The sequence below is a fragment of the Oncorhynchus gorbuscha genome, linkage group LG05 (assembly GCF_021184085.1).
Source record: "Oncorhynchus gorbuscha isolate QuinsamMale2020 ecotype Even-year linkage group LG05, OgorEven_v1.0, whole genome shotgun sequence".
NCBI lineage: Eukaryota > Metazoa > Chordata > Actinopteri > Salmoniformes > Salmonidae > Oncorhynchus > Oncorhynchus gorbuscha.
The window spans coordinates 61,996,678-62,068,766 of record NC_060177.1 but is presented as its reverse complement, the minus strand read 5'-3'; the positions used below and the strand labels follow the sequence as shown (position 1 = coordinate 62,068,766).

At 41.5% G+C, this 72,089-nt stretch overlaps 1 protein-coding gene and 1 long non-coding RNA gene across 3 annotated transcripts; both read left to right on the top strand.

The window, feature by feature from the left end:
• The first annotated feature begins 31,886 nt into the window (after window positions 1-31,886).
• LOC124035193 (zinc finger and BTB domain-containing protein 34-like) lies at window positions 31,887-48,391 on the top strand. 2 transcript variants are annotated; one of them, XM_046348621.1, is made up of 3 exons: window positions 31,887-31,985; window positions 36,226-36,280; window positions 46,391-48,391. In XM_046348621.1, the coding sequence occupies exon 3, from the start codon at window positions 46,424-46,426 to the stop codon at window positions 47,954-47,956; it is 1,533 nt and encodes a 510-aa protein (XP_046204577.1). In that variant the 5' UTR covers window positions 31,887-31,985; window positions 36,226-36,280; window positions 46,391-46,423; the 3' UTR covers window positions 47,957-48,391. The 2 variants fall into 2 exon arrangements, with proteins under 2 accessions (XP_046204577.1, XP_046204578.1); XM_046348622.1 differs by lacking the exon at window positions 36,226-36,280.
• A 7,504-nt stretch (window positions 48,392-55,895) lies between these two features.
• Window positions 55,896-57,795, top strand: LOC124035192. Its single transcript, XR_006838697.1, has 3 exons — window positions 55,896-55,951; window positions 56,079-56,153; window positions 57,609-57,795. It is a non-coding gene; the product is annotated as an uncharacterized LOC124035192 (long non-coding RNA).
• Window positions 57,796-72,089: the final 14,294 nt, after the last annotated feature.

Genomic DNA, 72,089 nt, shown 5'->3' with positions numbered 1-72,089 from the left:
TGGAGCGACAGGTAACGCTGCTTCGAGTGTGGCTGTTGTCGATGTGTTCCTGGTTCGAGCCCAGGTAGGGGCGAGGAGAGGGACGGAAGCTATACTGTTACACTGGCAATACTATAGTGCCTATAAGAACACCCAATAGTCAAAGGTATATGAAATACAAATGGTAGAGAGAGAAATAGTCCTATAAATACTATATTAAATACAACCTAAAACCTCTTACCTTGGAATATTGAAGTCTCATGTTAAAAGGAACCAACAACTTTCATATGTTCTCATGTTCTGAGCATGGAACTCAAACGTTAGCTTTTTTACATGGCACATATTGCACTTTTACTTCTCCAACACTTTGTTTTTGCATTATTTAAACCAAATTGAACCTGATTCATTATAATAAAAATAAATGTTTATTGATGTATTATATTATGTTAAAATAAGTGTTCATTCAGTATTGTTGTAATTGTCATTATTACAAATAAACAAATAATTGGTATCGACTTTTTTGGTCCTCCAATAATCGGTATTGGCGTTGAAAAATCATAATCGGTCGACCTCTACTTATATATATATATATATATATCTCTGCATCTCTCTCCCTTCCTCATGTAGATACCATTTGCAAATTCCAGGAGAGTTTATCCAATCTCTCTCCATCTGCTGTCACCATGGTCCTCAGTAGGCTTTCACTTCCACCCTAATCCTCCACTTCATCTGAGAGTCAGGATGACAGGCCTGGTCCTTCTCCTCTCCATTTCTCTGTCTGCCCTGCTGTCCCCACCCTCTCTCTCCCCGGCATCCAGCCAACATCAGTCCAGGGACGAGGCAGGTGACAAATTGGTCACCTGAGATGCCCACATGACAGAAAATATTATATCATTCGTCTGAATCAAAGATATCCAAAAGCATTTTTTGAGTTCTTAAAATTAACTCAATTTTACTTAAAGGATTTCCCAAAATGTGATCGGCCTGTCACAAGCATAGAAGTAGGGATTATAATCATTTAATAGGATCTCTATGGTCACAAGACTATCACAAACACAGAGATCCTACAAATCGCAGAGTTCTACATGTAATTGTATGTTCACAAAGACACCATAAATTCAACATTTCACTGCTTGTACTTGATGCTGGCTGTGTTGTCATGCCAAAACCACATTATGAGGATAGCTGGGTGATTATTAATAGAGCCCTATGGAGGGAGAGGATTACAGGAGTGTAGAGGCCACTGGAGGGATCAACAAACAATATGTTTAATAATGCATAAGGCCTTGCAGTGGTCAGAAAGTGTCAGGTGCCAATACCAATCTTGTCACTTATCCACCTTTACTTAGATTAGAGCTATATACAGCCATTACTTATAGCTATCCCTATTGATTTTGGACAATTGTTCTCATAGATTTTTCCCTTTGTCCCAGTTGAATGGTTATTAATAATTGATATGAACTATTGGCATCCCTGTTCACACATGCAGCTGCATACAGTATGTATTGCCATATTCGATATATATACTGTAAGCTGGAAATAAAAGTCCAACAAGTCTAAGTCAAATTGTATTAACTTGGTATAGACTTTCTTGTGTCATTGATTCCAACGTAGCTTTGTCTATTTTTCCAATGCTGGCCACTTGCTTACCGAGATGTTTTATTGCAAAGTACTGTAGGCGCCCCCAATTTAGGTTCAATCTGATGGTAATGGTACAGACTGAGGGGAACCGACTGTTATTGAAAAGACAAGGGGCTATGAAAATCACATCCAGGAAGATACATGGTGCGGAGACAGTGGAATGTGCATCCTATCTTTAAGACATCAGGTCTTACTGACAGAGAGGTCTCATACAGTCAAGCAATGCACATCAATCCAGTTTAAGATACACTCCTGTGCAATATGCATCAAATCAAGACCCCACCTACTATTAAAGCTTGAAGTACATGCTGCCTTTGGGATGTTTCAAAGTCTTCAGTGGGAAGTTGTTACGTTGGGAATAGAAATAACAGGCCAGGGGAAATAACATGCCATCTGTCAAAACAGAAAGGGTTTAGTGTGAGGATGGCTTGCGGCAAAGCGCTAACTAACATATTTTTTTGTCTCACTAAAGATACATCTAATATGGAAGCCTTGAAATAAATACAGGCCCAAGAAGTTATTCATTGGTTTAATATTTTCTGATTTCTTGTTTCATATATTATATATATATATATATATATATATATATATATATATATATATTTTTTTTAACCTTTATTTAACTAGTCAAGTCAGTTAAGAAAAAAATCTTATTTACAAAGACAGCCTGGGAACATTGGGTTAACGGCCTTGTTCAGGGGCAGAACGGCAGATGTTTACCTTGTCAGCTCGGGGATTCAATCTAGCAACCTTCTGGTTGCTGGCCCAATGCTCTAACCACTCGGATACCTGCTGTAACGGTTCTCCTCATCATCTGAGGAAGAGTAGTCAAGATCGGACCAATGCGCAGCGTGCTATGTGTCCATGTTAATATTTAATAAATCAACTGAACACTGAATAACAAAACAACAAAGAGAGTGAAACAAAACAGTCCTGTAAGGTGCAAACACACAAAACAGAAAACAACTACCCACAAATCAAGTGGGAAAAAACAGGCTACCTAAGTATGATTCTCAATCAGGGACAACGATTGACAGCTGGCTCTGATTGAGAACCATACCGAACACAGAAAATCCCAAATTATAGAAAAAAGAACATAGACAACCCACCCAACTCACGCCCTGACCATACTAAAACAAAGACATAATAAAATAATGAACGTAACACCTGCTGCCCCATATATACTATATGAATATGTTTTATTTATTTATTATTTGTGTACTTGTTTGATATTTTACTGCATTGTTAGGAGCTAGTAACATAAGCATTTAGTTGCACCCGCTATTACATTTGCTAAACTGTGTACTTGACCAATAAACTTTGATTTGATTTGATATCAATTAACAACAGGTGCATCAAGCCTCAGAAGCCCACAACACATTTTGGAGTATATTCAGTACTGTAGACGTGACTCAAATTGTATTGCTTGGTTGATCCGTGTTAGATCGGACACAGTGTGTCTCTCTGGGTTGGATTGATAGCAGATGGTTATACTGTACATGTGCTTTCCAACAAGGTAGGAGCTACACTGAACAGGCGCCGTTACAATCTACTGATTTATTCATGTCCCTTGGTGCGCTGTCAGCCTCTTTATCCTATGCAATTAATGATATTTTGTGTATAACTTATTTTCGTTTTCTCCTGAACATTTGATCCTGTAGGGCAAAGCAGCTGTGGTTTGTGTCAGGTGAAAACGGCTCTGCTTGAAAATGTTTGTAACAATTGAACTCTAATCAATATTTTGTTCCCTCATCCTGTAGCTTTAAATCCTCATTGTGGTTTGTGTGTGTACACAGGTGATATAACTTCTTGATATTTCTAACAGAGAGAGTCAATGTCTGTCATTGCCATTGTCAGTCCAGTCTGACCAACCCTGATAGGAAACCAGCGGAGCTCAAAAGTCTCCAGTCTCCCACGATGAACATGGAGGTTAACTTTGACCCACAGACAGAGTGGGTAGGGGTCCTTGTCTAATTTAATTACTTTCTTAATCACACTCCCACATTGTAAATATTGTTCTGAACTTCTCCCCCTCAGTGTCTTTAGTTCATCGACTTTATTAAACACGGTACACATGATTTTACCTCAACTTTGACTTTGCAAAATAATAAGATAGTTTTAATTTCAGGATATAAAGTATAACTGTATTTCACCAGATTAGGCTTTCAAATAACTTCTTAGTTAACTATAAATAACGATTTAATTGGTTCCTTCTTTTTTGGAATAACGGACAAATTATTAGATGTTTAGTTTCAGCTTTCTGGCATCGCCCCCTGATGGTATAGAAAAATATAACATAGACTGAATAGAAGGGAGGGGCTGTGAGTCAGTATGTCGGAACATGGGGCAGAGTACAGGCTTGGGTCTACAGTACAAAACACTTGCTGTTTTGGGGCCTGGGATATATTCTATGTTGAGAAGGCCTAAGGATATGTATCCAATTATGGAGACCCTGTGAGGGCACACAGTTCATCAGTACAGTGTAATCTATAGAAATGATCTAGGTTAGATATGAAATGTGGAGATGTGTTCAAATTATGTAGACAACACCACGATCATTTACAAAGAAAAATCATAAACGTTCGTTGTCTGTCACGAATGGATACAATTGAATAAATGAATAAAATTATATTTAAACTTCCTCAATACTTTCCAGTGGATATTTTGTCTCAAATTTTAAGCAGCTGAAGGATCAACACCACATACAATCGGCAGAGTAAATTCAATATCATTTTTTATTCAACATACTTAGATTAGATTATTTGATTATTATGTTTGGGACTGATACTTCAAAATCTCCTGGACCTCATTCGGATACTTAGATTATTATTATTATTAGCTATGTGATTGCCATGGTGCCTTGAGGTCACCTAGGCAGAGAGCTGCTGTACATTTTGTAAATATTTGTAATAATTAATTGTTTTATAGCATTTTCCATTACATACTTTTTGTTTAAGGAATGAACTATTAGCTTATTATTAGAGTCTAAATAGTTTGAATCCAGCATTTTCAAGACTGAAGTTAGCAGTTGATTTTTGGCTAGCTAGCTAGCTAATGTTGGTTGGCTAGAAGGCAATGTTTTGATTGGATTACACCAACTATCGGGATGTTGAGGATGGAAAGAAGCCAGAAGGCAGAGGTTGTAAATAGATTATACATGACCATTAATGATTATTTATTTGTTTTACCCTTATTTTGCCAGGTAAGTTCGCAGATATCACATTCTTCATTTACAGCAACGACCTGTGGAATAGTTACAGGGGAGAGGAGGGGGGATGAATGAACCAATTGTAAGCTGGGTATGATTAGGTGGTCATGATGGTATGAAGGACAGATTGGAATTTAGCCAGGACACCGGGTTAACAGCCCTACTCTTACAATAAGTGCCATGGGATCTTTAATGACCACAGAGAGCCAGGACACCCGTTTAATGTCCCATCCGAAAGACGGCACCCTACGCAGGGCAATGTCCCCAATCCCTGCCCTGGGGCATTGTGATATTTTTTTTAGACCAGAGGAAAGGGTGCTGTAGTGTGCTTTCTGGCCCTTGTGACTGCATTAGCATCACTCAAGTGGGTGCTGCATTCTCGTAGTGGTGAATACTAACTAGCTAATTTAGTGACTAGTATGGAACTTTATCGTCATCTGAGTCTTACTACGAAGCCACAGACGGCATGAATGGCAAGACACCATAATGACCACGTGTTGCCTGCTGCTCCCAGCTCTCCCCTTGACTACCTCCTTCCTCCACTAACCTAACTCAAGCTATGAACTTTCTCAACCATCAGTCTCTTGACCGTCAATCAACTCATGATGATTGATGATGCGGTGTTTAAATAGCTTGTTTTGTTGTTGTTGTTGCTTTAGAGCACTTTGAGATGTCTTTATGTAAGGAATAGCGCTATATATGTTGAATAAATTACGATGCTAATTATTATTATTACATTCTAAATATTTCAATCTCCTTTTATGGCAGAGTATCTGAATTTACATTGTCCTTGTAGAGGGTAGTATGAGCATAATACGATCAAGGCAAATGTTTTTGCATACCTTCAGAGCATACTATATTCCTTCAGTCCACGGCTGATTCCAATCTGGAGTTTCAAAAAATTTATGGCCACCATTGACCCTCATTGCTTTGCTGGCTTCTTCGAGAGAACCTGCCTTAGGCTGTGTGCCAAACGCTTACACATTTAAAGAGGTGATGAGGAAACTACCCAGAGGAGTCAAGAAACACATCAGTTCTAGCACAATAAGTCTTCTTCATTTTAACCAATCCTCTTCCCCTTGAGCACTCATTGCCAGACATTTTAACCTGTTCTTGTGTTGGAGGACTTATGTAGTCATGAGTCAGTGGCCACTTAAAGTGATGCTCCAGAACTTTTGTTTAATTTCAGCCATTAGTTTTGACAGTGGTGCTTGCGAGCCAAAATGTGTCCTCTTTTTTTTGTGTACTACATCATCGCATTGTGTACTACGTCATCCAGTTTGTACAATATGTTACACATTTGTTGTGCTTAAGATCCCGGACTGCATATTTAACTAATGGCGAGGATAATGTTAATGGAAGGACTGGGGGAAATGATTTCAGTGAGAACTGGGCATTCTGTCTAAAATTTCCCTAAAGCCTCCACTTACGAATGGAAATCACAAATTTGTCAAAGCAAGCTGCATATAATGAGGTGAAACAGAACACATATCCTCCAGGGTGGCAGTCAACAGATAGTCCTGTGGTTCTATGAGATGTGAACGACTCGCAGCCTGTTCTTGGCAGACGAGTTGAATCACAGTATATGAGAATGATACCTTGTTGGAAACTGCATCATGGATATCATGTTTGCCATGTGAGCGTGAAGCATACTGTAGCTCTGCTTATGGCTGCTAGGGGAGAGAGAAAAGAGAGAGCCTGGGGTGGGGGTGGGGGGGGGGGGGGGGGGGAATTTTCTGGCAGGGATTTTGCTGCAAGCAGAACACCTGCATGCTTGGTGGGCTCTTTTGATGGCTCTGAACTTGGGGTGAGGGTAAGTACAACACTGTATCTCCTTCGTCAAATCTGTCTGAATGTCACATAACTCTATCGCACCTGACATGCACTTTCAGGGAGGGAGGAGAGAACAGACATGCCTCTGTGGGATCAATCACTAGCTCATTACAACCCATTACAAGCCTTTAAAAAGAAATGGAGTGACAGAGGAAGCAAAAACCATAGATAGTGCTATAGTGTTGTGTAGCCTGTATTGTAAAAGTTCAACAAGTGCTCTGTATGAGGACTTATGAACGAGGCGAAGAGAAGAACTGCAATGTTATAGATGGCCCAGGCCTCTAGATATAATGTCAAATAGGAATTACAACAAAAATAAACAAACATGCTGATAAACATTACATGTGTGACATTGTAATTATGAATGCCTTTCTCTACCATTCTGTTGAAAGTGTCCTTTTCATTTTCTGTCTGACAATGTTAAGCTTTTTGCTGTCTCAGAATCTGGCGAGTGAGAGATCACCCTCCCATGATCCGTCACCCACTCCCTCTCTCATTCCGATAACATGACAACACCTCCACATTGAAGTCATAGGTCAGGGGTCAATGCAATAAAGTGGTCACCCTGGTTCACACACTATGGAGAGTGGATGGAATGCTACCCTGCAGAGGCTCCCTCTGTGTTAGCATTGACCAGCACAACATGACTCTTAACATGGCTTTCTTTCTGAACGTCTGTAGGTTAACACAGCCTACTGGCTGGACCATCTACAGGAGGCCATGCTCCCCTGTAAGGGGGAGATGATTTTCTCTGGCTGCAGGTACTAGAGAGAGAGAGCACTGTCTGGTCCTCCCTCGGCTGACTTTCTACAGCTCCAATATTACTGCCCCGGACCTCTGCATGGCCCCTGGTCTGTAAATCCCTCCTCTGAGTCTGCAGGCCGGTGCCAGATTGGGTTCCAGGCCCCCTCTCTCTCCCTGTACTGACCCAGCCCATAAACAGGGGGCTTTCATGAGAGATCACAGGTGCTTATTTACAAAATGGCAATTTTCTTCTTCCATAATTCCATGTTACTGCATTACCAGATCTTATCACTAGGCAAGTATCATATTCCTGAGGTTTTAGACTTTAATGAAAGATGCTTTGCCTCCGGCTGTTGGAGGCTAAAGCAACAAGCCCAGGATTCCCGCTGGTCTTTGTCAGGGAATACCAGAGGCAGACAGAAGGCAGGTCTGGGGTCAGGGACAAGTATAGAGATTTAAGAGGGAATTCTGTGTAGCAAAACATTTAAGGTGATGTGTCCATAGCCAACCAATCATGTATCTCTATTTCAATTTCAGCCCATTAATGTTTAATTTACACTTGTTGTTTTACTTGTAGGATTGATGACATTGTTTGCCAGTTTCACTAAATTGTCCATTCTATAGTGTCTATAATTTGTTAACTATCTGATAGATATTTGTATTTCATGTTACTTTTAGTGTTAATTATAATACAATATTGTAACAGAAAATGTTGTTATGGAACATTATTTTAAACATGTATAATTTCCTTAAGACTTTGGTAACAAAGAGGAAGCCTGTCATTTCTGTAAATCTGGAACACTCCAATTAGTATGATATGTTACGTTTCTTATAGAATGTATAAGGAACATGAAGCCGATTGAGAGAATGCCAAGAGTGTGCAAAGCTGTCATTGAGGCAAAGGGTGGCTATTTGAAGAATCTCAAATATAAAATATATTTTGATTTATTTAACACTTTACATTTAACACTTTACTACATGAGTCCATATGTGGTATTTCATAGTTATGATGTTGTCAGTATTATTCTACAATGTAGAAAACAGCTAAAATAAAGAAAAACCCATGAATGAGTAGGTATTCTAAAACTTTTGACTGGTAGTGTATATACAGTTGAAGTCGGACGTTTACATACACCGTAGCCAAATACATTTAAAGTCCGTTTTCACAATTCCTGACATTTAATCCTAGTAAAAAGTCCCTGTCTTAGGTCAATTAGGATCACAACTTTATTTTAAGAATGTGAAATGTCAGAATAATAGTAGAGAGAATGATTTATTTCAGCTTTTATTTCTTTCATCACATTCCCAGTGGCTGAGAAGTTTGCATACACTCAATTAGTATTTGGTAGCATTGCCTTTAAATTGCTTAAATTGGGTCAAGCGGTTCATGTAGCCTTCCACAAGCTTCCCACAATAAGCTGGGTGAATTTTGGCCCATTCCTCCTGACAGAGCTGGTGTAACTGAGTCAGGTTTGTAGACCTCTTTGCTCGCATACGCTTTTTCAGTTCTGCCCACAAATTTTCTGTCGGATTGAGGTCAGGGCTTTGTGATGGCCACTCCAATACCTTGACTTTGTTGTCCTTAAGTCATTTTGCCATAACTTTGGAAGTATGCTTGGGTCATTGTCCATTTGGAAGACCCATTTGCGACCAAGCTTTAACTTCCTGACTGATGTCTTGAGATGTTGCTTCAATATATTCACATAATTTTCCTGCCTCATTATGCCATCCATTTTTTCAAGTGCACATGATGCTGCCACCCTGTGCTTCACGGTTGGGATGGTGTTCTTCGGCTTGCAAGCCTACCCCTTTTTCCTCCAAAATATAACAATGGTCATTATGGTCAATGGTTTTGGAGCAGTGGCTTCTTCCTTGCTGAGCGGCCTTTCAGGTTATGTCGATATCGGACTCATTTTATTGTGGCTATAGATACTTTTGTACCTGTTCCTCCAGCATCTTCACAATGTCCTTTGCTGTGGTTCTGGGATTGATTTGCACTTTTCACACCAAAGTACATTCATCTATAGGAGACAGAATGCATCTTATTCCTGAGTGGTATGACGGCTGCGTGGTCCCATGGTGTTTATACTGCGTGCGACTGTTTGTACAGATGAACATGGTACCTTCAGGCATTTGGAAATTGCTCCCAAGGATGAACCAGCCTTGTGGGGGTTTACAATTTTTTTCTGAGGTCTTGGCTGATATCTTTTCATTTTCCCATGATGTCAAGCAAAGAGGCACTGAGTTTGAAGGTAGGCCTTGAAATACATCCACAGGTACACCTCCAATTGACTCAAATTTGGTCAATTAGCCTATCAGAAGCTTAATACAGGAACGACAGACAAGTTCCCTACTTTCCCCCCCTTCCACTTTCCTCTTCCATTTTTGTGGTAATGCTGCAATTAGTTGGTTGTAATTTTGAGTGGAGCAGGCATTTCCACATGTTTTTGTTAGCTGCATTTGTGACAACTCCACCAGTCCTATTTATGATATAATATATATATATATAATGTTTTTTTTAATCAATTATTATATTTCAATTTAAACATACTATTTGTTGTATAATTGTTTCAGTCTTTTCTGGTGGATTAAGCTAAAATCACAACCAACTTTCCATGGCTTGTTTTAAAAATAGCGATATTTTAGGGATTATTTCATTTTCAAATAACCGAAAGTGAGAGGTTGAAATCTGAATAAAGGGAAAAAGGCCGTTCTTGAACACGGGGTGCGACATTCTTACTAATCTACCAGAGAACCCGTTCGGATTTAAGTATAACTTTTGTTTGACTGAAGCCTTTAGTCAGAGGTCAAATGCTTTAATATTTAATCATTTCTGCCCTACTAATTCATATTTATTATATAAATAGGCCTGCACTTTGATATTGTTGTTGGATCTGATTTTAATAGCTAACATTTCGATGGCCATAATAGATAGATATGCCGATAGTTGACAACCTTGTTTTACTCCTCTTGACAGTTGAATACTTTCTGAGAAGTAGCCCTTATTTACTATTTTACACCTAGGGTAACTATACATAACTTTAACGCATTGTATAAGAGATTCTCCAAAATGTAAATATTCCAGGCATTAATGTATACATTTCAGTCATACTTTATCAAAAGCCTTTAAACTTTATACTTTATACGTCATGCTTTATTAAAAGATTTTTCACAGTGTCCTATTTTCCAGTACTTGCCTTAAATTATCTCCAATGTATCATCCATGTAAAAAATATGGTTTGATTAGGATGAATAATATTCAACAATATCTTTTTAATTCTACGTGTGATACATTTTGCTACAATCTTTTACATCACAACACTGAAGTGTAAGGGGTTTCCATTTTTTTCAAAGAACAGGATCTTTATATTTACCACTTGGGTCCTGTTTCAGTGATAATGAAATCAGATCTTCTTGTTGAGTATCTGATAATTGACCATTTTTATAAGAGTGGTTAAAACATGCTAATAATGCTCCTCTGTGTACATCAAAAAAGGTTTGTTGTATCTCAACTCTTATGCTATCCAGCCCTGGAGTTTTCCATGGATTAAAGGCTTTAATTGCATCAACAAGTTCCTCCTCTGTAATTTGGCCTTCACATGAGTCTTCCTGTACAGCTGTTAATTTTTTATGATTAATATTGAAAAAATCCATACAATTAACTTTGGTTGGTGGAGACGGAGGAGACTGAAACGAAAACATATGCTGAAAGTACTTTGCTTCCTCTTTCAAAATATATTTTGGTGAGTCATGGGTGGTCACCAACATTTGTGATAAGTTTCAGTAAATTATTTTTGTTAGTATTTCTATGTTGAAAATTTAAATTAATTTGTTGCATTTTACCCATATTGCATCCAGTTCGCTTTATTTTTTATAATATATTACACTTGATCTTGAATAAGTTCCTCCATTTCTTTTTGTTTTTCCTCTAACTTATTCTGTGCCTCTATGGTACAGTTTTTTTTACTGCTATCTATCTGTACTGTTAGTTCTTTTCCTTTGTTAAAATGGACTCTTTTGGCCCAAATTGCTTTTGTTTTAGAAGTGACTATTGAATTGCATAGCCTCTAAAGGTACATTTAAAAGTGTTCCACAGAATACAGGGATCTGCTGTACCTATGTTATGTCGGAAAAAGTACGTTCTTCTGTCCCAGTTCAAAACCAATTATTATCCAATAGGCTTTGATACATTTCCAATATCATTGCCCATGTAAAAAGTCTGTAAGAGTAATGTATGTGCCTAATTATTTGATGGTCCGGCCGTATTCCGTCCCCAATCAATACTTTACATTTTTTTTGGTGCCAGCGAGAGTGAAATAAAAAAGCAGTCAATACGACTAGTTTGATTGAGCCACCGACATGTACAACGTATTTGCAAAGTATTCAGACTCCTTGACTTTTTCCACATTTTGTTACGTTACAGCCTTATTCTAAAATGGATTAAATGAAAAATGTTCCTCATCAATCTATACACAATACCCCCAAATGACAAAGCGAAAACAGGTTTTTAGAAATGTTTGCAAATTTATGAACCATAAAAAAACAAAAATACCTTATTTACATAAGTATTCAGACCCTTTGCTATGAGACTCGAAATTTAGCTCAGGTGCATTATGTTTTCATTGATCATCCTTGAGATGTTTCTACAACTTGATTGGAGTCCACCTGTGATAAATTAAATTGGTTGGACATGATTTGGAAAGGCACAAAGGTCTCTATATAAGATCTCACAGTTGACATTGCAACCCGATGGTCACACCGACAGAGCTCTAGTTCCTCTGTGGAGATGGGATAACCTTCCAGAAGGACAACAATCTCTGCAGCACTCCACCAATCAGACCTTTATGGTAAAGTGGCCAGGCGGAAGCCACTCCTCAATAAAAGGCACATGACAGACCGCTTGGAGTTTGCCAAAAGGCACCTAAAGGACTCTCAGACCATGAGAAACAAGATTCTCTGGTCTGATGAAACCAAGATTGAAATCTTTGGCCTGAATGCCAATTGTCACATCTGGAGGAAACCTGGCACCATCCCTACGGTGAAGCATGGTGGTGGCAGCATCATGCTGTGGGGATGTTTTTCTGCGGGAGGGACTGGGAGACTAGTCAGAATCGAGGGAAAGAGGAACAGAGCAAAGTACAGAGAGATCCTTGATGAAAACTTGCTCCAGAGCACTCAGGACCCCTTAAAACACATTTTTGCTTTGTCATAATGGGATATAGTGTGTAAATTGATGAGGGGAAAAAATGATGTAATCATTTTTAGAATAAGGCTGTAACATAACAAAATGTGGAAAAAGTGAAGGGGTTTGAATACTTTCCGAATGCACTGTATACTGTATCTCACTCGGTCAGGATATATAAGCCTCTATGTATCCACTAGTTCCAATATATGCATGATATTCGTGATTTTGAATGATAAGTTACAAATTAGAATTGCTTTGACATTTTACTAATTGCAGTTTGTACAATATGTTAAGAATTTACAAAACCTATAATATGTTGCGAATTCCAATTTGTTTTGGCTAACATTAGCTAGGTGGCTAACGGTAATATTAGCTAGGTGGCTAACGTTAGCTAGGCTAGGGGTTAGGTTTAAAGGTTAAGGTTAGGTTTAAGGTTAGGTTCAGGAGTAAGGTTAAAGAGCTAAGGTATAGCGTTATGGTTGGGGGAAGGTTTAGCTACAGTGGCGGTCAGTGCAGTTTATGATGAGGGATGACATTTTTTTTTCATGAACATTACCTTATTTCTATTACAGCATGTTGGACGACTGTCATTCACATTCCATTCACCCAGTGCAATTTAACACCGATAGGTTTAAGCTACTACTTGATACTTTATACCCATCATGAGGTTGCTACAACCTAGCCTATGAATAAAAGTTTACAACGTAGGTACACACAGGTCGACAGAAAAATTGGAGATAACAGACAGTGACACATTCAATACTGCCTTCCACGCTCTTGCCTGCATCTAGCTTATTTAGGGTGTAATCATTAGTCCAACAGTTGCAAACAAGAGTTTCTATTAGAAAAATTCAGATATTTTAATCGTGTAATTTGCTTCCAATTAAGAAATGTTTTTCAACAGAATAGGCGTAATGAATACACCCCTGATCACGCATAAACACAGTTCACTGTCATAGCAGCTATGTTGTATTCCCTCTCACCTTTTCCTGTTGTTTGTGGACTTCAACGAACAACACAGCAGCTGTATGAGACCAGGCGAAAAAACCTTTCCAAGCCAAACCATGTCATAACTGCTACTGTACACACAGCCTACATTGTTGTCCCCATGTTAGCTAAAGTAATGTCCTAGTCAACATAGCTAATAGATCTAATGCGCTAGTAAACCCGCCACAATCATACAGTAACGTTACAGTGTAATGTTAGTTAGCGGTTACACCAGCAGTCCCCGGTAGCAATAAATTAATAAATCCAAAAGCTTACCTTGACTTGGAAGAGTTCCAGTGTTGTTGGATAGTCATAGCCAGCTAGCTAACATAGCATCCCTCTGTTTGAGCTGGGTGTTTGAGTACCTTAACTAGTCAGCTGCATTTGCTAGTAAGTGAAACTGAAAGAAAGAAATTATGAAATCTCTCTTTCTCTTGCTTTTCCTTCATTTTTTAATAAATTAATTTGTTGAAAACTTTTCAACTATTGTCTTTCTCTCTGAGTCAACTACTCACCACATTTTATGCACTGCAGTGCTAGCTACCTGTAGCTTATTATTTCAGTACTAGATTAATTCTCTGATCCTTTGATTGGGTAGACAACATGTCAGTTCATGATGCTCTGATAGGTTGGAGGACGTCCTCTGGAAATTGTCATAATTGCTGTGTAAGTCTATGGAAGGTGGTGAGAACCAAGAACCACCTAGGTTTTGTATTGAAGTCAAAGCACCAAGAGGAGGAAGGAAGCTCGCTGTCCTCTGGCTACACCATGGTGCTACCATACAGAATGCTATTGAGGCTATTGTAGGGTTGTTAGACATTCGCATTATACACCCACCCATCCACCTTCTGTCTTATGTAACAATACCAAACGTAACATATCATACCAATTTGAGTGTTTTACGTTTACTATGTTACGTCTTATCTATGAGACCAGACTGGTCATTTTTCCTACTTACATGTTTTGGGGGAGATGTAATTTCAGCCACTTAAGGATCATTAAAAAGAGATCATATTAAATATCACTTCTAGAAAGGGAGAGGGAAAGCGAGAGAGAAATAAAGAGGAGATTTCTTTGTCAGTCAATTCTGACTGACCCAATCCCCACAGCTCTGTGAAAGAGGGGGGAGAGAGGGTCGGGGTCAGCTTTCTGTAAATCTGCCGATGAAATGTTGACAAAACAGCCAATTTTCTGTAATTTCATCACAGCCTTCTTTCAACAGCCCAGTCACTCAGAACCCCTTCATTTTAAATAGCGACCTTTGACATGTATCTCATCCCTGACTTCTTTGGCCTGGCAGAAAGACGTAACAGTTGTGCCTTTCAGGTCAGGTGGATGCCGTTTAAGGCCCTGAATTCATAAAGGTTGCCTTTGTCTCTCTAGCCTGCTCTCCTGGGCTCGAGTAAGGATAAGAAATGTAGTTAATAGCTCAGGAGTGGCCTAATCATCAGCTGTCATTACTGCTCCAATATCAGCAGGGATGACAGACTTATCAATAACAAAGGCCCAGCTGAACCCTCCACCGGTCCGTCATCTTGATCTCTGCTCCACTAAGCAGGGCTTTCATTTGGGCTAAGCACCGGGCAGCACACCTCTCCTTCTCTTCATGGTGTGCCAGATATCACTCATCCCCACAGGTCTCTCTGTGTTCCCTTAAAACCCAGGCCATTATTTCCACAATGTGCCTTAATTTCTTAGGCAAATGCGATATGATACATCTGAAGAAGCATTTAGAGTTTCATTATCATTTATATCCATCTAGTTACACTGAGACTAGTGTGCTGTATGTTTGTTCGTCATTGGTAACTCAGAATTTCTAAACAAATTAAGATATCTAAGCTATTCACTTTCGTCAAGGCACTTAAATATTTGATGGAAGGGATAAAGCACTAAACAATGCATGGTTTGTGGTTTTTGAATCATCATAATAATTTACCTATGTTATGAATCTTTAGTCTTGCCCAATGACAGGGAAAATGTACTGTGCGCTCTCTCACAACCTTTTACTTTCTGATACCAGCTACATCCTACCCCAAACTCTCAACATATTCAAGGAGTAAGCTGAGAGGGCCCGAGAGGTGCTCCCACACCTGGCCGAGCTGGCCCTTTCATTGACAGTCATGGTGAGGACCAGGCACTGACAGACTCAAACACCTGCTATTTGGAAATATGTTCTCCATCAGTGAGCTATAGCTTCTCTCTAGACTGAAGAACTAGGAGGCCATTGTTTCCCCCGAGTACTGACAGCCAAGGTATTTATGGACTCCTGTTGCATGTAGAGAGCAATGTGTTTTTCATGTTATATTTACAAGGAGACAAATATAATGTCCTCCATTGATATTCAATCTTTTTAACCTGTCAAAATGTTCAAGTGTCAACAGTTTTCAATATGTTGTAGTTCAATCATGTTTGACATTGAAAATTAAAGTGACAGTCGTAAGACAACAATGATTTCCTTGTTCGGGATTTTTGTTTTTGTCCTGAAACAAAGGCATGAACTGTGACATATGTTAATCTATGTTCTTTAGTCTGCACAGCAGAACAGTAGAGCTCCCTATTCCTTCACACTGTTACCTGAGATCTGGACAGATCCTAGCAAACTTTGCTCTCCAAAGCTTTAAGACGAGGGGGGTCATTGAGGAATTTGCTAAGTCACCTGAATAAAAAAACTAGTGAGTCACCTCTGAGATCCAAGCTACCCCACCTGGAGCCCCCTCCTGATTCTTGCCCTGCACGTCTCAAACCCAGTCCCATTAGCTTACCACCAAAAACGTATTGGTTAAGTAAATGGAACTGCCCCTAACAAAGCCTGTTTCAAGAAAGATTACAACTTCAACAGAAAACCCCATTGATTAGGATGTTTGAAATGTTATCAATACCATGATCACCCCTGTAGGTCAACAAAACCATTTGTCATCACCATATCTTGGCTGCACCTTCAGCTGTGTGTCAAGCTCTTGAAAAAAGCAAATGACTGTTGAGAATAGAGGAGCATCTTGTTTAACAAGGAGCACGTGCAATGACAAAGCCATTCTGCTCCTTATGTCAATCACCCACCTGCACCCAGATTATGTCAGAAATTCACTAGAGCTGCCAAGCTGTAACTCACACAGAATGAGATAAAATACACACAGGATCACATTCAGCCCTCTCGTCCATAAATACAGCAGGCTAAGAAGCCCAGAGTCTACCGTAGTCTAAAAGAGTCATAAAGACAAGACATTTTCCATTTTTGCTTTATGGGAAGGATATACAGTTGAATATTGAAATATTATGATAATTACAAACGCAGGTTTGTGAAGTATAGTTTGTTTATCATCAAAATCAAAAAGTGACAAACCTTGACAACAAGGTAGCCCATTCGATATGTTCCAAATTCAAGCATAGTGTATAGCACACAAAGTGTATTTATGTTTTGAAAGGTGTTAATTATGTGGTGGTAGGACACGTTTCTGAGTCCAAATTGACTCCAAATTGATGTCTTTATGTCTCTTTGATAAATTCCCATCGTGAGGCAAACCTGTGGGAGTTCTTACAGAAATATTTACTTTTGACAAATTAACATTTTATATATACATAGATCCATACATATGCAAGATTTCAAACTCACCTCTTTGCATACATTGGTCCATATCCAAGTAGAGAAAAACTAAATGTAGTTTCTGTTTTTTGGATGAATGTATTTATTCTGTATTATGGTTCATATGTAAAAATGTATTTATTTGAGTGGAACACCATCTTAACCTGCAATATTGCTATATTGGATAATATCTGAAACACTATGTAATGCAGTAACTGTAATTGTAATTAATACTGGAAATTACTTTTGCATTTCAATATCAAATCTGGAGGGAGCTCCTCATCAATAATATTTGATACTATTGCAACGCTCTGAGGTGCAGTGTCCTACTGTAAATCAGAATATAACCTTACACTCAACATCTACAAAACAAAGGGGATGATCGTGGACTTCAGGAAACAGCCGAGGGAGCACCCCCCCTATCCACATAAGACGGGACAGTAGTGAAGAGGGTAGTAAGTTTTAACTTCCTCGATGTACACATCACGGACAAACTGAATTGGTCCACCCACACAGACAGCGTGGTGAAGAAGGCACAGCAGCGCCTCTTCAACCTCAGGAGGCTGAAGAAATTTGGCTTGTCACCAAAAGCACTCACAAACTTTTACAGATGCACAATCGAGAGCATCCTGTCGGGCTGTAATACTGCCTGATACGGCAAATGCTCCTTTCCCTCCAGGACACCTACATCACCCGATGTCACAAGAAGGCCATAAAGATCATCAAGGACAACAACCACTCGAGCCACTGCCTGTTCACCCCGCTATCATCCGGAAGGCGAGGTCAGTACAGGTGTATCAAAGCAGGGACCGAGAGACTGAAAAACAGCTTCTATCTCAAGGCCATGAGACTGTTAAAACCACTTACATTGAGTGGCTGCTTCCAACATACTGACTAAACTCCAGCCACTTTAATAATGGAAAAATTGATGTAAAAAATGTATCACTAGCCACGTTAAACAATGCCACTTAATATAATGTTTACATACTCTACATTACTCATCTCATATGTATATACTGTACTCTATACTGCATCTTGCCATCTTTATGTAATACATGTATCACTAGCCACTTTAAACAATACCACTTTTATATGTTTACATACCCTACATTCTTCATCTCATATGTACTGTATATACTGTACTCGATACCATCTACTGCATCTTGCCTATGCCGTTCTGTACCATCAATCATTCATATATTTTTATGTACATATTCTTCATACCTTATAAGGTAGTTGTTGTGAAATTGTTAGTTTAGATTACTCGTTGGTTATTACGGCATTCTCGGAACTAGAAGCACAAGCATTTCGCTACACTCACATTAATATCTGCTAATCATGTGTATGTGACAAATACAATTTGATTTGATTTGATTTGAGATTGTGGCAAAGTTCTACCGCAGACATATTATTGCATTACACATTCAATATCAACAACTGCATTTCTATAACATTTTAAATCAGGACAACAGTTTTCAGCTGTGCTAAATTAGGGTTTTCTAATGATCAATTAGCCTTTTAAAATGATAAACTTGGATTAGCTAACATAATGTGTTTCCAGCTACAATAGTCATTTACAACATTAACAATGTCTACACTGTATTTCGGATCAATTTGATGTTATTTTAATGGACAAAAAAATGTTGCTTTTCTTTCAAAAACAAGGACATTTTTAAGTGACCCCAAACTTTTGAACGGTAGTGTATATTGAAAGCAGGTGCATCCACATACAGTGAGGGAAAAACGTTTTTGATCCCCTGCTGATTTTGTACATTTGCCCACTGACATAGAAATAATCAGTTTATAATTTTAATGGTAGGTTTATTTGAACAGTGAGAGACAGAATAACAACAACAAAAAATCCAGAAAAACGCATGTCAAAAATGTTATAAATTGATTGGCATTTTAATGAGGGAAATAAGTATTTGACCCCTCTGCAAAACATGACTTAGTACTTGGTGGCAAAATCCTTGTTGGCAATCACAGGGGTCAGACGTTTCTTGTAGTTGGCCACCAGGTTTGCACACATCTCAGGAGGGATTTTGTCCCACTCCTCATTGCAGAACTTCTCCAAGTCATTAAGTTTCGAGGCTGACGTTTGGCAACTCGAACCTTCAGCTCCCTCCACAGATTTTCTATGGGATTAAGGTCTGGAGACTGCTTTGGCCACTCCAGGACCTTAATGTGCTTCTTCTTGAGCCACTCCTTTGTTGCCCTGGCCGTGTGTTTTGGGTCATTGTCATGCTGAAGTACCCATCCATGACCCATTTTCAATGCCCTGGCTGAGGGAAGGAGGTTCTCACCCAAGATTTGATCGTCCCTTTGATGCGGTGAAGTTGTCCTGTCCCCTTAGCAGAAAAACACCCCCAAAGCATAATGTTTCCACCTGAATGTTTGAGGGTGGGGATGGGGTTCTTGGGGTCATAGGCAGCATTCCTCATCCTCCAAACACGGCGAGTTGAGTTGATGCCAAAGAGCTCCAATTTGGTCTCATCTGACCACAACACTTTCAACCAGTTGTCCTCTGAATCATTCAGATGTTCATTGGCAAACTTTAGACGGGCATGTATATGTGCTTTCTTGAGCAGGGGGACCTTGCGGGTGCTGCAGGATTTCAGTCCTTCACAGCGTAGTGTGTTACCAATTGTTTTCTTGGTGACTATGGTCCCAGCTGCCTTGAGATCATTGACAAGATCTTCCCGTGTAGTTCTGGGCTGATTCCTCACCATTCTCATGATCATTGCAACTCCACAATGTGAGATCTTGCATGGAGCCCCAGGCCGAGGGAGATTGACAATTATTTTGTGTTTCTCCCATTTGCGAATAATCGCACCAACTGTTGTCACCTTCTCACCAAGCTGCTTGGAGATGGTCTTGTAGCCCATTCCAGCCTTGTGTAGGTCTACAATCTTGTCCCTGACATCCTTGGAGAGCTCTTTGGTCTTGGCCATGGTGGAAAGTTTGGAATCTGATTGATTGATTGCTTCTGTGGACAGGTGTCTTTTATACAGGTAACAAACTGAGATTAGGAGCACTACCTTTAAGAGTGTGCTCCTAATCTCAGCTCGTTACCTGTATAAAAGACACCTGGGAGCCAGAAATCTTTCTGATTGAGAGGTGGTCAAATACTTATTTCCCTCATTAAAATGCAAATCAATATATAACATTTTTGACATGTGTTTTTCTGGATTATTTTGTTGTTATTCTGTCTCTCACTGTTCAAATAAACCTACCATTAAAAAAACTATAGACTGATCATTTCTTTGTCAGTGGGCAAACGTACAAAATCAGCAGGGGATCAAATACTTTTTTCCCTCACTGTAAGTGTGGTTCTTGAGTTAAATGTGTGTGTGTGTGTGTGTGTGTGTGTGTGTGTGTGTGTGTGTGTGTGTGTGTGTGTGTGTGTGTGTGTGTGTGTGTGTGTGTGTGTGTGTGTGTGTGTGTGTGTGTGTGTGTGTGTGTGCGTGCGTGCGTGCGTGCGTGCGTGCGTGCGTGCGTGCGTGTGTGTGTCAGTCACCAAGTCTCAACCCAATTGAACACTTATGGGAGATTCTGGAGCAGTGCCTGAGAAAGCGTTTTCCACCACCATCAACAAAACACCAAATTATGGAATTCCTTTGGGAAAAAAGGGGTCTCATCCCTCCAGTACAGTTCCAGACACTTGTAGAATCTATGCCAAGGCACATTGCAGTTTTTCTGGCTGCTCGTGGTGGCCCAACTCCCTATTAAAACACTTGATGTTGGTGTTTCCTTTAAATCAAATAAATGTTATTGGTTGTGTACACCGTTTAGCAGATGGTATAGCGAGTGCAGCGAAATGCTTATATTACTAGCTTCTGACAATGCAGTAAAATGTTAAACAAATAAACATCTAGCAAAAAAAGAAACACAACAAGAAATTTCTAAACAAAGTCAATTAACACTGTCATTTTGACTGTTACCTGTATAACACCACTCACCAGTTGTTTCACACAATGCATGAATACCCTCTACAATTGATACATTTTTTTAACCTTTATTTAACTAGGCAGGTCAGTTAAGAACAAATTCTTATTTTCAATGAAACCCTAGGGACAGAATGACTGATTTTACCTTGTCAGCTCAGGGATTCAATCTTGCAACCCATCAGTTACAAGTCCAATGTTCTAACCACTAGGCTACCTGCCACCCAATAAAAGGGGAAAAAACTATTCGTAATGTACACAAGCATTTCAGATACATTTTGTGCATGTACATTCAATGACATATTTTTGTTGAGTTATTAACTAATAATGTATTTTTTCTCACAGTTAATTTTAGAATAAAATGTACAGTTATTTTTAGAATTAAAGTTATTGAGTGAGGCTAAGAGTAATTGGCAGTAAAGGAAATAGTAAGGATAAATAGAGATAGTTGTTTTACTCAGCTTGAAATCAAAACAAATGATAGAAAAGGTCACAAAACATATATTGTGGCATTACTGTAAGTTATATGTTTCTCTTTAACAAAAACATGCAAGTTCTTTGTTTCTGTCCATTTTGAGCCTGTAATCGAACCCACAAATGCTGATGCTCCAGATACTCAACTAGTCTAAAGAAGGCCAGTTTTACTTATTTTTTTAATCAGGACAACAGTTTTCAGCTGTGCTAAATTAGGGTTTTCTAATGATCAATTAGCCTTTTAAAATTATAAACGTGGATTAGCTAACACAATGTGCCAGTGGAACTCAGGAGTGATGGTTGCTGATAATGGGCCTCTGTACGTCGATGTAGATATTCCATTAAAAATGTCTACACTATATTTATAATCAATCCACCTGACAGGTGTGGCATATCAAGAAGCTGATTTAACAGCATGGTAATTACACACCTGCACCTTGTGCTGGTGACAAAAAAAGTCCACTCTAAAATATGAAGTTTTGTCACAATGCCACAGATGTCTCAAGTTTTGAGGGATCTTGCAATTTGCATAATGACTGCAGGAATGTCCACCAGAGCTGTTGCCAGAGAATGTAATGTTAATTTCTCACCATTTCGCCACCTCCAATGTCGTTTTAGGGAATTTGGCAGTATGTCTCACCGGCCTTACAACCGTAGACCACGTGTAACCACACCAGTTCAGGACCTCCACATCTTAAACTGTGGGATCGTCTGAGACCAGCCACCCGGACAGCTGATGAAACTGTGGGATCGCACAAGCAAAGAATTTCTACACAAACTGTCAGAAATTGTCTCAAACATTCTCAGGGAAGTTCATCTCAGTGCTTGTCGTCCTCACCAGGGTCTTGACCTGATTGCAGTTTGGCGTCGTAACCGATGCGTGGGCAAATGCTCGACTTTGATGGCCACTGGCACACGGGAGAAGTGTGCTCTTCAAGGATTAATCCTGGCAGACAGCTGTACCATGCTCCATGGTGGCGGTGGATTCATGGTATGAGCAGGCATAAGCTACGGACAACAAACACAATTACATTTTATCATTAGCGAATTTGAATGCACAGAGATACCATGACGAGACCTTGAGGTCCATTGTCATGCCATTCACTCGCGGCCATCACATCATGTTTCAGCATGATAGTGCATGGCCCCATGTCGCAAGGATCTCTACACAATTCCTGAAAGATGAACATTTCCCAGTTCTTCCATGGCCTGCATACTCACCAGGCATGTCACCCATTGAGCATGTTTGGGATTCTCTGAATCAACGTGTAGGACAGAGTGTTCCAGTTCCCGCCAATATCCAGCAACTTTGCGCAGCCATGGAAGAGGAGCGGGACCATTGGACATTTTCGCATGTGAATCTTGGTGGGGCAAACTCCCCCCCAATTGTTTTGATACATGCCAGCAAAGCCACTACACAACACAACACTAAACAATGCATTAAAATGGTGACAAACGGCGCACACAAACTGTTAGAGCCTACATAAAGCTGTCCCAACAGCAGAACTTTATTTCCAGCACCATGAGGTGAATACTTACCACTATTACACCTGGCTATCAGCAGAGCCTTGTCTGGCATTCGAAAGAGTTAATTCAGCCTCATTTACTGCCTTTAAAAAAACATAACTGATATGGATAACTTGCTTAAACACATGTTGTGTCTACTGACAATTGAGATGTACAAACTATGGCATAAGGGGATGACGAGCGGATAAGAGGCAATCCGTAATTTTGATCAAGACATTAATTAGCAAGCTAGGACCGACGTAATCAATATAACAACTTGTTAAGCACTTTTGAAATGTACAGCGACAGAATTCCGAACATGGGCCGTTCTTACAGTATTCCCCCTGTACACCAAGTCAGAACCGTAGGATAAATAAAGGGGGAATAAAAACAGACAAAGAAAGCTCTTACAATATTCGATGATTACATTTCTCTATAACAGGCTATAGGCTACATGTGCACCACCAAGTCTTAACAGTAGGCTAAGTTATGAGGGAGAAAGGGACCAGATTATTAGGGTGAGGCACATCGGCTACTAAGAGCTTACCACACAACATACACTAAGTATAACTTTCTTAGCTACAGTTCACATATCTCCCTGGCATATTACATAATTTATGCAGCAACATACAATACATTTTTGGACACATCTTGTTGTGTTGTGCTCACTTGAACAGGAAGGTGGAACGACTGTCCTTGTGGGAAAATGTTGTCTTCAAACTTTGTCATCCAAGTCTGGCATTCTATGGATTTATGGTGCTTTCAAGACAACTGGGAACTCAAAAAAACCAACAAAAAAAACAAGGTAGAATCATGACGTCAGTGATCTTCAGACCGGAGTTCAATAAGAGGCCCAAGTTCCCGACTTGGAATTCCGAGTTGGGTGACCGTCCAAAACATATTATCCCAGTTGGAGCTATTTTTTTTCTGAGTTCCCAGTTGTTTTGAACTCACTGAAGTCTGAGATTTCCCAATTCCGAGTTTCCAGTTGTTTTTAACGCGACAGAAGCCCTGATGACTGACAGCATGAATGTTTATAATTTAAGCTTGGAAAAAGAGACCCATAAACCCAGACTTGGACCACACATCCGCTCCATTGAATAGCAGGCTAGTGATTGCTTTGCAATGATTGCAGTTAGCCACTGATTCCTTCCAAACCACCCATTGTTGAATTTGCGAATTCCAACATGTTGTGTAATGTTTATGTCCAATGGCCGATGACCACCGATACGTTTTATCTATAATTTATTTTCATTTGACATGAATTGAAAAGGATTTGCCAGAAGATTGTCAACGTGATTCTGTCATGCAGGTGAAAGAGGACCCAAAAGCGACTTAACAGAAACAGAGTTTATTCAAGTCCAAACAGAAAACGACAAATCCTGAATCCTTAACAGGAAATGTCCAAACAGGGAATAACATAAATCCTCTAGTCTGTAGAGGGGGAATAACAGGAGAAGCGGCCACAGACTGCAGGTCGCTTCGGGTAGGCGCAGGCCGTAGCTGACAGAGACACCTGCTCACACGCAGCATCTGATGAAGGCAAAAACACGACAGGACAGGGCGATACACAATCACAGCACGGTGAATTCTAAACAAGGAACCGACGGGACAGGAACGGAACACAAAGGAAGAAATAGGGACTCTAATCAGGGGAAAGGATCGGGAACAGGTGTGGGAAGACTAAATGATGATTAGGGGAATAGGAACAGCTGGGAGCAGGAACGGAACGATAGAGAGAAGAGAGAGCGAGAGAGTGAGAGAGGGAGGGGGAGAGAGAGGGATAGAAAGAGGGAAAGAACCTAATAAGACCAGCAGAGGGAAACGAATAGAATGGGGAGCACAGGGACAAGACATGATAATAAATGACAAACATGACAGTACCCCCCACTCACCGAGCGCCTCCTGGCGCACTCGAGGAGGAATCCTGGCGGCAACGGAGGAAATCATCGATGAGTGAACGGTCCAGCACGTCCCGAGACGGAACCCAACTCCTCTCCTCAGGACCGTAACCCTCCCAATCCACTAAGTATTGGTGACCCCGTCCCCGAGAACGCATGTCCATGATCTTATGTACCTTGTAAATAGGTGCGCTCTCGACAAGGACGGGAGGGGGAGGGAAGACGAACGGGGTGCGAAGAAAGGGCTTAACACAGGAGACATGGAAGACAGGATGGACGCGACGAAGATGTCGCGGAAGAAGCAGTCGCACAGCGACAGGATTGACGACCTGGGAGACACGGAACGGACCAATGAACCGCGGAGTCAACTTACGAGAAGCTGTCGTAAGAGGAAGGTTGCGAGTGGAAAGCCACACTCTCTGGCCGCAACAATACCTTGGACTCTTAATCCTGCGTTTATTGGCGGCTCTCACAGTCTTCTCCGCAGACAAAGGCAGACCGGTAATGAAGTCTAAGGCGATGTGAGACCATGGTCGAGAAGGAATGGGGAGCGGTCTGAGACGACCGGCAGGAGGAGAGTTACCCGACTTAGTCTGCGCGCAGTCCGAACAAGCAGCCACGAAACGGCGCGTGTCACGCTCCTGAGTCGGCCACCAAAAGCGCTGGCGAATAGACGCAAGAGTGCCTCGAACACCGGGATGACCAGCTAACTTGGCAGAGTGAGCCCACTGAAGAACAGCCAGACGAGTGGAAACAGGAACGAAAAGGAGGTTACTAGGACAAGCGCGCGGCGACGCAGTGTGCGTGAGTGCTTGCTTAACCTGTCTTTCAATTCCCCAGACTGTTAACCCGACAACACGCCCATAAGGAAGAATCCCCTCGGGATCAGTAGAAGCCACAGAAGAACTAAACAGACGGGATAAGGTATCAGGCTTGGTGTTCTTGCTACCCGGACGGTAAGAAATCACAAACTCGAAACGAGCGAAAAACAACGCCCAACGAGCTTGACGGGCATTAAGTCGTTTGGCAGAACGGATGTACTCAAGGTTCTTATGGTCTGTCCAAACGACAAAAGGAACGGTCGCCCCCTCCAACCACTGTCGCCATTCGCCTAGGGCTAAGCGGATGGCGAGCAGTTCACGGTTACCCACATCATAGTTGCGCTCAGATGGCGACAGGCGATGAGAAAAATAAGCGCAAGGATGAACCTTATCGTCAGACTGGAAGCGCTGGGATAGAATGGCTCCCACGCCTACCTCTGAAGCGTCAACCTCGACAATGAATTGTCTAGTGACGTCAGGAGTAACGAGGATAGGAGCGGACGTAAAACGTTCTTTTAGAAGATCAAAAGCTCCCTGGGCGGAACCGGACCACTTAAAACACGTCTTGACAGAAGTAAGAGCTGTGAGAGGGGCAGCAACTTGACCGAAATTACGAATGAAACGCCGATAGAAATTAGCGAAACCTAAAAAGCGCTGCAACTCGACACGTGACCTTGGAACGGGCCAATCACTGACAGCTTGGACCTTAGCGGAATCCATCTGAATGCCTTCAGCGGAAATAACGGAACCGAGAAAAGTAACGGAGGAGACATGAAAAGAGCACTTCTCAGCCTTTACGTAGAGACAATTCTCTAAAAGGCGCTGTAGAACACGTCGAACGTGCTGAACATGAATCTCGAGTGACGGAGAAAAAATCAGGATATCGTCAAGATAGACAAAAACAAAGATGTTCAGCATGTCTCTCAGAACATCATTAACTAATGCCTGAAAAACAGCTGGCGCATTGGCGAGACCGAACGGCAGAACCCGGTACTCAAAATGCCCTAACGGAGTGTTAAACGCCGTTTTCCACTCGTCCCCCTCTCTGATGCGCACGAGATGGTAAGCGTTACGAAGGTCCAACTTAGTAAAGCACCTGGCTCCCTGCAGAATCTCGAAGGCTGATGACATAAGGGGAAGCGGATAACGATTCTTAACCGTTATGTCATTCAGCCCTCGATAATCCACGCAGGGGCGCAGAGTACCGTCCTTCTTCTTAACAAAAAGAACCCCGCCCCGGCCGGAGAAGAAGAAGGCACTATGGTACCGGCGTCAAGAGACACAGACAAATAATCCTCGAGAGCCTTACGTTCGGGAGCCGACAGAGAGTATAGTCTACCTCGAGGAGGAGTGGTCCCCGGAAGGAGATCAATACTACAATCATACGACCGGTGAGGAGGAAGGGAGTTGGCTCGGGACCGACTGAAGACCGTGCGCAGATCATGATATTCCTCCGGCACTCCTGTCAAATCGCCAGGTTCCTCCTCAGAAGTAGGGACAGAAGAAACGGGAGGAATGGCAGACATTAAACACTTCACATGACAAGAAACGTTCCAGGATAGGATAGAATTACTAGACCAATTAATAGAAGGATTATGACATACTAGCCAGGGATGACCCAAAACAACAGGTGTAAACGGTGAACGGAAAATCAAAAAAGAAATAGTCTCACTGTGGTTACCAGATACTGTGAGAGTTAAAGGTAGTGTCTCAAATTTGATACTGGGAAGATGACTACCATCTAAGGCAAACATGGGCGTAGGCTTGTCTAACGGTCTGAAAGGAATGTTATGTTTCCGAACCCATGCTTCGTCCATGAAACAACCCTCAGCCCCAGAGTCAATCAAGGCACTGCATGTAGCACCCGAACCGGTCCAGCGTAGATGGACCGACATAGTAGTACAAGATCTAGATGAAGAGACCTGAGTAGTAGCGCTCACCAGTAGCCCTCCGCTTACTGATGGGCTCTGGCCTCTTACTGGACATGAATTAACAAAATGTCCAGCAACTCCGCAATAGAGGCACAGGCGGTTGGTGATCCTCCGTTCCCTCTCCTTAGTCGAGATGCGAATCCCTCCCAGCTGCATGGGCTCAGTCTCAAAGCCAGAGGAGGGAGATGGTTGCGATGCGGAGCAGGGAAACACCGTTGATGCGAGCTCTCTTCCACGAGCCCGGTGACGAAGATCTACCCGTCGTTCTATGCGGATGGCGAGAGCAATCAAAGAGTCCACATCTGAAGGAACCTCCCGGGAGAGAATCTCATCCTTAACCACTGCGTGGAGTCCCTCCAGAAAACGAGCGAGCAGCGCCGGCTCGTTCCACTCACTAGAGGCAGCAAGAGTGCGAAACTCAATAGAATAATCCGTTATGGACCGTTCACCTTGGCATAAGGAAGCCAGGGCCCTAGAAGCCTCCCTACCAAAAACTGAACGGTCAAAAACCCGAATCATCTCCTCTTTAAAGTTCTGGAACTTGTTAGAGCAATCAGCCCTTGCCTCCCAGATAGCTGTGCCCCATTCTCGAGCCCGGCCAGTAAGGAGTGAAATGACGTAAGCAACCCGAGCTCTCTCTCTAGAGTATGTGTTGGGTTGGAGAGAGAACACAATCTCACACTGCGTGAGAAAGGAGCGGCACTCAGTGGGCTGCCCGGAGTAGCAAGGTGGGTTATTAACCCTAGATTCTGGAGGCTCGGCAGGCCAGGAAGTAACAGGTGGCACGAGACGTAGACTCTGGAACTGTCCAGAGAGGTCGGAAACCTGAGCGGCCAGGTTCTCCACGGCATGGCGAGCAGCAGACAATTCCTGCTCGTGTCTGCCGAGCATGGCTCCTTGGATCTTGACGGCAGTGTAACGAGCGTCTGAAGTCGCTGGGTCCATTCCTTGGTCGGTTCCTTCTGTCATGCAGGTGAAAGAGGACCCAAAAGCGACTTAACAGAAACAGAGTTTATTCAAGTCCAAACAGAAAACGACAAATCCTGAATCCTTAACAGGAAATGTCCAAACAGGGAATAACAGAAATCCTCTAGTCTGTAGAGGGGAATAACAGGAGAAGCGGCCACAGACTGCAGGTCGCTTCGGGTAGGCGCAGGCCGTAGCTGACAGAGACACCTGCTCACACGCAGCATCTGATGAAGGCAAAAACACGACAGGACAGGGCGATACACAATCACAGCACGGTGAATTCTAAACAAGGAACCGACGGGACAGGAACGGAACACAAAGGAAGAAATAGGGACTCTAATCAGGGGGAAAGGATCGGGAACAGGTGTGGGAAGACTAAATGATGATTAGGGGAATAGGAACAGCTGGGAGCAGGAACGGAACGATAGAGAGAAGAGAGAGCGAGAGAGTGAGAGAGGGAGGGGGAGAGAGAGGGATAGAAAGAGGGAAAGAACCTAATAAGACCAGCAGAGGGAAACGAATAGAATGGGGAGCACAGGGACAAGACATGATAATAAATGACAAACATGACAGATTCATGATGATGACTGCTTGTCTAGCTTGCTAGCTAAGATTTTGAAAGAATGATGTTGACATGATCAGTCCAATCAAAACCCTGGTAAATATAATGTGATTTGAAATAATTTTATCTGTGGCCAATGACCTTGAGCCTTCTTGGATGGGCACTTCTAATGTAACTCTATGGCAACATCCAAGGAGCTTGAATTTTCGAGCTCACCCCATCGATTTTGCGGTGAGTGACAGAACACTGAGCCAATCACGGTACAACTGGAGAACATTACCAGCCCTTATAATCTGTATTTTCCACTGGCTTTCCAACCACCATAGAAAGCACTGAGATGGGCTGAAACACCTGCGTTTTGGAGCTGCCTTACTCAAAAATGCAAAAAAGAGACCATGTTTGTATGCGGCTTTATTAATTCAAATATTTTGTTTTGCATTGATAGCAAACTGATATGTGACACGTATTACTGCCAAAATAGCATGCAAAACAGACTATTATTATTTTTTTTTTAGCTTAACAGTTGGGGCTCAAAACAGGTGGGGCTCCGTCCCATCTGCCCCGAATGAGGGGTCGCCACTGAGTGGGACAACTCCACAGGCCACAATCAACAGCCCGATCCACTCTTTTTGAAGGAGATGTGTCGCGCTGCATGAGTCAAATGGTTGTTACACCAGATAATGACTGGTTTACACCTCTACCTATTTTTTTTAAGGTATCGTTGATGGGGCCAAGCTTCCTGCTATCCAGGACCTCTATACCAAGCGGTGTCAGAGGAAGGCCCTATAAATTGTCAAAGACTCCAGCCACCTTAGTCATATAATGTTCTCTCTGCTACTGCATGGCATACAGTACCAGAGCACCAAGTCGAGGTCTAAAAGGCTTCTTAAGAGCTTCTCCCCCCAAGCCTTAAGACTCCTGAACAGCTCTTCAAATGGCTACCCCCCCCCACCCCCTCTTTTACACTGCTGCTACTCTCTGTTTATTATCTATGCATAGTCACTATACCTTTACCTACATGTACATATTACCTCAACTATATAGCCTCGATACTGTTATTTTGCTGCTGCTCTTTAATTATTTGTTATTTTTCTATATATTCTTTATTTTTTAACACTTACACTTATTTTTCTTCAAACTGCATTGTTGGTTAAGGGCTTGTAAGTAAGCATTTCACTGTAAAGGTACACCTGTTGTTTTCGGCACATGTGACAAATAACGTTTGATTTGATCTCTGACCAATTGATGTATATCTGTATTCCTAGTCATGTGAAATCCATAGATTAGGTCCCAGTGGATTTATTAAAATAGACTGATTTCCTCGTATGAACTGTAATTCAGTAAAATCTTTTAAATTGTTGCATGTTGCATTCATATTTTTTTCAGTGTACTTTGTATCCCTAAGTTACTCAAGTGATTGTAAATTTAAAAAATGGTTTATTTTATTTTGGAAGTAGCCTACAGAGTGCAGTTGTTTAACAGGACTTTCTTTATTTAGTCTGTGGCACCCCATGCTGGAGAGACTACAGAACTACATGCAGTACCTTTATGACCTGTTCATAAAGGGTGGTTCATTGAGTTTGCATTACATAAATCCCCAGACAGTATGATATAGCCCATTTCATGTCATTACAGTCAGGACATCTGCTTGACATTGTGTTTTGAAATGACGGTTAACGATTTCTGGGCAGGAATAGATCAGCACATATGTGGTATGATAGAAGAGGTGTGACGAAGATAGGGGCCTTGGCATTGACCTATAGTCCAAATGCAGCCTCTGACCCCCACTTTCAAACAGTTTTGCCCTCCTGCCCAACCTGTATTTCTCTGAAAAACGAATTAACTGTGGGAGGATTCGCTTTACAAATCCCAAATGTTATTTTTCTTGGAGTTGTTTGTTGTGATATGCTGTAGGTAAACATTATTAATATTGTAGCGAATGGCGAGGCAGGGAAGCGATCTTGTGTTTGTTGGCGTGAAAGGCAAACACCCTACGCATCGCTCAGCCCCCTCAGTGTTCTGATGACCTCACAGCCGCCATCTGACACCAATGTAGCGAACGACAGGGCAGGGAAGCAAACTCAGGTTGCTGGCACAAAGAGCAAACACCCCAGGCATCGCGCCAATAGGGTTAATCCGTTTGGTGGACATTGTAATGTGGCTCATATAGCGAAGATTGATTGCTACACTGTAATTTCAAGGGTCTTCTATGTATGAAGGCTATTTGGTAGGGCAGGCCATATATGCTATCTGCTTCCTATAAGGATGGAATCTAAAAAGCAATACAGAAATGCGTTGTGTGGACCCACACCCCACAAATAAAGGTCTTAAATAATGTGATAAAACTTTGATCGTACCTCAAACAGAGGTGCATATAGTTTGTAACGTTAACTTAGTATATAGATTGAAGAATAGGATTTGCTACAAATGTGTTACTTTATATAATTTAACACTTGTATACAGGGGCGCAACTTTCATTGGGGACGTGGTATATGGTATATCAGAAATGGTTGGGGACATGGTATATCAGAAATGGTCTTTTTGTTCAAACCCTATATGGTGCAAACGCAGTAGACCCAACAGGTCGGGCGCGGAAACGTATAGCTACACTTCCGGTTGCAGTTTTTTTTGCAGTGACTGACACAGCTGGAGTGGGGGGAGGCCTGGCTCAAGTGAAAGCGAGCTACTGGGGATAATGGGCGACGTTTGATTGGGAAAAGGTGAGTTCGACAGACTTCAACATTGATATGGACACAAACTGAAGATAATCTCATCATCAAAACGTTGTTTCTGCTTGTGTCATTTAATGAAAAGGTTGCCCGCTAGCGGCTCGCGCTAGGTTGCTGTCCAACGGTAACATTAGCTTGCTGACGCACACGCTTAGCTAATTTTGGGGGAATTTGCCTGTAAAACAAGGCTTCCAAGTTAGCTACGCTAGCTAGTCATCTTCGATATACGTTAACAGCCATGATCTCCGCGCATCCCGCACTGTTTTATTTGTTCTGCATCACCGTTCTAGCTAGCATACTTGCTAACGTTAGTCAAATGACGTAAATTAGCTAGCTCGCTAACCAATAACTTGTTTTGATAGACTTAACTGTCAGCCTGGTGTTTTATGCCGTTTGATGTAGCCACCTATAATACATAGCTAGCTAACGAGCCTGTCAGAATTTGTAGCAGGCTAAGTGGCTAATGTCAGATCGGGCGGCAGCAAGCTTGTCTCCAGAGACAGACACCGTAAGGCTATACAGAAGTTATACTAAGTAGCGTTACAACTTTTCGAGGCCAATTAGTCCGCGGTGTTATCCCCCACTAGAAGGAAAAGTCAAATCTAACTTTCTGAACATGACTATCTTGTCAGATAGTGTATCAAGAAAATGAATAGCCTAGCTAGACCCAAAGTGGCACCATAAAACGCTCGTGTTGTGGAAATGGAATGGTTGCTTTAGTTGGGTAACATTTGTTCAAACCCCTGTAAAATAATTAACTATAGTAGCTAGCTAGTTAGTTATTGTTGCAACTTGTAAGTAACGTTGACATTATTTTGGGGCTAGCTAGCTCGTCTCCTGTATTCAGTCAATTGATAGGCATGTGGCTAAATAACATGCGAATTAGCTGCACTGATTGCAAACCTTAAAACTGAAATATATAAAATGTAGGGAAACGTTATTGGATTAAACATAAATATTTTTTTTATCTTTATGTGCGCATCTGGCTTTGATAAAAGGCAAGATAAAACTACTGGTAGTCAGTCTGGTTGTATGTTGTGGACACAGCAGTACAAAGTGCAGTTTCATCTAGGGTCATCCAGGTGTCCTTGAATTCCAGGATTTTCCAAAGCTTTGTGACATTAACTTGTTAGATACTATCTTTGTTTTTCACTAGGAAATGCATACTGTGTCAATAACTTGGACTTGGTTGAGCAATAGCACAAACATAAAGGGAAGCACAATGTAACAAATAAAAGGGAAGACCGAACAACAACCTAGCACCCTGAAATTCAAATCTGGACCTAGAAGACCAGCTTTTTTCAATCTACCCCTCTAGTCAGGGAGTGATTTATACCCAGAACACCAGGTGTGTGTGTAATTAATTATCAGGAAGAACAGAACCTATAGTACTCCGGTCCTCCTGGGCTAGGGTTTACTGAGAAAGGTGCGACAAACAAAACAACATCCAGTCAGCAGCAGTCCTGTGGGCAAAACACCCTTGTTGATATGGTCGAAAGAGAATGTCAAGAATCGTGCAAGCTAACAGGCGAGCTGCAAACAGGCAAATAACAGCGCAGAACGACATTTGGGAATGCACAACTTGCTGGTCCTTGTAACTGATGGGCCATTGCAACAGACGACTACACCGGGTTCCACTCCTATCAACTAAAAACAACAAGGAAGCGGCTCTAGTGGGCACGCAATCACCATCACTGGACAATTGAGTGGAAAAACGTTGCCTGGTCTGATGACTCCCGATTCTTGTTGCGTCATGCTGATGGCAGAGTCACAATTTGCTGTAAGCACCATGATTCCATGGCCCCATCCTGTCTGGTGTCAACTGTGCAGGCTGGTTGTGTAATGGTATGGGGAATGTTTTCCTGGCATACGTTAAGTCCCTTGATACCAATTGAGCAATGTTTGAACTCTACAGCGTATCTGAACATTGTTGCTGACCAGGTGCATCCCTTCATGGCTACGGGGCTCTTACCCGGTACTAGATGGGTGTACTGAATAAACTGGCTACTGAATGTATTAACTGCATTGGGAGGAAGGATGTTTGTACTTTTTACATTTGTATATTTTTTGTTGTGTATTTAAAATCATAAGTGTTAATTTTAGGCCCTTTCTGAACCTAGGCCTTTACATGCCTCCTGTAAATCCTTATGGTCTGAGAACTGTACATGATGGACATATTGGGTGTCCTTATACTTCTTACAGTGTGCTCTTAAATATACACTGTCTAGATTCTGAAACACATTTTTCCACAATGCTTATTTTTAGACCATATTTGTCAATATATTACATGTCACATTTCCAGAGGGGATTCTCTGGTACTTAAAAAAAAGATATGACATGTTTTATACATCAAAATGTACATTATAGGTCACTAACCAATCACAGCCCTCCTTTAGGATTGTACATTCCACCAATCACCAGCAGAGGGAGTTCCCTTTGAAGCCATTTTCCCATTCACTGTGTTAGTGGTGCTCGTGCTTTGACGGTCATGGAATTTTGGATGATGGTAATTGGCCAGCCAAAATGACTGCGGTCATAATAATAATAATACAAATATTTATTTATAAATAAATAAAATATTTTATCCTATTCTCTGCTCCTGACTGCATGTGCTGCCATTAGGGCTGTCACCGACAACCCCCCCCCCAAAAAATCTTATTTCAAACTAACCTATTATATATGTAGTTTACTGAGCTTGTCTGATGCTATAAGCACATTGTGTGATTTTTAAATAATTAAGACACACAAATGATTCGAGGCAGACAGACAGGGCCTAACCAGAAGGAAAAAAACATGTTCCTCAACCACTACCTCCCGCTGCTGCTGGCTTTTGCAGATTCTGCCATTACGCTCCTGATGTTGCCGGTCATAGGCTACTCCAGGAGTCGGCAAACTTTTCCATTAGGAGTGCCAATTTATCTTACCATTTTTACCGATCTGCATGCCAGTTATGATTTTCATATGCCCATTTTCGTGGAACAGTTTTTAATTTATTTTAGAATAGTCTTCGTATCTCAAAATCATTGTCGTGTGATTGAGAAGTATTCAATCTAAATAAATGTATACAAATCTACATTTCTGTTGCCTATATAATTGCAGCCTGACTATATAAATATAGCCTGCAAAAATTGCAGCCTGCATGTGTGCAAGAAACTTGAATCATTGTATCAAGTATCAACTTGGTTCAGCCCAAAACTTCTGCTAACAAACTTGCAACTTGTATAAAATATTATTGTTCCTCCGTTTCTTGCACCAGTGAGCTCCTGACAGACACTGCTGTATTTGTGCAAGGGATAAGAAGTAATCAGGTAGACGTATTTTAAAACGTTTTCACGGGATCAGTTTTCCCCTTTCATGCCAAGTGGTTGTCGAAAGGGAGAGAGCTGGAAATATTTTTCAAATGGGCAACATTGAGGAACTATTGTCATTCTCAATAATGTAAAAACAGACTTTGTTTGAGGTGAAGAAAAAAATACTTTGAAGCTCCACAGCTCATTAATGGTGGTGAGCTAAGACAATCAGGAATACTGCCAGATCCCAAAATGGGCACATTTTATAAGCCGACATTTGGCCAGGTAGTCTAGGCCTACTTCTGCACGTAATCAGGTGTGCATTCTCACTCAACATTGACAGGAGCGCTCCAAACAAAACAATTTATAAATTGACAGCTCGTAAATGAAATTTGCCAAAACTGGTTTCTCTCAAGTGTAGCCTAGGTTGGGTCAAAAATTATTGGTCAACCAACAGCCTATTTTCCGTCCAGTCGACTAAATAGGGTCAGCCCTAGCTGCTATAAACACGGAATGAGTATAACGGGCGTCCCTATTCAAGTAAAAAATGGCACAATGGGTTGACTGTCGGCCATTATGAGTGTACCCATAGGAGCAAAGAAGTAAAATGATAACTCGTAAAGCTGAAACCACACAGAGCCTCCGCATCAATGGTGTCAACTTGTGTGCGAGAGTAGAGTCAATTCACATACACTGCCAACTTATTTGTCTTGAGAATCCATAATAAGCAGTTGTATTTATGTTTGCTATGTAGCCCTCGTGAATTACTGTTGTTTCTTGGGACACACCTTATGTCCAATGGGAGCCACCGTACCTGCCTCCTGTTATGTTGGCTCATGAACATGAGGAGAATTGTAGCTAATATACCCTAGCAGTTTATAATGAATTTGTGTCTTATGTAGTTTCGTTCTTTCTACATAATGGTATTCTCTCTTGAACAGAGTTTCTCAGCCGCAGCCTGCCTAGCCTATATGCCTGTGCTGGAAATCAACAAAGGTAGGCATAAAGTTGTTTTCAAATATGTATTATTGGCACAGGCAATTGAACTTGTCAACACTAAATACACACTTAACTATACATGTCACTATTCCTGATTTAACAATACACAGTCTATTTTCTGGCAATTTACCCACTCACTTTATCAGCATTTCTTTGTGTAAAGGTGAGAATACTTGCTTTCTAATTTGAGGTGCATGATGCTGTTGATGCTCCCGGGCCTGTGTTTTCTCTTCACTACCGTGCATTCTAATTCCAGCGTGTACACTTTTGTTTGATTTTGGCTTCACACACAACTTTTTTGAAACTTATGACAGTTATTTTATTTTCATGACAGTCTTCATCCATGGCTGTCGGTTATATGGTAATTGTGCCAGCCCTAGGTATGGTGTTGCTCATAAAATGTATCATAATGTCATAATTAGCAGGGAACCCACTGAGGAAATGTGGTGTACTTCTAGAATATATTGTTCCAAACAATGTCTAAAAATAAACGAAATCAAAAAGGGTGCTTTTTTAAAGTGTTTTAATATTTAAGGTGAATAAATGAATAATTGTATTTCAGAATTTAGACACTCCATATGTTAGCGCACACTATAAGGAGTATCATGACACCAAGATGTCTGTCATAGGTTCATGGATCACGAGTTCTTACAGGAAACAAGTGAAGGTGTAAAAATAGCCTCATTTTCTCAAATGATTTGTGATGCAAATGTAAAAAGCATGTCAAACAGCCTTCCTCCCATTTAAATTTTTTCCCGCAATTCTTACATATAATCTGAGATTTTGGGGCTATGCTGGCGTTGATTCGCCCCACTAGGTTACGAATTGCCGGTATTTCCTTTTTAAAGCAGCTGAGCCAGTCACATTTTTTTTCACCTTTATTTAACCAGGTAGGCTAGTTGAGAACAGGTTCTCATTTGCAACTGCGACCTGGTCAAGATAAAGCATAGCAGTGTGAACAGACAACAGAGTTACATATGGAGTAAACAATTAACAAGTCAATAACACAGAGAAAAAAAGGGGAGTCTATATACAATGTGTGCAAAAGGCATGAGGAGGTAGGCGAATAATTACAATATTGCAGATTAACACTGGAGTGATAAATGATCAGATGATCATGTACAGGTAGAGATATTGGTGTGCAAAAGAGCAGAAAAGTAAATAAATAAAAACTGTGGGGATGAGGTAGGTGAAAATGGGTGTGCTATTTACCAATAGATTATGTACAGCTGCAGCGATCGGTTAGCTGCTCAGCTAGCTGATGTTTGAAGTTGGTGAGGGAGATAAAAGTCTCCAACTTCAGCGATTTTTGCAATTCGTTCCAGTCACAGGCAGCAGAGTACTGGAACGAAAGGCGGCCCGAATGAGGTGTTGGCTTTAGGGATGATCAATGAGATACACCTGCTGGAGTGCGTGCTACGGATGGGTGTTGTCAACGTGACCAGTAAGCTGAGATAAGGCGGAGCTTTGCCTAGCATGGCCTTGTAGATGACCTGAAGCCAGTGGGTCTGGCGACGAATATGTAGCGAGGGCCAGCCGACTAGAGCATACAAGTCGTAGTGGTGGGTAGTATAAGGTGCTTTAGTGACAAAACGGATGGCACTGTGATAAACTCTGACCAGCTCGGAAACCGGATTGCATAGCGGAGAAGGTACGGTGGGATTCGAGATGGTCAGTCACCTGTTTGTTGACTTGGCTTTCGAAGACCTTAGATAGGCAGGGCAGGATGGATATAGGTCTGTAACAGTTTGGGTCCAGGGTGTCACCCCCTTTGAAGAGGGGGATGACTGCGGCAGCTTTCCAGTCCTTGGGGATCTCAGACGATATGAGAGGTTGAACAGGCTGGTAATAGGGGTTGCGACAATGGCGGCGGATAGTTTCAGAAATAGAGGGTCCAGATTGTCAAGCCCAGCTGATTTATACGGGTCCAGGTTTTGAGGCTCTTTCAGAACATATGCTATCTGGTTTTGGGTAAAGGAGAACCTGGAGAGGCTTGGGCGAGGAGCTGCGGGGGGGGCGGGGCTGTTGGCCGAGGTAGGAGTAGCCAGGCGGAAGGCATGGCCAGCCGTTGAGAAATGCTTGTTAAAGTTTTCGATAATCATGGATTTGTCGGTGGTGACCGTGTTCCCTAGCCTCAGTGCAGTGGGCAGCTGGGAGGAGGTGCTCTTGTTCTCCATGGACTTCACAGTGTCCCAGAACTTTTTGGAGTTGGAGCTACAGGATGCAAACTTCTGCCTGAAGAAGCTGGCCTTAGCTTTCCTGACTGACTGCGTGTATTGGTTCCTGACTTCCCTGAACAGTTGCATATCGCAGGGACTGTTCGATGCTATTGCAGTCCGCCACAGGATGTTTTTGTGTTGGTCGAGGGCAGTCAGGTCTGGAGTGAACCAATGGCTGTATCTGTTCTTAGTTCTGCATTTTTTGAACGGAGCATGCTTATCTAAAATGGTGAGGAAGTTACTGTTAAAGAATGACCAGGCATCCTCAACTGACGGGATGAGGTCAATGTCCTTCCAGGATACCCGGGCCAGGTCGATTAGAAAGGCCTGCTCACAGAAGTGTTTTAGGGAGCGTTTGACAGTGATGAGGGGTGGTCGTTTGACTGCGGCACCGTAGCGGATACAGGCAATGAGGCAGTGGTCGCTGAGATCCTGGTTGAAGACAGCGGAGGTGTATTTGGAGGGCCAGTTGGTCAGGATGACGTCTATGAGGGTGCCCTTGCTTACAGAGTTAGGGTTGTACCTGGTGGGTTCTTTGATGATTTTTTTGAGATTGAGGGCATCTAGCTTAGATTGTAGGACTGCCGGGGTGTTAAGCATATCCCAGTTTAGGTCACCTAGCAGAACAAACTCTGAAGCTAGATGGGGGGCAATCAATTCACAAATGGTGTCCAGGGCACAGCTGGGAGCTGAGGGGCGTCGGTAGCAGGCGGCAACAGTGAGAGACTTATTTCTGGAGAGGGTAATTTTCAGAATTAGTAGTTCGAACTGTTTGGGTATGGACCTGGAGAGTATGACATTACTTTGCAGGCTATCTCTGCAGTAGACTGCACCTCCTCCCCCTTTAGCAGTTCTATCTTGATGGAAGATGTTATAGTTGGGTATGGAAATCTCTGAATTTTTGGTGGCCTTCCTGAGCCATGATTCAGACACGGCAAGGACATCAGGGTTAGCAGAGTGTGCTAAAGCAGTGAGTAAAACAAACTTAGGGAGGAGGCTTCTGATGTTGACATGCATGAAACCAAGGCTTTTTCGATCACAGAAGTCAACAAATGAGGGTGCCTGGGGACATGCAGGGCCAGGGTTTACCTCCACATCACCCGCGGAACAGAGAAGGAGTAGTATGAGGGTGCGGCTAAGGGCTATCAAAACTGGTCGCCTAGAGCGTTGGGGACAGAGAATTAGAGGAGCAGGTTTCTGGGCATGGTAGAATATATTCAGGGCATAATGCGCAGACAGGGGTATGGTGGGGTGCGGGTATGGCGGAGGTAAGCCTAGGCACTGGGTGATGATGAGAGAGGTTTTATCTCTGGAGATGCTGGTTGTAATGGGTGAGGTCACCGCATATGTTGGAGGAGGGACAAAGGAGGTATCAGGGGTATGAGGAGTGGGACTAGGGGCTCCATAGTGAACTAAAACAATGATAACTAACCTGAGCAACAGTATACAAGGCATATTGACATTTGAGAGAGACATACAGCGAGGCATACAGTAATCACAGGTGTTGAATTAGGAAAGCTAGCTAAAACATGTTTGTTTACAAGTAGTATCTAATTTTGCAAGAAGCTAACCATATCTTGATAACAGTGGAAAAATCCAACCTTACTGTCTACTTTGTTTTGTGTGTGTTCAGAAAAGTTGGTAGAGCATGGTGCTTGCAACGCGAGGGTTGTGGGTTTGATTCCCACGGGGGATCGTTATGAAAATATATGCAATCACTACTGTAAGGCATCCTGAATAAGAGCGTCTGCTAAATGACTAAAATGTAAATAACTATAAGCTGGGATGTCTGACCTGCAAATAGTTTGTCAGAGGCTGTATAAATTGTTTGTATTCACTAGTTAGCATTTAGCTAGCATTGGCTATGGGATTTGACATGTACTTGTTAGCATTGCTAACCTTTGTCTTACTGATGAAGCTCAGTGGGGGTTTTTGTGTTTAAAAATAGCGGCCCTTGTGTTCAGGGTTGGTGATGCCATACAGTGGGGCAAAAAAGTATTTAGTCAGCCACCAATTGTGCAATTTCTCCCACTTAAAAAGATGAGAGGCCTGTAATTTTCATCATGGGTACACTTCAACTATGACAGACAAAATGAGAAAAGAAGTCCAGAAAATCACATTGTAGGATTTTTAATGAATTTATTTGCAAATTATGGTGGAAAATAAGTATTTGGTCCGTAACAAAAGTTTATCTCAATACTCAATAATAGGAAATACATTTTTGCCCCACTGTATATCCCAAGATTTCGCAAGAATGGTATAAAAATCTGGATACCACCCAAGCCTAGTTTTAGGGCTGGGAATTGCCAGGGACATCCCGATATGCTATTATCATGATACGATTAACTATTGCGAATCAATATTATGATTTGCTGTTCCAAACACATTGCTCACTATATGTGATCCGTCAGGATAAGAAACGCTGCAAGCATGTTGGCTCACTATTTAAAAAGGTGGAGAACGAGCTGTAGGATGAAAAATAATGGGTTTTGGCGCAGGTACAGCCGACTAACACCACCTACAGTAGCAACCGGTAGTTAGCATAGTGATTTACTCAGCTCAGCACTCAGTTTGGCTGAGTATAAAAGAGACCGATTTGACTTCTCTGCCCAGCGACTTAAAAGCATCAGAGAAGTATTTTTATCTGTACTGATTAGGCTATGCCCAGCGAATATGCAAAGGCTTATTTCCCTTGCTAGTTTTGTAATGGCCATTATTTTTAATTAGTCCTGTACTTCTTGTAATTGTGCTGCAGTCACTCCACGGTAGCTTGGTTATCAGTTTCTCTGGTCATTGAAATGTTCTTTACCCAAAGGGATTGGCCAGAACAGAAATGATTGAATGGCAGGAATAGCAGCCCATGTCAGTAATTGACAGTAAAAAGAGGTTGGTGATGACCTGTCAATGGAATGAGGCCGACAGTACATACCGACTGTATTGTTATTTTCATTGTGTTGATCACATTTTGATTAGATTTGTAGCGAAAGGATTGCGTTGTCTTCCAGTGCTTTTTTTCAATGCCTACAGAATTCTAATACAACTTGGATGATAGGAGTCAGAATATAGGCTAATGGATAATGTCTTAATCAACCCAGAAACCCAATTTCCTGTGGGTCAATGATAAATGTATTAATTCCCTGTTATTTCCATTGCTCAAATTCTGTGTGCTTGCAAGTTATTCTGCTCACACCAGGGCAAATATGATAATCCCCCCCCCCCCCCCATGTACTCCCCCCTCCAATTTCACAAGATCCATTTTCTCAGAAGTCTCCCACTCCCGCCCATTTTGTATTGCTTTGCCATGTCTTGCTTGTTTTGCAATTTTGGCTTGGTTCGGGCTGCATGCTGTTTTGCAAAGTAGGCAAAACACTGCTTATCTTGAAGTAAGCATTCGTTGCTTGTTGTTTGCCAGTGCTGACATTCCTGTTTTTACAATATGCTTTTTTTAAATTGAGTGATGTGCAGTCTTTTGTTAAGTTACAGGCCCACATTCCGACTAGTCATAGGCCTACCTACTGCAGAGGAAACACCAGAGTTCCACTTACCTGGTCTCAGGTCACTTCCTGGTACCTCAGTTTGTCCTGTACTCAGACAAAGCAATATGACTAGAAAATGGGTGTTACATTGTTCAAAGTTAATTTCACTTTTAGACTTCAGATTTGGATTTTTATTTTGGGCTTAATCAAACCTGCTAAATAGGGATGTGTACTGTTATTCAAATATTAGAATATCCGAACGGACGTTAGAATTCGAGAACTTGTGAGTACACTAATGCAATGCAAGATGCAATAAAATTACAGAATTAAAAGTTAACAAAAGGAGTAGGCTACAACAGCCTACCTATTGGTTGCTCATTTTAATTGAATGGGTAGCTGGCTACTCTAATCAAGACAGGCCCTGTTATGTGAGATGATTTAACATTGTGCCAGCTACAAGTTAGATCGTCTTGGCTGTAGCAGAGTTGCCTTGGCTAACATTACTTAGTCCTTCTCTCCATTGCCTGCTCGGCTCAGTCCCATCTCACACCAGCCCCTCTGCAGCTGCAGCAATAGAGTGCCAGTGTCTCTCCTTCTCGCAGCAATGCTCAGGTTAAAAACGTACATCTAAAAAAGACGCATGTATTTCAAACATCTGGATATCCAACAGAAATTCATGATACTATTCGAGTAGTGAAACTATTTCAAACCCCCATCCCTACTGCTGAACTTAAGTGAGTTTGTGTTTCCAATCCAGTCCGTTTTGACCCTTGCTTCTGTGACCCTTGCCGCTTTGGGTTCAGCTCAGCCACTTGGCATACGTTCTTTGGCTGCCCTTCAACTTGGCTCTCAGTTTAGTTTGCAATGCTTGATGTTGGGAGTGGGACAGGCCACTGACATGTTTTAATATGCATGCTATATTTGAAAGCCTCATGATGGCAGAGGGGAAATAATGCTCTTCCATTTTCTCTTTGTCTTTTTGCCCTCAGTCTCCTGTGCCAACCAGGATGAGAACATATGGGTAGTGGCACAGGTGTCTTGGCAAGCCTAGGCAATCAGAGAAAGTGTTTACGTTCTCAAACTGCTGACACTCAATGCGCAGAAGATCATACTGAATTTCCAGGGAGAGGCAGGCAGGGTGAGAGAAGGGTAGGAGGAGAGATTGAAGTGGGGGAGAAGACTGAGACGGACACGTTTTTGTAAAATAGCTCAGGCCTGAAAACCGGATACATTTGTACCTCGTACACTACATGACCAAAAGTATGTGGACAACTGCTCGTCGAACATCTCATTCAAAATCATGGGCATTAATATGGAGTTTGTTACCACTTTCTTTTCTATTACAGCCTCCATTCTTCTGTGAAGGCTTTCCACTAGATGTTGGAACATTGCTGCAGGCTCTTACTTCCATTCAGTCACAAGCATTATTGAGGTTGGCCACTGATGTTGGGCGATTCAGGCCTGGCTCGCAGTCAGCGTTCCAATTCATCCCAAAGGTGTTCGATGGGGTTGATGTCAGGGCTCTGTGCAGGCCAGTCAAGTTCTTCCACACGAGCTTGACTACCATTTCTGTATGGACCTCGCTTTGTGCACGGGGGCATTGTCATGCTGAAACAGGAAAGGTCGTTCCCCAAACTGTTGCCACAAAGTTAGAAGCATAGAATTGTCTAGAATGTCATTGTATTCTGTAGCATTAAGATTTCCCTTCACTGGAAGTAAGGGGCCTAGCCCGAACCATGAAAAACAGCCCCAGACCATTATTCCTCCTCCACCAAACTTTACTGTAGGCTCTATGCATTCGGGCAGGTAGCATTTTCCTGGCATCCACCAAACTGAGATTCGTCAGTCAGACTGCCAGTTGGTAAAGCGTGATTCATCATTCCAGATAATTCATTTTCACTGCTCCGGAGTCCAATGGCGGTGAGCTTTACACCACTCCAACCGACGCTTGGCTTTGCACGTGGTGATCATGTGTGCGGCTGCACGGCCATTGAAACCCATTTCATGAAGCTGCCGACGATCAGTTCTTGTGCTGACTTTGCTTCGAGGCAGTTTGGAACTCGGTAGTGAGGGTTGCAACCAAGGACAGACCATTTTTACACGCTACGGTTTTCAGTACTTGACAGTCCAGTTCTGTGAGCTTGGGGTGGTTTTGGTAGTTCATTCTGTTTTTTAATTTTATTTATTTATTTATTTTACCTTTATTTAACCAGGCAAGTCAGTTAATAACACATTTTTATTTTAAATGACAGCCTAGGAACAGTGGGTTAACTGCCTGTTCAGGGGCAGAACGACAGATTTGTACCTTGTCAGCTCGGGGGTTTGAACTTGCAACCTTCTGGTTACTAGTCCAACGCTGTCACAATTTTCCTTTGAATGGATGTTACTTCTTTGGAGATATTTTATATATTTTTAATTAGTCCACAGTCCCAACTAGAGGTCGACCGATTAATCGGGGCGGCAGGGTAGCCTAGTGGTTAGAGCGTTGGACTAGTAACCGGAAGGTTGCTAGTTCAAACCCCCGAGCTGACATGGTACAAATCTGTCGTTCTGCCCCTGAACAGGCAGTTAACCCACTGTTCCCAGGCCATCATTGAAAATAAGAATGTGTTCATAACTGACTTGCCTGGTTAAATAAACGTTAAAAAAATAATAATAATTGGAATGGCCGATTTAATTAGGGCCGATTTCAAGTTTTCATAACAATCGGAAATCGGTATTTTTGACATGTTCTGAGCAAGGAACTGAAACGTTAGCTTTCTTACATAGCACATATTGCACTTTTACGTTCTTCTCCAATACTTTGTTATTGCATTATTTAAACCAAATTGAGCATGTTTCATTATCTACTTGAGGCTAAATTGATTTTATTGATGTATTATATTAAGTTAAAATAGGTATTAATTCAGTATTGTTGTAATTGTCATTTATTACAAATACATTATTTTTTTAAAATCTGTATGGGCTTTTTTGGTCCTCCAATAATCGGTATTGGCGTTGAAAAATCATAACCGGCCGACCTCTAGTCCCAACATACCTCACCTTTTTTGGGGCTGCAGGTAGCTTAGTAGTTAGAGCGTTGGACTAGTAACCAAAAGGTTGCAAGATTGAATCCCCGAGCTGACAAGGTAAACATCTGTCATTCTGCCCCTGAACAAGGCAGTTAACCCAATGTTCCTAGGCCGTCATTAAAAATAAGAATTTGTTCTTAACTGACTTGCCTGGTAAAATGGACCATAAAAAGATATAGGATTTTCAAGAAGCAAAGCCTCACTTGCCACATCATAATGAAGCAGTGTTCAGTCCCGCTCTGGGTGTGACCAAGTGACTTGACATTTACATCTAGCCTGGGCCGGCTACCACTTTGTTGCCAAATAACCAGATTTTTCTTTGCCTGAACAGATTTTTAAAATGTAGAAATGCTTTTAGAACACATTCTACTTCACATGGAGGACTACTGTTCTTGTCATATTCCTACTGAATAATTCAGTAATTTGATGATTCTTTTCAATTTGCGTCAGAGTGCTGTCATGGTAGCCTATCTTGTTCTGACCACTCAAGGTTCAAGGGCCTGCAATGTTAGTGCAGTGAGGATTTTCACTCCAGATCTGCTAGTATGTTTTTGTTGTTTCTGCTCGCTAGCTGTTTTTGCTGTGGTGCAGGCTGCTTGTTTTCTGAGTGCTTTTGTATTTTGATCTTGTGCACTCCCAACAATAAAGATGGCCTGAATCCTGAAATGGGTGGAATGACTATGCTCTTGCACGCCATCTCCAAACTTGGATAAGGCTGCAGTTATCCCTACAGTCATTCCTTTGCTAAATTACTGTGAAATTGCCCAGATGCTGGATCTTATTTCAAGTCAAGATTGTTCTCTTATGAGTCAGTAAGGTCAACCCTTAACTTGGCTACAACACTCCATGCTTTTTGCTACAATGGGTCAAATGCTTACGATTATTTTTGTCCAGGCATTACTTGTATGAATATACTCAACACATATTTGTTGAAGCACCAGGGAAGTGTACAGTACTGTTTTTTCATAAAAAATTGACATCCTTTTATGCTGTTGCTGCTAAAGATTGAGGGTATCTTGTTGAAGCATCATTTTTCTCCCCAGGCCAATGTGAATGTGAAATGCTGTAGTCTAGGTTGCTCAGTGTTGGCATATTTCTGGCACAGACAGCCACAATTTGCTCATGTAGCGTGCTTGTTTTTATTTGGCTGTTGTGGCACACCATGATTGTACTTGTAAAATACAATTAACCTCACCTTTAACTGTCAATGAATATATATTTTGTATGTGAAAATGAAACTTGAAAAGACCAGCCACTGATTCAGTGGATGACTGGTGTTCTAAGATGTATCCTGATTCTTATTCATAATGATTTTTTTTGTTTTCTCCGTTTCTGCCACAGGCAGCCTACAAACTGGAAAGACCTATCCAAGAGATGGACGACGGCAGTGCCTACATAGAGTTTGATGTGCCAGAGTTCAGCAACACCGTTCTCAACCAACTCAATGAGTTGCGACTGCAGGGGAAACTATGTGACATCATCGTTCACATCCAGGGCCAGCCTTTCCGTGCCCACAAGGCCGTGCTGGCGGCCAGCTCACCGTACTTCCGCGACCACTCGGCCCTGGGCACCATGAGCGGCCTGTCCATCTCCGTCATCAAGAACCCTGAGGTGTTTGAGCAGCTGCTGGCCTTCTGCTACACTGGCCGCATGTCCCTGCAGCTCAAGGATGTTGTCAGCTTCCTCACAGCAGCCAGCTTCCTGCAGATGCAGGCCGTCATCGACAAGTGTACCCAGATCCTGGAGGGCATCCACTCCAAGATAAGCATCCCCTCCAGTGCCACAAGCCCAGACAAGGAGGGCTCCCAGGCCAGCCGCAATGGTGTCAAAGACAGCAGCCTCTTCATCAACCCCACACAGATCTCCCCCCCATACTACTCCAGGCACAGCATAGAGGCCCGCTCTGAGCTGGCTGCAGGGAAAGGCCATGGCAGGGTGCGGTACCAGGAGGAGGGCCAGTCAGATCGTGGCAGCAGTGACGGTGTGTCAGAGCAGGAGGCAGCCATGGAGGGAGAGACAGAGCAGGTGGAGCTGATTGGGAAGGACGGCCAGGTGACAGACGTGCACGTGAAGCTGGAGAAGGCAGATAGGCCCAGCTACTCGGACAGCTCCTCGGCAGGCGACGATGGCTACCACACAGAGCTGGTGGATGGAGAGCAGGTGCTGGCTGTCAGTGTTGGCTCCTATGGTCCCGTCATCCAGCCAGCTGGCTACACTTACTCAGGCCTGTCCTCCCCCTGCTTTGTGAGCCTCAGCAGCTCCAGCCCCTCCCGCTCCATGCTCAGTGGCTTCAGGGGCGGCAGAGCCAGAGCCAAGCGCCCCCCAGTGACCGTCCCAGCAGAGGTCCTGGGTCATATCAAACCGGGAAACACTGAGGACAGCAGCGAGGCGGTGTTGGGCCAAGTAGGTTTTGAGAACGATGTGCGAGAGCGGAGCCTGCGCAGCCAGTGGTACCCCTACAACGAGAGGCTCATCTGCATCTACTGCGGCAAGTCCTTCAATCAGAAGGGCAGCCTGGACCGCCACATGCGCCTGCACATGGGAATCACACCCTTCGTCTGCAAGTTCTGCGGCAAGAAGTACACGCGCAAAGACCAGCTGGAGTACCACATCCGCGGCCACACGGACAACAAGCCCTTCCACTGCCAGATTTGTGGCAAGTGCTTCCCCTTCCAGGGGACCCTCAACCAACACCTGAGAAAGAAGCACTTGGGGGCCTCAGAGGGCCCCAACCACATGGACTCTCCAGAGAGGACGGAGGGCATCTCTGGTCAGAAAGACCCAGAGGATGCCTCAGAGGGGATGGCCTTTGAGACGCAGTATGCTGAGGAGGCTCCGGCCAACGACATGGAGGAGAGCTCAAAGTGCAGCCCTGAGGAAGCCGAGGCGTCCAGATGTGATTTTTAGGCCCTTGCTCTGGTTGAGGAAGCTTTAAGATATGTTCTTTAAACGTTTAGGATTTGTTTTGGAACCGGCTCCTTTCAATGTTGAACCTACTTTGTGCATCCGTTTTCTGCCTGTCCATCCATTTTTGTGAAAGTCAACTGTTGCTTAATGTAGACGAAGAGGAGAAAGGGGTACTTTTTAAAAATAGATTTCAAAGGGAAGGGGTATCAACTTGCTATTGATAAGGTGCCCTCAATAATCAAGGCCTTTTGTTTTCGCTTTAAAAAATATATATGTTTTTAAAACATATTTACAGAGTAATATAGGCATGTTGCAATAATTGATAATGTGAAAGCTCTGATAAGATGCTTATCATATCATGTTTTTACCTGACCTGTTTTTGCACATGTGGCCAAAGGAGGTCACTTTACTCACAAGGAATTATTTTTCTGCCAAGTGCAAAGCTTTGTGTGAAATATCCGTTCAATACCTCATGATACAACTACATACTCATAACAGACAGTATTTTAGCTTTTATGAAACTCCACCGGGTTCTACCTCATATCCAAGAACCTACCAAGAACAGAAGTGTTCACCGTTTTAAAAACAAACCGTTTTGCTTTAGGGTCTCTGTTTCATTTGCCAAACTCTAGGCAGAACATCCTCAGTCCCAACGCTAAGCCTTGATACTTTAGACTAATATTCCTTGCTGATTGTATGAACGCTGGACCGTGTCCTTGTCCGTTGTTTCATGGTCAGACAGGATGTAATGTGGGCAAAGAACGAAGGTGCTATATTGATGTGTTTTATGAAATATTAAGTGTGTTTGCATTGAGCATGCGCAAGGAGGACAGTGGATAGAATACAATAATAGAGGATAATACATGACATATGATTTCCCCTGTCTACAGCCAAGATCTATTTAAGCAATAAGGCCTGAGGTGGTGTGGTATATGGTCAATATACCATGGCTAAGGGCTGTTCTTACGCATGATGCTCCGCGGAGTGCCTGGACACAGCCATTAGCCATGGTATGTTGACCATATATCACAAACCCAGAGGAGCCTTATTGCTATTATAAACTCGTTACCAACGTAATTGGAGCAGTAAAAATATATATATTTTTCATACCCGTGGTATACGGTCTGTAATACCATGGCTTTCAGCCAATGAGAATTCAGGGCTTGAACCACCCAGTTTCTAATTGTTTTTAGAACACACAGGACAAATTCCTCTTGTCTGTCTCTTTTCACCACTGAAGGTCAGTGCTTTTTTTTATATTCTCTTCTTAAGCAATAAGGCCCAAGGGTGGTGTGGTTTATAGCCAATATTCCAACGCAAATGGCGTTGCATACTGCCCTTAGCCATGGTATGTTGACCATATATCACAAACCCCCGAAGTGCCTTATTGCTATTATAAACTGGTTATCAATGTACTTTGATAAGTAAAAATACATATTTTGTCATACCAGTGGTATACGGTCTGATATACCATGGCGATCAGCCAATCAGCATTCAGGGCTTGAACCACCCAGTTTATAATATATTTTAATCCACATGGGATCAATGATTTGATCCTCATACACAGTGAAGTCATTTGGAGTGTCTTCCATTCTCTTGATGTTTTAGTTTAATTCTCAACCTGTTTATGTGAAACTCTTAGTTTATTTGTGTGAAGATTATGCTCAGTGCAGAGTCCCACTCATTAGCTTGGTACAGCAAGGGCAGTCCTGCCCTGAATCTGCATAGAATCAATATCCAAATAACAACAAAGGAATATCAGCCATCTTGTCATGGCATTTCTTTATTCACTCTCCATTTCATTAGGACTCATGTTCTGCTCTCGTCCTCTCATTCACTGTTTCTGCCCTTCCCTGATCCGACATCACTGTTGAGATGAGGGAATCAAATGGGAAACTCATTGATGCCTCATTAGAAAATAAGCTCTTGATGGTATTTTGAGAGAAGCTTGTGATCCAAAGTAATGGTGCACTTTTTGTGTTTCAAATAGAATCGTCTGAATGGAGACTTGGTGATAGTTTTGTTCATTTTTTTTTATGTCTTGAAGATCAATGGTGACCATCAATGTATTCGGCACTATGCTACTGCTTTTTAATAGTCAGGAATCAAATTGGAATTGGAATTGCTTCGGTCAGTGTAAGCCCTTTTGACGACTGATGTTGATAGCTAGCTATTTCAGTGTTAATAGGTAAATAATCATTGAAGGCACTGTTGGTCTTGATCTGCTTGTTTCGAGATTAGCTGGGCTGTCAGGGCCTAGCAGTTGGCCGAATGTCATTGACCATATTTCAAAACGCTAATTTCGTTATTCATATAGTCATAACTCACAAATGCACATATGGGGGGGGGGGGGGGGTGTATGGTTGTCAGACCTATATTGCATTTCATGACTAAGCATTGCAATGCAGAATGACATGGCATAGTACAGGCCCAGGGATTAGCTGAACTGGCTTTCAAATTATTCTATGTCGAAATGCTTCTAACTACGGTAGTTTTGAGAAATACAGGAATAAATTATTGCGCCAACATGCTAGTCCAGAGTAAGCTCTTTTTTAAAGGCCCAGTGCAGTCAGTGATTTTCCATACCTCTTTGCCAATAACATAGTTTTCCCTTCCCATTCAGACCACTCCCAGACATTCCTAGCAAAATACTTGCTTGAAAGTTTGTTTGCTAAAAAGCCATTTTTGTCCATTTTTATAAAGTCTATTACTTAATTGTTACCCATAAATGATTTGATATTGATATAAAAACCGCTGCATTGGGCCTTTTAAGATCAGGTGGAAAGCTGATCCTTAAAGAGCACTTTTTGACAAGTCATTTTTCCCCCTTATCCCTCTTCTTGCTGATTTGCTATTTCAGCAGTGACGCTTTCCTTGTATCCTATGTACCTATTTTAGTTTTTACACATGATCACATAACTACAGTAAGCCTTCCAAGGTGGTAGAAGGCTCAAATAAAATGTTAATTGTCACATGGTTCACTGTTTAAAAGTGTCCTGAATACACCAGAGGTCCAGGTAGGTGTGAAAGAGCATTTCCTCTTCATTTAATGTAGCACCACCATTTATGATACCTGTTATTTTTTTGGTTGTTAGTGCCCTTTTAAAAAAAACGTTTATTTTGCAGTGATTTTTGTTTTCATATTGGTATTGAGCAGTTTTGCATGCATGGCCAGTGTTTTACCCTATATTTATTTAGCAGTGTCAGACACTTCAAAATAATAGTTTATATTAAGACACTTCCACTGTGGGGCTCTATTTGTCTCTGCAGTTTGAAAGAAGTAGAAGGTAGTTTTGCAAACCATTGCTAACTAGCGTTAGCACAATGACAGGCATTCTAGCTGTTGAGCTATTGCTAGTTAGGAATCTTCCTTTAAACAGCAGCGCGTCTTTGCAGAAATACATATGTGTATTTCTGCCCAGACATGCTTTTAAAGTGATGGTGTGAGATTTTGCCAATTAATCACTTTTTCTACATACCCAGTCAGATGAACTCATGGATACTAGTTTTGTTTCTGCATGCAGTTTATTGAAGTTTAACTAGTGTTGGCGCAATTGCTACCTAACGTAAGCGCAATGACTGGAAGTCTATGGGAACAGCTAGTATGCCTGTCATTGTGCTAACACTAGTTGGCGATGGCTTGCAAAAACACCTTCCTTCAAACTGCACGCAGATACATAAATATAGCCCCACAGTGGAGGTGTCATAATAACCATAAAACCTAGCTGTCAAAAGAGGGAAATGGTTCCAATTGTTTTTCCATCATTCATTTTCCCCATAGGGAATTTTATAAACACTTAATATAAGGGCTGTTTCTCGTGTAGGCTTATCCTGGTGTGACGTTTTGATAATGTAAATCTCTCTCGGACAAGGAGACTTTTATCAATATATTTGCCTCTATTTACTCTGATTCAAAAATTTGAATTTGCTTCAAAGTAGACATCATGCAAAACTACATCTCTGCAAGCTCCTGCACTTCGTTTCTTGCTGATAACTTTGCGAACAGGTATAGTGAATTTAAATCTTGCGTAGTCTTGAGACCGTTAACATAATTGTCCATTTAAAGAAATGTAGCTGTTTTTTTTATTACATTTAACTAACTTTAGATTGTTAATCCAGAGATTCTTACCTTTGCCTCGATTCGGCAGTCTTGTCCAGATCATCATGGCATTTGTCGTTCTTTATGATAGCCACATTAGCATCTATTTAGCATTTCATTTTTGTGGGGTAAATACAGACAAATATATTGATCAAGTCGCCTTGTCCTAGAGGGATTTACACTTGGTGAAAAATTATTGGAACAATTTCCCTGTTTGATCTCTAGGTTTTATGGTCATTATGACTCATACTGTGGTACTCTATTGTATCCACGAATTCATCTGCCTGGGTAAGTAGAAGGGCTTAGTTGCCAAAATCTTATCCCTTTTAAGATCAGTGTGACAAATTCAAGCTGATATTTGTAGTGAGCAGAGCGAGCACAGCCACCACATGCTCCTTATCTCCTTACAGTGCTGTAGTGGCGCTCGTCAGTTCTATTTCCGATGGTGTCAACATAATTACATTTTCATGTGTTTTGCTGTAGAATGTCTTGAAGTCATCAAATTAGGTTCTCACAGCCAGCAAAGAAAACCAGCCCACCCCCCTGCTTCCTTTGCCACTGGTGTTAAAAGAAAATACTAGGGGAAACACTACTGTTCATATCGTTAGGTCACCAATAGTCTCTCTATGCCCACAACACAATGGGTTCATTGTTTTGATGTCCATCGTCTTGTTTCACCAGATGCCATGGAAACCAAAAGGGTCCTTCTCAGATTTAGTGAATTCTGATTTGCTATCGTCTTGTTGCTTGTCTGTTTTTGAAGATCAGTGACGGGCCCTTTCCCTTTGTTTTTCCCTGTTTATTTTTTATTTTCTCTCACATAACATGCTTGACAGTGTTGTGGCCGAAAGTCAGCCACAATCTATTTTCCACTGTCTGAATGCCTATTAGGCAGAAGTCTAGAATGTCATGTTCTGTGTGGTAACAGTCTTTGTAAAGTCTTATAACCCTGCTCATATCGAATCTGTCCCCCTACCGATTTAAGAGGGAATTGACTTCGTCACATAATTGAATCCTTCTCATGATGTCTCGCGTTATTAGAACAGGGGCAGACTACTATAGATTATTGTGCCATGAGTCCAACAGATGATAGCGTGATGGATAATCCTCCATAGAAAACAAATACTGAAAGACAAAAGGTCTGTCTATACATTTAGCCAACAAGAGGCAAGATGAGTTTCCTACATAAGATGTAGCCTGGTTCCTATTTTCCAATTCCTTTCTATTTCCCAAAGTCTTGAGCATGTTGCCAGATATATTTAATATCATGAAAGAAATTGTACAGAAATGGAGTTTGTTTATTTATATAATTGTAAGATGCCAACCATATCAATCCTAGTAATATTTTGAAGAACAAAGGCTTTTGAATCGTGATCTGTGCCTTGCCACACAAACTATATCCCTGACTCCATGGCACTTACAGTGGACCTCTGTTTTGTGCCTTCCTTCAATGTAAAGAATGAAAGGGGTTAAGGGGAAGGTATATCTATTGATAAAATACTGTTGATTTCACTTTAATTTGGAAAAATCTTTCCTGTGATTTAGTTTATGCAACAATTAAATGTCTTAAAGGGAATGAGCACATAATTGAGAATAGTTCAGCAGTGAGGAGAATCATGTCTTAGATATATGCCCGAGTTGATCTCTTAAATTATGTTTACATGCCACCATCTTGTTTCAGCCGTACTTATTTAGCCCTACTATTTTCTTGTCGTCCGACCCCATTTGATATCCATTAATAATGTGATGAATTGTGTTTATGGTAATATCGTGACTTGCATGGCATCTAATCACAGTCGTGAGCTGTTTTGTTCCTCTCTCCAGAGGCTGTTTTGTATGTTTACTCTAGCCTTTCTGTTAGCACTGAGGACAATCGAAGGCATCGCCTTCAGTCTCGGAGAGCGCGAGAGAGGAGAGAGTACAGCTAGACTCTCCCCCTCTCAAGATTCCTTTTGTAACATCTGACCAGGGGGACAGCTGCTTGAGAATGGGCAGATTTTAAAAACATGACATTTGTAGAGTGAAAAATGGAGAGATTACCCTGTTGTATTGCACGTCACTCACCCACAAAATAGTTTTTGAAATGCCGATGGCTGGTTTTGGAACACAACATTAGTTATTGTGTTTGTCTCATCTGGCATGCACTTAGAAATAACCTGTCTTTGATACATTCATATTCCAGAGAGGATCTACTCATAATTTGTTTCCACCTCAAGGGACTCTATTACTTTATCTTAAGGGACCTTTTTACCCTTAAATGGTGCTTATAGACTGGTCTGTTTATAGATTTTGATATACAAAATACTATACACTTGCATATTTACATTATAGGGGGGGGGGGGCAATTTGTGTAAATGCTTTTATCAACTTTGGTTACTAATGTCACCACTCACCAACCAACTGAACCTGACACTTATTTGCGTTCACTCTGTTTGTTCAAAAGTATTCACAGAAAAGGTAGGAGGGAGATGCTTGTGGGCCAGAAGTAATCAGAAGGAAGTGTTTACAGGGAAGGCTGTTTGACTACTTTTTGAATTTTTGAACAGACTAACTTCAGGTAGTTTATGAACACTGATATAGACTTTAACAAAATCTGAAAGTCTTCCATAGCTTCTCTCAGCCTTTCTCCACTGTGTAATATACAAAAGCAATAACCTTTTTAAAGGGGATGTATTGTTATCAGTGAGCCTAATCTAATTCTGGGCCTGTCACATCTCAACTAAACATTGAATGTCAGGGAGCTATCGAATTGAAGTAGGACAAGGACAATTTGATATTGATATTTTTTTATATATTTTGTGAGTCTTTGGACAGGTTGAGTGAAAATGCTCATTAGGTGAGACTGGTATTGCTGGTCTTCTAAGTATGCATCCAAAGCCTATGACTGTCAATTAACTGCAATGCAAAAGCTAAGCATGTAATTCGGTCAAACTCAATGGCACTGGTTTTAAAGTTGCACCTCCATCTGTATCAAATACTGAAAGGGATTGTGGTCTGCGAAGCCACATTGGGAGTGGCCACCTGTGTTCATGCTAAAATGTAAAGGTCTCCCCTTTCCCCTCGTGTACTGAGACTGAAGTTTCAGCTGGTCAGAGTGGAATTGGTCAGTGCTGCTTTAACTACATGTTAAGACTGGCCTGTTTCCTTTGATGTGAAACTTCTTGGTCTCTGACATTTGGTGGTGTCTGGATATGATGTATTTTGTTGATATGGCACAAAAAAATAAGTAGAACTCAGGGTTTATACTAGTGTTATAAAGTGGTCACTGGGCATACAGCTCATATGCGTAGAATTCAATGTGCACTTCTCTTCAGGTGGGGAAACAAATCCTCAGTCAGTGGTTCCCAAACATTCTGCCTCAAGGGTCTCACTGAACCCATGTTTTCCGTTCCCCCTCTGCATGCGTGTGACAAGCACAGAGGTTCAATGTTGAGGAACAGGGGAGACCTTTTAGTTTGGCCAGGTGTCAGTCCACCTCCCTCTAATCCACTCTACATACAACCCAACTGTGAACCTCAGAACTCTACTGTTATGTACAACTATGAAGTAAATTAAGCTAGCTAGAGCTGAACTATTAACTTGCCATTTATGAATTTATTTTATAGCATGAAATATATGATATATTTATTCAAATTATATTTTACTCATAATCATTCTGTGCTGCTTTTTGGGGGTTCTTACGCTTGTAAATTGCTTTTTTATGATACAAAGAAATGTCAATAGAAAATGCGTTTGTTTGTAAAATAAAGATGCTGATTTGGCACTCCTGTCCAGTGATTTTTCTTGCAGTGGTGGCAGAGACGAGCAAACTGTTTACAGGTTAGTAATTACATTCTTTGGGTGCAAATAGGACCTGGCCTGCAGAGGGGTGCAAATAGGACCTGGCCTGCAGAGGGGTATGTGGCACATAATCAGGATAAAAAGCTAAGTTAGTACAGTAGCTAGCTAGTAGCCTACAACTTCAATGACAACGTTGAATTCGAGCAGTCACTGACTAACAATGTTTGTTTATTTTATCCACAGCCATAGAGCTCGCCAGATTGTAGCCCTAAATAAACGGAAGTCGGTTAGGAATCCAGAAGTAGAAAATTCTATCAGGTAAATTAATGGGGAAATAATCGGATAAACGCCAAACAAGATCTAAAGTTAAAGCCTTTGGAGAAATGCATTCTATGAGATGTCAGTCGGTTAATATGACCTTTTATGGCTTGTTTTGATTACATAAATACTTCATTCACAAAAAGTGACGTTAGCAGATTAAGATTAACTCATCGAACTAAACATAAATCTCAAGCATGTTTACCACACAGTTTATTTTCTGCTTTGGCCAACGAGTCATGGCCAAGTTGGCCTCTTAGTGTCTACAAAAATATGCAATTTCTATTGCGGTATATGATTACTCGTGCAACACAAAAGGGTAAGTACATCATGCAACACGATCATCATGGGGAATTCTCTACAATTTGCATGCTGTGGTCATTCATAGGCTGGCTGGCTGTAAAAGAAATGGGACACCAATTTATATTAATACATATTTATTAAATTGAGTTATTTAACCCCTTGACATGAATTTCTGATGTTTCAATTGCTTAGATAGCCTGTAACATGGTCAGTTGGGATTTGAGTCAAGCTCTGCTGACACTTTTTCCATCTTCTCCAATTCATGGACAACATGTAGAACTTCTGCTCTCGTGGACAGCAGTGTCAGTGTTTGCTTATCCTCCCATGCTGTGTCTCCTCTGCACCACCAGTGTGCAGTCACCACCAGGCAGCTTGTACTCCAGCCTCCTGGCCCCTGTCCAGCTGCTATAGCGCTGGAGCCCAGCCAGCTCCAGGAATGCTTCCATGGCCACAGTGTTACTGCAGCCAGGTGCTTGCTGATGGAACTGTGGCCAGTCAGCTCCCTGTACTGGGAAGCAGGGGGACAGGTCTGGTCCTGGATCTGTCTGACCTTTTGGACCAGAAAGGGGTTCATCCTCACAGCCCTTTGGCCCTTCTGTGTCATCTCGATCCATACAGCTTCTCTCCCCAGACTGTAGAGGGATATCCAGAGTCAGCAGCCTGACTAGCTGGCTTTGGTGGCATATTGATGGAAGAGTTTGGATTCTGACCTATGATCTGTGTCTGCCGACTGCCCTTTTTGCTTAGCTAGGTCTGCTGAGAAGCCAGGTGGAAGCTCCCTGTGTGGTAATGCTCTCTAATGTTGACCTCAATACACCAAACCCCCTTTTCCTGCAGCCGTGCCTCTGTCTTCTCTCCCAGCTGGTGCTGCAGCTTGACAACCACCCTAATGGCCCTTGTGGACCCTTGGGGCACCTCTTCACCTGTCCCTGCTAGTGGTCTGTCTAGCAAAATCTGTAGCAATGCAAGAGCCACACAGAGGTTCTGATGAGGGCAATCTGTAAATTCATCTCAGAATAGCCTACAGCACAATTCACACCAGTTTTAAGAAGACTGCATATGTTACATTTAGATTTGTACAAATGGAAATAAAAATGGTGTTATGATAATTTGAAGGTTTTCTCTTACTAAATTGTCCTTGTTTCTGGGTAGATATTATTACAGGAAATGTTACCTGTACAGCAGAGATCCTCAGCTCACAGTGGACCTGTGCATTATTCCACTCTCCCACAGTATGAAGGTACTGTGAACTTGTTGTTTAAACCATTTTACCCGTTGAATGTAGAATCTGACAAGTGAGCTAATATTAGTAATAGCATTATTAGAGTTTATAAATTGTGTCCAAGCCACTGCCTTTGGGTGTTAAGTGTTTATGCATATTGCTTTGTTTTTCATGGAGAGTTTAGTTTACCTGCATTATCCTTCACCGTGACATCAGCTTTATAACGCATGCATATCTCCTCCCCTCTGTGTCTACTAGGGCTCCTCCCCTCCTAATGAACAGTAACCATGGAAGTGTTTGTCTGAAGTACTATATGCCTGTCCTTTTTAACTGATTTATTGACAATGCCACCAGAGGGGGCTAGAGGTTAAACATAATCGGCAGTGCCCTGTTGATGCAGAATTGCAGAATACAAAGACGTAATTGTAGTAGGCTGTATGTCAGTAGTTTATGCGACCTTCCTTACTCTATGCATTGATTGGTTGAGGAGAGCAACGGGAAATAATGAATTGTTATTCTCCCCTTTTTGATTGTGACGCTAGACAAGGCTGTGATCATAAAGCGGGTCGGTCCCGAAAAACTCCTGGCTGTATAGGCTTCTCTTCCTCTTTTGGTTTAATTACAGCGGTCAGCCTGCCTGTGTTTTGGTAAGGCTGAGGGATGAACCTGAAGAAATGTAACCACTCTCAGATTCAAAGTGACAGTTATGTATGCAAGGGCTGACCATACATCATGTCAACATTGTAGTTTTAACCATGTTTTGAGGCTATGTGTAACAAGCTTATATTTTGTGTTCAGATGGGGTGTGACAGTTGAACTAAGCTCATGAGGCATTTATAAAGTATATTCATCAATGTGTATATCATATGTCCAAAAATGTACGTAGAAACTAAGGATTCTAACTTTAACCCTACTTAGATAACAAACTTCAAAGACAGTCTGACAAGATGAGAATGTCTATATTGACGTCATTGAGTAGCCTATTTAGAGAACGATAATGAGGTTACACCGGATACTATGCTTGATTTTTAAGTGGTTGCATGTGGATTGACTTACGGCTCTATTTTCTGTTTTGGTCCAGAGGGAGAGGGGATGGCTCTGATTGAGGTACTGAAGATCAGAGAATAGTGAGATGACCTCATTTACTAATATTTAGTAAACCAATAGGCCTATTTGTATTTTGTACTCTGCTTGCTTTGTTAAGCTTTAGAAATAAATGGATGCTTATGATGAAATTCAGTTTCAATTTCTTTCCTAAATAACATAACATGACCTAAGGCAGCTGAAACCTGAGTTTGTGGAATCCCAGTCACTGAGCTTTTGGTTGTGAAGCCTAGTTGGCAGTGAGCTGTCCCACATTATTTTGACTGATGAGGCTTAATGTTAGAGCGTAACATAAAGTACATTTACTACCAGAAGCCCCTTTTTTTTCTTCTTAGTCTCCAGTTGTATGTTCTGTTTAATGTTCTGCATTGTTATTTCTGCTGTCCCCATAGTGTTAAAATATGGGGAGATACAGTAGATTCATCAAGTTGCACAGCTGTGCAACAGCTAGGTCCCATGCAGACAGTGTTAGTGTGCTATGAGTTTGGGGCCAAATCATTCGATCTGGGAATGAACTGGACTAAAATGGAGTAAATGTCAGGGAGACCTTCCCACACCTATCATCTGCCATGGGTTTAAATGGTTTTCGATCACCTTTACAAAGTGGATTTCACAGTTGTCATGTCCCAATGTTTAATTGCACCAACATTGGTTTCTACTAAGTCTAGTTGTCTTCGGAGTTCATCATTTTTAAGTGGATAAAGATTTGCATGTTAATTTACTCCTACTACTGTACTAGTGTATTTGATTAGGGACTTCCTGCTTTTGCATTCCTCATACCACAAGGTCACATATTATGTGAAATTGTATTCAATATTGATAATATGTCCATGTTGAGTTCAGGAACCGGGGGAAATATATTCTCATCTGCGAGTGCTGACTCCACTCCACATAATTGTATAGGCTAGCCTAGGCATATAACCTGGACAACTCTCACATTTTTTTGCAATAAAAGTTCTTTTTTGTTGGTGCAGATTGTTTCCCCACAACTGCTTTTTGGCATATATATCACTATATATGTCATTTTTAAGTAATGTATTAGCCGCAGTAGCTTACATTTAACAAAGCAGATGTGAAATGTGCTTTCAGTCGTAGTTGAGGTTGCATACACTCAGTTACTAAATCACTAAATCATTAAACAATCTGATCCTGAAATGACACTTTAAATCACTCTGTTCAGTGAAATACAGAATACAAATGCACCACACAATGAAAACCTAGGAGACTCTGTAGTAGTGTTTCATTTAGCTAACAGGGTTCAAATAAGCACTCAGACGGTGATGTACTGTAAAGGCCATGGCTGCTCTAAACATTACATACTGTAAACCTTTCACAGGCCTTCTCAGGCTAGGACAGGGGTTCGTTTACCGTCACTAGCAGTTGTGGATGGGTCTCCCTAATCTGGCCACAGATGTTATTAAGACGTTTTAAATCTGAGGGAAATCAAACTCATTTTTTAGAAGGTTATACACAAGTGTGTTTTTTTAATTGTATTATAATTATTGATTACAGCTTTCAACTCAAAGATGAATACGCATTATACAGGTTGTTATAGCAGACTAGCAACTGGTTTGCATGTTCCACGTTTACGTAGTCAGAGCACTATGAAGTTGGATGTACATTATCAGTCAGAAGTTTGGACACCTAATTCAAGGGTTTTTATTTTTTTCTACATTGTAGAATAATAGTGAGGACATCAAAACTATGAAATAACACACATGGAATCATGTAGTAACCAAAAAAATGTTAAACAAATCAAAATATTTTTTATATTTTAGATTCTTCAAATTAGCCACCCTTTGCCTTGATTTCCGCTTTGCACACTCTTGACATTTTCTCAAACAGCTTCATGAGGAATGCTTTTCCAACAGTCTTGAAGGAGTTCCCACAGATGCTGAGCACTTGTTTGGCTGCTTTTCCTTCACTCTACGGTCCGACTCATCCCAAGCCACCTCAATTGGGTTGAGGTCGGGTGATTGTAGAGGCCAGGTCATCTGATGCAGAACTCCATTACTCTCGCTCTTACACAGCCTGGAGGTGTGTTAGGTCATTGTCCTGTTAAAAAACAGATGATAGTGCCACTAAGCGCAAACCAGATGGGATGGCATATCTCTGCAGAATGTTGTGGTAGCTATGCTGGTTTGTGTGTGTGCCTTGAATTCTAAATAAATCACTGACTGTGTCAGCAGCAAAGCTGTCGTTTCTTTGCAGCAATTCGACAATGCAGGCCTGATTCACGCAGTCTCCTCTGAACAGTTGATGTTGAGATGTGTCTGTTACTTGAACTCTGAAGGATTTATTTGGGCTGCAATTTCTGAGGCTGGTATCTCTAATAAACTTCTCCGCTGCAGCAGAGGTAACTCTGGGTCTTCCTTTCCTTTGTTGGTCCTCATGAGAGCCAGTTTCATCATAGCAATTGATGGTTTTTGCGACTGCACTTGAGGAAAGTTTCAAAGTTCTTAAAATGTGTCTTGAAGTGATGATGTACTGTTGTTTCTCTTTGCGTATTTGAGCTGTTCTTGCAATAATATGTACATGGTCTTTTACCAAATAGGGCTCTCTTCTGTAGCTGTCATCAAGGCAAAGGGTGGCTAATTTGAAGAATCTCATTTTAAATATATTTTGATTTGTTTAACACTTTTTTTTTTTTGGTTACTACATGATTCCATATGTGTTATTTCATAGTTGTCATCTCTGCTGTTATTCTACAATGTAGAAAATAGTTAAAATAAAAACCCTTGAATGAGTACGTGTGTCAGAACTTTTGACTGGTACTGTATGTTTGGCCCAAATGTCACTGAAATGGCCAAGTCTGGAGGTGTCTAAATACACTGCTCAAAAAAATAAAGGGAACACTTAAACAACACAATGTAACTCCAAGTCAATCACACTTCTGTGAAATCAAACTGTCCACTTAGGAAGCAACACTGATTGACAATACATTTCACATGCTGTTGTGCAAATGGAATAGACAACAGGTGGATATTATAGGCAATTAGCAAGACACCCCCAATAAAGGAGTGGTTCTGCAGGTGGGGACCACAGACCACTTCTCAGTTCCTATGCTTCCTGGCTGATGTTTTGGTCACTTTTGAATGCTTTTGGTGCTTTCACTCTAGTGGTAGCATGAGACTGAGTCTACAACCCACACAAGTGGCTCAGGTAGTGCAGCTCATCCAGGATGGAAAATCAACGCAAGCTGTGGCAAGAAGGTTTGTTGTGTCTGTCAGTGTAGTGTCCAGAGCATGGAGGCGCTACCAGGAAACAGGCCAGTACATCAGGAGACGTGGAGGAGGCCGTAGGAGGGCAACAACCCAGCAGCAGGACCACTACCTCCGCCTTTGTGCACTGCCAGAGCCCTGCAAAATGACCTCCAGCAGGCCACAAATGTGCATGTCTTCTCAAACGGTCAGAAACAGACTCCATGAGGGTGGTATGAGGGCTCGATGTCCACAGGTGGGGGTTGTGCTTACAGCCCAACACTGCAGGACGTTTGGCATTTGCCAGAGAACACCAAGATTGGAAAATTCGCCACTGGCGCCCTGTGCTCTTCACAGATGAAAGCAGGTTCACACTGAGCACGTGACAGACGTAACAGAGTCTGGAGACACCGTGGAGAACGTTCTTCTGCCTGCAACATCCTCCAGCATGACCGGTTTGGCAGTGGGTCAGTCATTGTGTGGGGGTGGCATTTATTTGGGGGGCGCACAGCCATCCATTGGCTCGCCAGAGGTAGCCTGACTGCCATTAGGTACCGAGATGACATCCTCAGACCCCTTGTGAGACCATATGCTGGTGCGGTTGGCCCTGGCTTCCTCCTAATGCAAGACAATGCTAGACCTCATGTGGCTGGAGTGTGTCAGCAGTTCCTGCAAGAGGAAGGCATTGATGCTATGGACTGGCCCGCCCGTTCCCCAGACCTGAATCCAATTGAACACATCTGGGACATCATGTCTCGCTCCATCCACCAACGCCACGTTGCACCACAGACTGTCCAGGAGTTGGCAGATGCTTTAGTCCAGGTCTGGGAGGAGATCTCTCAGGAGACCATCCGCCACCTCATCAGGAGCATGCCCAGGCATTGTATGGAGGTCATACGGGCACGTGGAGGCCATACACACTACTGAGCCTCATTTTGACTTGTTTTAAGGACATCACATCAAAGTTGGATCAGCCTGTAGTGTGGTTTTCCACTTTAATTTTGAGTGTGACTCCAAATCCAGACCGCCATGGGTTGATAAATTTGATTTCCATTGATGATTTTTGTGTGATTTTGTCAGCACATTCAACTATGTAAAGAAAAAAGTATTTAATAAGAATATTTCATTCATTCAGATCTAGGATGTGATATTTTAGTGTTCCCTTTTTTTGATCAGTGTATTTCCTTCAGAAAATCGAAGAAACCGTGACTGTTTCTAGTGGTTCTTTGAGGTGGTAAAACACTAGGCTATACCAGGACATATCATTTATGTATTTTCTCTGGGTAAATTTTGACATCTTATTTTGAAACTTAAGTAAAAGTATGACTTTTGCTCATGAAGAGGAAATGTTTACGACTGCCTGTTTCAGATGTTGCTTGGTCATAAAACCCCATTGGTAGAACAGCCTATGCCAACCCTTCTTAACTGGCGGACCGCGGTCCGAATCTGGCTTTCAATTTAATGCCGTTGAGCGTTGTAATAGTACTTAGAATGCAATTTCGGAATTTGGCAGCGCATGGGCAGTTTTCATCTTATGTCATTAACTGACAGATCTTAGAGCTATTTGTAACCTGTCAGAAATGTCCAGTTGATCAACTCGCCCATGTTGGCTAGGCTGGTAATTTAGGCTAACCAGTTATATAAATCTTGTAGTTATCAGGGCTAGATTATGTGCCCATGCGGGCCTCAACCACCTGGCTTACATTGATTTTGTTGAGTCACTCCGGTACTGTATCATATAAATACACACGGTACGGCAAAATGTGTAGAATTGCAGAAAATGTGATTTAAAACTTCAAAATGTTCTTTCTGCCAATGAGGGGTTTGAACCGTTTTGGGTCGTGAGTTGGGAGTTTGTTACTACGCCGAAAAATGACAATATCCATCTGGACCTTTGGCATCTAGGAAATGTTTTTGACTGAACCTGGCCTATACTATATCTCCCTTTTTTTAAAATTGAATCATCTCCTTCTCTGGGCTGTCTCCTGTTTCCTGTACTGACGTACCCTCACTGTTAGAGAACAGCATAGCTTTTGTGCCATCCAGTCTTTATTTAGTGAATGTGGGTAAATGTGTAAGAAATTAAAGGCAGGCAATAGGCTATTTACAGTAGTAGGCTATCCATGCATGAATCCATGCTCAGTTTGGTAGCTTTTGAGCTGTGCCCAAACCTAAGGAGTATATGAAAGAGCTATTGGGCCTGGATATTAAATTGTGGCTGGCCTTTTTCCTTATGATCCATTACAGTATGTTTATAGATCCTGCTGGTGCAATATTTCTAATGGCACTTAATGAAGGGGCTAATTTCTCTGGTTATTCCGCTTTGATATTTTGTGACATTTACAAAAGTGTTTTGGTTTCATAGTTGGCACTTTTTCCAGTCATATTTTCCATATTTTTCTGTAACACGAGTTATTTGACATGTTCAGATTTGCATTTGTTGTCACTGTATTTGACTGACACAGGCATTATTTATGGCCTGTTGAATAGGAGGAGTGGCTGTGCTGAAATTATGGACATGATGCCTCCCTCTGATTTTTGCCTGTTAAATCATTATTAGGAACTATTCAGCGACGAGGCTCTAAATTATTCACCCCATTCCTGCCTTTATTACTCTCTTAAGATGATGTTTTAATCACCAGAAAATGCATGAATGTAGGCCTATACATTGAATTACATTGAAGGTTTGTGTTAGTACAACAGTAAAATAGATTGATAGCTTGGCCATGGACAGAAACACATGTCATAAACTGGAATTCATAGTGTTAATATTTTGAGATGATCAGTCATTAATATTACATGAATGAAAGCTGTAAACGTTAGGCTTGAACAAGGGATAGGACAAACAAGATTTCTTTGCCTTTTGACAGACAGACAGTTATTGTAGCAATGTGCAAAAGATCATGAATCGTTTACTGTGCTTTCACAACTAAATAAATGAGCTCATTCACCACGGGAACATTAAAACATAACTTTGATTGGATGTTAGGCTACAGTTTATATTAGCTGTGGAATTCAAGACATTGTTTAACTGTTGTGTATAATTTATCACGTTTTGCTTGAATCGCAACCAAAGCTAAGCTTGACTGATTTTGGGATGTCACGCAAACCCAACGATGGACAGTGGAATGTTATTGTCCAGATTCTTAGTTAACATGTTATTGTTATAATTGTGGCATGTGTTGAGCTGATACCAGACCATTTCCATAGTTACACATAAATTCCAACCATAGACATTGGGAATAGATAATGAGGCATTAAACCATTTTGGAAATGTAGAATCCTGTGTCATCAACCATATGTCAGCTGTGCCCCAGAACCATGTATCCCACATCACGCCAAGCATTTATAGGGTGGTTCACTTCACCTGCTTTCCTAAAAGTTTTTTTTCATTTTTTTGGTAGTACTTTACCCCTTTTTCACCCCAATTTCATGATATCCAATTGGTAGTTAGTCTTGTCCCATCGCTTGCAACTCCACTATGGATTCAGGAGAGGTGAAAGTCGAAGTCCGGCCTGCCAAACCCTCCCCTAACCCAGACGACGCTGGGCTAATTGTGCACTGCCTCGTGGGATTCCTGGTCAAGGCCGTCTATGACACAAGGAAGACATCAAACCCTAGCCTCCCGTTGCCTTGATGACAGCTTTGCACACTCTTGGCCTTTTCTCAACCAGCTTCATGAGGTAGTCACCTGGCATGCATTTCAATTAACAAGTGTGCCTTCTTAAAAGTACATTTGTGGAATTTCTTTACATCTTAACGTGTTTGAGCCAATCCGCTGTGTTGTGACAAGGTAGGGGTGGTATACAGAAGATCAAGTGCTATGATGAAACTGGCTCTCATGAGGACCGCCACAGGAAAGGAAGACCCAGAGTTAGCTCTACTGCAGAGGATATGTTCATTAGTTACCCGTCCAAATAAATGCTTCAGAGTTCAATTAACAGACACATCTCAACATCAACTGTTCAGAGGAGACTGCGTGAATCTGGCTTTCATGGTTGAATTGCAGCAAAGAAACCGCTACTAAAGGACACCAATAAGAAGAAGAGACTTGCTTGGGCCAAGAAACACGAGCAATGGACATTAGACTGGTGGAAATCTGTCCTTTGGTCTGATGAGTCAGAATCATGGAGGAGGAGGTGTGGGGGTGCTTTGCTGCTGACACTGTCAGTGATTTATTTAGAATCCAAGGCACACTTAACCAGCATAGCTACCACAGCATTCTGCAGAGATATGCCATCCCATCGCGCTCAGTGGGACTTTTTTTGTTTTTCAACAGGACAATGACCCAAAACACACCTCCAGGCTGTGTAAGGACTATTTGACCAAGAAGGAGAGTGATGGAGTGCTACATCAGATGACCTAGTCTCCACAATTACCCAACTTCAACCCAATTGAGATGGTTTGGGATGAGTTGGACCGCATTCCAGGTGAAGCTGTTTGAGAGAATGCCAAGAGTGTGCAAAGCTGTCAAGGCAAAGGGGGACTACTTTGAAGAAACTAAAATCTAAAATATATTTTGATTTAACACTTTTTTTTTGTTGGTTACTACATGATTCCATATGTGTTATTTCATAGTTTTGATCTCTTCACTATTATTCTACAATGTAGAAAATTGTAAAAATAAAGAAAAACCCTTGAATGAGTATTTATTTATATTTATTTTTTTACAGGGACAGTGCACATTAATCAACGTTTCAGTAGAAGTGCCGGTTTTAGCCAGCCGGCTAATTTTCAACCGCAGTCCCTGGGCAGGTTATTAAAAACAATTACAATATAGACAATAGCAACATAGAACAAGCAAGACATAGCAACATAGGACAAGCAAGACGTAGCATACAGACAGAGCAACATAGGACAAGCAAGACGTAGCATACAGACAGAGCAACATAGAACAAAAAGCAGCAAGACAAAATTCATAAAAGCAACAAAGTGTTTCCACACCTCACAAGCTACAGACAACAGACAACATGGAAAGCGGCAACACACAGCTAGGAACCATGTTCACAAATCTGATTGACCTTTAGCCATGTCTTCAAGCATTTTGTGAAAGTGTGATATGTGGTGCAGTTATGAGTGTCTGATGGCAGTGTATTCCAGACATGGGAAGCTCTCACAGAGAATGCAGATTTACTAAAGGTGCTTTTCCTTAGGGGAACTATACAGTCACCTCTCATGGCAGACCTTGTGGATCTGCTGCCATATGTCTGGGTTTTCTGTTTAACAAAAATACTGAGTGGAGGGGGAGCCAGGCCATTAAGGATCTTGAATACAAGACATGCGTCGGCGTATTGCACAAGATTTTCCCAACTCAAGAGCTCATGCTTTCTAAGGATGTTACAATGATAATAGCTATTGGGCTTCCCATCAAGCACTTTGAGAGCCTGTTTGTAGACAGACTGAATAGGTTTTAATGTTGTACAGCCAGCTTGGGCCCAACTAGTCAAGCAGTATGTTAAGTGGGGGAGTATCATAGAGTTGAAGTACAGTTTTGCTACCTCTGTAGTCAAACAATTTCGTATATAAATCGTAAATTAGCTAGGTTGAATTTAGTTATTTGAATGACCTTTTTCACATTTTTTTAAAAGAGAGGTTGGAATCAAGTATGATGCCAAGGTACTTAAAATCGGATACCACCTGGAGCTTCTCCCCTGACACACAGACATCTGGCTCAGTAGCATCTGTTGCTCTCTTTGTGAAGAACATGCAAACAGTTTTTTTTCACATTGAGATGCAAACACGAGTCACTGAGCCACTTTGTAACCTGGACCATTACAGTAGTGAGTTCTTGTGCAGCTTGTTGTTTGCTCTTTGCATGCACAGGTGTGTCCAAACTTTTGACTGGTACTGTCAGTACCCATAGAACACTTCTATTGTTTCAGATCCTATCAGCTGCGTGGAGCCTCCTGCACTGTACCTTAAAATATACTGTATTACATTGTAAAAAATAAACCGTTTCCAGGGCAAAACAGACCAAAAGAACATGGTAAAATGCTCAACCATTTGAAGGTTTAGACTTGCTGCCAATCTGCCCCTATACATCTTACATTGATGGGGCATTATAACCACATAGGAGCTAAATTGGTACCGCATGCTCACTCACAAGGTGCAACAAATATAGCCTCTTACAAGGCACGCTTCAAAATCTGGTAATGAGAACGGAAACAACACCATGCACCCACTGATGGTCATTTGTTTTTTTGGCGCTCCAAAGATACGGTACATTACGGTCCTCTCTTCTGTGGGGTAGAATTACAGTCCCATTTGAAATACAGCAATTCTTTCCCCACCCCCAACATTTTCCCACAATGCACCATGATGTACAATATGCTGCCGTAAAACATTTCAAGTTATTTTACTGCTGATAAAAATGAGTGTATAATTGACAGTTTACTTGTACAGTATGGGTTACAGTGTGAGAGAACAGTTTGTTTTGCTCTTAGCTGATGGACATTGAAAGGGGTAAAGAAAATGTTATTGTACTGTTTGATCTTGTATCTTTTTTCTATTTTCTCTCTTGTAGGCAACGCATTCCTTGAATTCATGTGATCATTTTAAGTGTTATTTCCATTTCAAGGGAAAATCTAGTTCATGTGTTTTATTGGACTTGCAGCTGTCATGGGAACACTTACGAAAATGGGATTTAGTGCAACAATGTGCTCCATGTCAGTAACGGACTAGGAGAGCTGATGGCTTTAAAGTAAATCTTTAAAAAAAAATGTTTTACTCTAACACATTGGCATACCATTCTACAATACGATAAGTTCACCTCTAAAGGGTACAACAGCAGTGTGTACTACTGTATATCTGTGTTATGACTCTTTCCAATTCCTAATCTCTCTTCTCCTTTTGATAATGGCTAAAGCAGGCGCATTGACAACAAAAACAAAGTTCCTTCTGGCTTTTCTCCGACAACGAAAGCCAGCACAGTGCTACAGACCGGTCACCCTGTGGAAATGAAGAACGTGGCAGAAGAATGACATCATCCACCCCAAAAATCTGGAAAGGAACAAACGACTGAAGATTGCACAGAGGTCAATAAATCATTGAGTTTATTGAGGATGTAAGGAAGTAGGATGAAAGCAGAGTCTCAGTATTAAAATTAAATACATTTGAACTTGTAATATTTTATTGTTTTTGTCTGCTACAAAGCCGTACACTATTGTGAATCCTTATAGCAAGCCATATAATGCATTAATAGCTGTCTCATGTTGAAAGCTTGATGCTCTTCTGTTTTATCTTGGAACTGAATGACCTATGTTCTCTTATCTCTGCACTTTAGATCTTCAGACTCAGACAGACTTGGACGGCATGACCTGGTAGGACGGTAAGAAGTTGCTCACTGCATCAACACCCTGCTCTAACTGTTTCAAGAAGTATATGATTGAATAGTCTATTCAAACACAGGACAGATCAGAATGTCCACACAGAGAAAAGAGAACAGAAGTGGGTTGGAAGAACTTGAAACATTGGTCATCAGTTTTTACCCAGGTTTCCCAGCTGTCAGTAGATCTAGACATCACCACATTTTGAAGCCAGTTCATGCTCAGTTCAATAGTTTTGGTCATTGAGAAAGTTGAATTATTCCACATTTCATACTGACAAATGCAATAAACAACTAAGGGTATTTATCTTCAGCCAGCCACACTGCATTAGCCAATATACTATGTGTGATTCTCTGTTTCTAAATGTTTCCAATGACTACCATATGGATGATAATACTTTTGTGACCATCATTTGGTGTGGTTTGGATATAGGCAGGGAAAAATATACTGGTTCGTCTTTTATTGCACACCATTTATTATTAGAATGATTCCATCCATGCTGTTTAGAATGGTGTTTTTGCTGATTTGCAATGAGTCAGTGAAGTGGTACAATTCTCTGCTCTAATTCAGTGACATGCTATACTGTATATCACCTCCATGGGAAGGTCTTTGTTTACGTGCCAGTTTCCTTTTCCCAGTCTGATGTATTCTATAGGGCATATTTGTTTATATATGATAACAAAGGTCAAAGAGGAATACTCTAGTATGACCAGACTGGATGAGGAATGTTCTTCACATTACCCATAACTGCCTGTCACCATTTAAGAGTGGAATATGGGACATTTGGGCTTTTTAAGCTTCTTTATGGAAATAGGCACATAACATCAGAGCACTTTGCAGTAAATTATCTTGGTAAAGTTGTAAAATATAGGCCCTAACACTGGCCCTAACACTGATGCCTCTCAACAATGGGCCTATGAGACCATATTGTCTATGCATTTCTCATTCTGTGGTTGGTTAAAGTGACTCCATAACTGTCTGCCCTGGAAGCTTTGACAGATTTACTGTGTCTGTGTTTTACATTGTGCTGCATGAATGCGTTAAGATTTCAGAAAACATTTCCACATGCCTAACGCCTTGTACACACATGGGATGGAATTCCATTGACTGTATGCCCTTTTCATGCAGTGTAGCCCTACTACTGCTCGGATAAGTCAATGCAAAATAATTATAAAACAATATTTTTTATCTTTCTGTGTTTCATAATTTCCTTCACTTTGCAAGTGCCTGAATCTATCTCACCGTGTAGTGTTTATGACGCAAGATGGAGGAGAGTGTCTCTCTTCAGATTTGCATTTATTTTGGGAGATTGAAAAATATGTCCTTTTCAGTCAAGACAGGAGAAACATATTGTTTCAGGTGATAATAAAACATGTTTAGTTACTTTTTCCTCAACTTGTTTCTCTTACTTTCTAGCAAGTCCAGCTAGCATACACAGAGCAACTAAAGTTAGCTCCCTCGATAGTTTGTGTGTATGCATTGATATGTAGGTTCTGTCCTTGAACTGTTCTTGTCTAATGACATTATGTATTATGTTTCATGTTTTGTGTGGACCCCAGGAAGAGTAGCCGCTGCTTTCACAACAGCTAATGGGGACCCTAATAAAATACCTAAACCAAAAACTAGACTAGGTTGAAGATTCTGTAGCGACACCTAATAATTATCATCATAAACAAATATCATCACCATCACAATTTCTTCAGCTTCCCTGAAACATTGCCTCAGATCAGAACCTGTCTGCAAATTGGTGTATTGTACCATGATTGTTGTTGAAGGCAGATAACTATGTTGACAGCACAGCAACCCCTCGTCAGCTTGATTCAGCCTTCACTGGGTTGCTCAGCAAAGACTAGTGTACTGCAAGGCAGAGATGATGTCTTATAATACAGTACCTTTGTGAAAGCTACACGACAGAGATGGAACGATAGGAGAAGTAGAGGTGAGGGGTAATTCAAACGCCAATAGAAAAATATGACTATTTTATCAAGATCCGCCTGTGGAGTTTGAGTAAAGAGAGAAGGATGGAGAGCTAAGTATGCAATGGTGCTCGTCAGGTGGAGGGGGGAGAGAGTGAGAGTGATAGATGAGGGTGTTCTGGCATAAAGATTGATGATATACTACTGCTGGCTGTTTTTAGCTGTTTGTATATAGACCAAATGCCTTTTAAACTATACTGAACAAAAAATAGAATCAGTCAATTGAAATAAATTCAATAGGCATTAATTTATGGCTTTCACATGACTGGAAATACAGATATGCATCTGTTGGTTGCGGATACCTTAAAAAAAGGTGGCGGCGCGGACTAGAAAACCAGTCAGTATCTGGCAGTGGTGGAAAAAGTACCCGATTTGTCATACTTGAGTAAAAGTTACCTTTAATAGAAAATGACTCAAATAAAAGTGACGGTCAACCAGTAAAATACTACTTGAGTAAAAGTCCAAAAGTTTTTGGTTTTAAATATACATACACGTCAATCCAGATCATCCCAAACATGCTCAATGGGTGAGGTGTCTGGTCAGTATACAGGCCTTGGAAGAACTGGAGCTTTTCAGCTTCCAGGAATTGTGTACAGATCCTTGTGACATGGGGCCGTGCATTATCATGCTGAAACATGAGGTGATGGCGGCGGATGAATGGCACAATAATCACCTTCAGGATCTCGTCATGGTATCTCTGCATATTCAAATTGCCATCGATGAAATGCAGTTGTGTTCGTTGTCCGTAACTGATGCCTACCTATACCATAACCACACCGCCACCATGGGGCAATCTACAACGTTGA

Bases quoted from the DNA above. Each gene is read 5' to 3' on its own strand.
- LOC124035193 (XM_046348622.1), top strand. From the start codon at position 46,424: ATGGACGACGGCAGTGCCTACATAGAGTTTGATGTGCCAGAGTTCAGC.